At 39.4% G+C, this 72089-nt stretch overlaps 2 protein-coding genes across 6 annotated transcripts in view; one reads left to right on the forward strand and one right to left on the reverse strand.

Annotated features, from left to right (window-relative positions):
• sgsm2 (small G protein signaling modulator 2) overlaps positions 1-3618 on the forward strand; it is a 70051-nt gene extending 66433 nt beyond the window's left edge. For all 3 annotated transcript variants that reach the window (XM_034867429.1, XM_034867430.1, XM_034867431.1), the window contains 4 exons: positions 300-409; positions 683-779; positions 2218-2385; positions 2830-3618. In XM_034867429.1, the coding sequence (XP_034723320.1) occupies positions 300-409; positions 683-779; positions 2218-2385; positions 2830-2918 (464 nt within the window). In that variant the 3' untranslated portion in view covers positions 2919-3618. The remainder of the gene's footprint in view (positions 1-299; positions 410-682; positions 780-2217; positions 2386-2829) is intronic.
• Positions 3619-12809: 9191 nt separating this feature from the next.
• Positions 12810-56439, reverse strand: tpst1 (tyrosylprotein sulfotransferase 1). Of its 3 annotated transcripts, XM_034867440.1 has the most exons (7): positions 56187-56415; positions 43402-43534; positions 41660-42694; positions 27413-27611; positions 14260-14310; positions 13565-13633; positions 12810-13264 (listed from the first exon to the last, which is right to left on the reverse strand). In XM_034867440.1, exons 3-6 carry the CDS (start codon positions 42514-42516, stop codon positions 13598-13600), a joined length of 1143 nt encoding a protein of 380 aa, XP_034723331.1. In that variant the 5' UTR covers positions 42517-42694; positions 43402-43534; positions 56187-56415; the 3' UTR covers positions 12810-13264; positions 13565-13597. The 3 variants fall into 3 exon arrangements, with proteins under 3 accessions (XP_034723331.1, XP_034723330.1, XP_034723332.1); XM_034867439.1 differs by lacking the exon at positions 43402-43534 and having other exon boundaries at positions 56187-56439; XM_034867441.1 differs by lacking the exons at positions 14260-14310; positions 43402-43534 and having other exon boundaries at positions 56187-56439.
• Positions 56440-72089: the final 15650 nt, after the last annotated feature.

A 72089-nucleotide genomic window follows, 5' to 3' on the forward strand; every position in this document is an offset into this window, starting at 1 on the left:
ATAGAAATAATAAATAAACACTTGCATGCAGAGGGGTGGGGGGGTGCTTAGAATATATGTTGATCAGCTCAGTTAAATGGAACAGATTGGTGAGGCTAGACATTAAACTTTCAGTTTTTTTAAGGTTGTTTCACTCAAAGCTTGTCGCAGCAAATAGACTCATCTATAATTTAAATTTGTGAATGTGTTGGGAGCGTTTAAGTTCTGTCCTGGCTACATTACCATATGTTCGTCCTGTGTGTCTGTGTGTGTGTGTGTGTGTGTCTGTGTGTGTGTCTGTGTGTGTGTGTGTGTCTCAGAGTGCCTGGCGTACAGTTGTTTCACTCAGCTAATGAAGAGGATGAGTCAGAACTTCCCTAATGGCGGAGCCATGGACACACACTTCGCCAACATGAGGTCACTGATCCAGGTGACGAAAAACTCTTAGTGTGTGTGTGTGTGTGTTACCTAAGTGGAAACCTCTGGTGCTGAAAAATGGAGCCAATCCGGAAGTGCCCACTTCAGGCTGGCTTTAAAAGGGAGTCAATCCCCATAGACAGCGGAATTAATCATGTTTACAGCCTGGTACAAAAAACAATTTTGGTCTCTGTTGCATTTTAGCCCTTCAGACGTCACAGAGGCTTTGTCCATATTTTACACATTTTACCCATTGAAGTTACCTCTGCTCTTACTCTGATGTCAGATCCTGGACTCTGAGCTGTTTGAACTGATGCAGCAGAATGGAGATTACACTCACTTCTACTTCTGTTACCGTTGGTTCCTGCTGGACTTCAAGAGAGGTGAACAGCACATTTTTCACTCTCAATGACTGACCTGTAATCCCCAACTCATTGATCGGTGTGAGTTAAAGCTGCATTAAGTCATTTTGACCACTGGGGGACCGAAAGACTCATGATCTTACACACACACACAGACACACACGATTAACATTGTTTGCAGATGGGAAGCTGGCAGGTGTTCTTGTCCTTGTCGTACTGCTCTAGACACTCCTAGCTGGTGAGACATCGGCACAATGGTGGTCACAACATCTGGCGTGCTCTCGGGTTCAGTTCATGAGTGGCGGGAGCCGTGGTAGAAAGTAACCAAGTACATTTACTCATGTACTGTACTTTAGTATCATGTTTTAGGTATTTGTAGTTAACTTGAGTATTTCTATGTTGAGCTACTTTATACTTTTACTCCACTACATGTATTTGACAGCTGTAGTTACTGCTTACTTTGCAGTTTCAGATTAAGTAATATGAAATAAAATTAAAATGAGAATAATGATGTGTTATAATAGATTAAGCTACCAGAGGTTTAAGATTTTTTATATACACTGTTTCTACTCTGTAAAGCGACTTTGAGCTTGGGAAAGCGCTATACAAATTCAATTTATTATTATTATTATTATTATTATTATTAAGCAACCTGGCAGTATATACTTTGTACATTTGTTAAAATTATCCCCACATGTATCAGCTGCTACATTAAAATTATACTTACACATAAATGCACCAATAATTATAAAATATTATAAAATATATATTATGCTCAAATGGGCCGTTCTTAGTGGTAGAGCGGTCGCCTGCCAATCACAAGGTTGGTGGGTCGATCCCTGGCCCTGCAGTCCCATGTCAAAGTGTCTTTGGGCAAGACACTGAACCCAAGTTGCCCCCGATGGTGTGTGTGTGTGTGTGTGTGTGTATGTGTTTATCTGATGAGCAGGTGGCACCTTGTATGGTAGCCTCGGCCACAGCGTATGCATGTGTGTAAATGGTGAATGGTTCCTGTACTATGTGAAAGGGCTTTGAGTACTCTTTTAAACTAGAAAAGCTCTATATAAAAACAGTCCATTTACAGTTTTTACATTTGCACTATATCTAATCTTTCTGATTCAAAATTCAAGTGATTTAAGAGGTCTAGTGTCAATTGCACAATAAAGACAACTCAAACCATGCAATAAACAGTTTGCTTTGCCAGTCTTCCTGGCAATGAATACAAAAAGGAGAATAATGCAATAAAGCTAACACAAACAATAACAGAGTTGTAATAAATAGTTAAAAAAGAAGTTAAACTACTCAAAAAACTACTACTACTAAAAGACGGAATGCCCTGTAATAAAACGACTATTGTCTAAAACTTCTAAACATTTTATTAGGACCACGGGAACATGGCAAGGGGCAAGACAAGGAGTCAAATATGCTGACGATGAAGATGTGTTTTGTGTGTGTGCAGAGCTCTTGTACGAGGATGTGTTTGCCGTGTGGGAGGTGATCTGGGTGGCTCCCAGGATTTCCTCGCAGCACTTTGTCCTCTTCCTGGCCTTGGCCCTGGTCACAGTCTACCGTGAGATCATCGTGGACAACAACATGGACTTCACTGACATCATTAAGTTCTTCAATGGTAAGAGACATACACACACTGTATAGTGTGTACTGTGTTTACAGTTTGTGGATTGCTTATTTCCTTACACGAGTCAGACTTCAGTCTCATCAGAGTGGAGACTTAACCACGTCATTCTAAAGATATCTGTATGCTTAAAAAAAACTAGTGTTGTCCAACCTCGTCTACACCCTGCGGCCATATTGAAGATGTGGTTGTTAATGCAGTTGTAAATTATAGTGTGTAGAGTGTGGTCTAGACCAAATCTGTGTGTCATGAGATAACCTCTGTTATAATTTGACACTATGAGTTTTTAAGATTTAAATGTATTTCTGTGTCATGCCAAACATTTGGCCTATCCCACAGCTTACTTAGCAAACTTCCTCCGGTCGCATATACAGGGGATGTGTAAACTCTATTTAGTATTTCTGTAGTTGCCTCTCTCATGCTGTGTCTGATCCACAGAGATGGCTGAGCGTCATGATGTCCAACATATCTTGAAAATAGCACGTGAGCTGGTGCACAAAGTTCAGTCTCTGATGGACAACAAGTGACTATAGATGGAGAGAAGGAGGATGAATGGTGAGGATGCAGAGGACGACTGTCTGACTACAAGACACCCAGCTCTTCCTCTCATCCCTCAGAGAAACAGTGTTTCCAGGCCTTCACCTATCTAAAGCAGGTCCAGGGAGTCCAGGTCTATTCCCTGCCCAGATGAAGGCCCTGGAAGTGTGCCAGGAGCGCTGCTGGAGCGGCCTGGCTCCGGAGCGGCCTGGCTCCGGAGCTCGGCCTCAATCTGTTTACATTTACCTTCACATGGAATGCCCATGGTGTCCGTACAGACATGTGGATTTGTCTGCATGCTTGTGAGTTTGATCACACTGTGAACATATTCTTGAGTCTCCCCAGTCCTATAGAGGTTGTGTGCGTGCATGAAAACACACACACACACACACATTCTCACACACTCCGAAAAAACATTGGTTCTATCACTACTTCATTAGTATCACTCCTTTCCTAACTCTGAACCAAACATTTTGGATGCTTGTCTGGAAGGCTTCAGCGTTCTTTGTTTGACAGATTCCTCCATGCAATGCCAGTGGAGGCCACAAGAGTCCAGGATTTACATACAACATTGTCAGAGGAGCCACCGAGTTTTCATTAGTGACCAAATGGACTGTGCCAACTACCTTTTCATGAGTGTTTTCTACAACAAGCATGTGTTTTTACCCCCCTTTTTCTTTTTGTCCAAGAGTTAATTACCACACAAATGTTGCCTTTATCAGTAACAGCCCAAGGTACTTAGTTGCACTTTTTGGGAGGATTTCCTTCATGGTGCCAGTGAAAGCCTCACTAGAGTTGGTGGGGGCCAGAGGCGCCACGAGAAGCCAAACTATTGAGAAACTCTGGATGGATTGCAGCCATTTTTCCTGAGCATGTTAGTCAGTGGTTAATGCATGTTTTTATTCCTTGTTCCAAGACAGAAGACACCTGGCATCAGAGCACAACCGTAAGGACAAAAGCACACAGGCCTTACTCATTATTTTAATATACAACATGTGCATCTCTATTTAGTAGTACTATGGTTTTTGATCAGGGATATAGCTACAACTGGGGATGCTGAGGTAAGATAATTTTTTAAAGATACATTTTGGGGTATTTTAGGCCTCTATTTATAGGACAGCTGAAGATATGAAGAAGTAGAGCGAGAGGAGGAATGGCATGCAGCAAAGAGCCACAGGTTGGAGTCAAACTCTGCCGCTGCGTTGGGGAGTAAACCTCTGTGTATGGGCGCACGCTCCACCAGGTGAGCTACCCAGCCGCCCGCTTTGGTAATGTTTCTGGGAATTTGGGGTGTTGACTGGAGGATAAATCAACATTCTTTAATTAAACACATGTATTAGAACATGTCAGGTTAAGGCTGATTTTTTATTTTTATTTAAATTAATATCTTAAAAGAAACTATTTTAAAGGGATATAGTATTATCAAATAGATTTTAGACTAGATTAGAGCAAATGTAATGTGTTTAAAAAAAAAACTCTTTCCTTGTCTCAAAAAGTTTTAAATTGTAAAGAGTTTGTGGCTGGTCAGAGATTTTTTTAGATGGATTGAGTTGCACTGGAGGGGAATTTGTTTGATAAGTTGAGTAGACCTATTATAGATTTGTGGCTGGTACGAAGTAGACACAATCAGCTGAGAGAACAAATGTGTAAGAAAGTGAACAACGAAACCTGATTAAGAAACCTCTGAGAATGGAAAGAAAGTAACATGTTTTGAGTATATTTACCTGTATCTAAAAGTGGATAATCCCTAATAAGAAGAAGATGACTGGCATTATTCTAGTTTTGTTTTGTTGTTGTCAACAAATCCAATGAAAAGACCAAACCTTGTCTCTGTGGCCTCAGCCTCAAGCCCATTGGTTCACACTAAAGAAAAAATGAGTACCAAAAACATAGCTTTTTAAAAGGCTCAGTAATTTACTGCAACATCTGGCCCCTTTAGTTTTTAAGCAAGCATTTTCACAAACAAGAGTAATGAGTGAATTTGTTGGGGACAATTTTAGTGGATAAATATGCATGCTTGAAACAGACTTATAATTTTCTTTACAATAGAAAAAAATATAAATATTACCAGCCTTGTGCTTTACATTAATTTACGTCTTTTTTGGAACTTGAGAAAAACATGCTCACTGGTCTATAGCACCAAGAAGACTTCTTATTGCATTCAGCACTACACTGTCAGGAAATGTGGTTGCAATTGTCCATGTGGAACCTCATTCTCTTCCTGCCTAAAGTCCAGCATCTGAAAATAAAACATGCTTGGACTGGGTTGGTCTAAAAAACAAATCTGGGGTCTGAGAAGAAGCCAATTCCAATGCCAAACTCTCTAGTGTTCAGTGAATCAGTATTAGGTTGGTGCTGGCTTTGCAGTAACACCACAGAGTATATTCATGTTTGTATCTGAGAGTATTTGGGACATTTTTGATACAGTTTCCAATACCCCTCATCAGTGTGACCCTTTATGTCCACACTCCTCGTCTCCTCAAAACGTCCAACCGCGCTGCATATGATTGGTCATCCAGCACGGGCCTGAACCTATGATTCAAGTGCCAAGAGTCTTCCCCAATCCTGAAGTGTACTGTAGTCATCCAGCGCTCTGATGTACAAGTTTGATCCCAGGAACGGGCGGTGGCGTAGATGTACCTCGTTACATCCGCTCCACTCAACCACCCTGCCGGAATGACGACGGGCGAGGGTCGCCGGGGTACAGGGGCCCGTAGCAGAGCTTTTTCTTCCAATCAGGACATTGTGTACCAAAGCCTTGAAACAGCCCCCTCTGTGGCATGACGACGACGTGCAATTTCATACTGCATCTTAAAGACTGACTGTTTACTATGTGTGTAAAATATTTTTGAAAATTGTGATCTTGGATTATTTAACTACTGTGCAATTTCTGTCGTTTGAGAAAATCCTTCAAAGTCTATATTGCTGTTAATACAAACCGAAAGCCCAATATTTCTATGAAGACAGTAAAAACATATATATATATATATACTTATTTTGAGATCTATTTTTTATGTTGGTTTTAGCAGCACTAGTTGGAGGTGTATACTGTGCAGAAATGCAGAATGTTTGCAGACTGTGTTACACGTTGACTGTTAAGTGTTTTTTTTCCTCAATGTTGTGCACTGACTTCAAGATTTCAAATTTCTATTTATTTAAAGAGCCAATGGTTGCATTGCTGAATATGTGTTGGTAAGGATGTATCATTTGCATTGAATGTAATGTATTATTAAATAAGAGTTTGTTCTGTAATTCTGCTCTCTTTCCTTTAACCTTTGATGCTACTCAGAAGATGTTTTGATGTTGAAAATAGTGCCCTAAAAAGCATAGTTTAGTGTGTCATAAATAGTGATTAAAAGTCATAGTAAAGTACTGTACATCAAAAAAAGTGACAAACAAATCATGGTATACTATGTCAAAAAAAGTGCTAAAGAAGTCATAGTATAGTTTGTATGGTAAAATTTAAAAAAATCGTAGTACAGTATATCCAAAAGGCATAGTATAGCATGTCGAGACTGGGGAAAAAAAAGTCATAGTATACTATGTGGAAAAAGTGACAAAAAAGTCATAGTATACTATGTGGAAAAAGTGATAAAAAAGTCATAGTATAGTGTGTTAAAAAACAAATCATAGTACAATTGAAAAAAAAAAACGGTATTTGTAGGCAAAAGTTTGTCAACAACATCAATAAAAAGTCATAGTATAGCATTTCAAAAATAGTAAAGTATGTTGAAGAAAGTGCGTAAGTTTAGCATGTCAACATAGTAATTCAAAAGTCATAGTATGGTGATAAAAAAAGTCATAGTAAAGTATGTCAAAAGAAATGACAAAATAGTCATAGTATACTATGTCAGAAAAGTGCTAAGGAAGTCGAAGTATAAAATGGTTAAAAATCTTAGTACAGTGTATCCAAAAAGTCATAGTATAGCATGTTGAGACTGGTGATAAAAAAGTCATAGGATAGTGTGACGAAAAAAGTCATAGGATAGAATTTTGAAAAAAGTGCTAAAAAGGTCATAGTTTAGAATGTCAAAAGCAGTGATAATAAAGTCATAGTATACTATGTCAAAAAAGTGCTAAAGAAGTCAAAGTATAGAATGTTAAAAATTCGTTGTACACTATATCCAAAGAAAGTATAGTATGTCTCAAAAAGTAGTTAAAAAGTCATAATGTGACAAAAAAGTCATCGTACAGTATGTTAAAATAAAAATCATAGTACAATGTATATGTTGAAGAAAGTGCTTAAGTTTACCATGTCAAAATAGTAATGAAAAAGTCATAGTATGGTGATGGAAAAAGTCATAGTAAAGTATGTCGAAAGAAATGACAAAATAGTCATAGTATACTATGTCAGAAAAGTGCTAAAGAAGTCAAAGTATAAAATGTTAAAAAATCATATTACAGTATATCCAAAAAGTCATAGTATAGCATGTCGAGAATAGTGATGAAAAGGCATAGGATAGTGTGACAGAAAAAGTCATAGTATAATATGTGGAAAAAAGTGATTAAAAAGGTCATGGTATGCTATGTGGAAAAAAGTGATAAAAAAGTCATAGTATGGTATGTGGAAAAAAGTGGTAAAAAAAAGTCATAGTATACTATGTGGAAAAAGTGATTAAAAAAAAGTCATAGTATACTATGTGAAAAAAAGTGATAAAAAAGTCATAGTATAGTATGTGGAAAAAAATTAACAAAAGTCATAGTATAGTATGTGGAAAACAGTGATAAAAAAGTCATAGTATAGTATGTTAAAAAAAATCATTGTACAATATATTGAAAAAATAGGTCTTTGTAGGCAAAAGTCTGTCAACAACAGCAATTAAAAGTCTTAGTATAGCATTTCAAAAAAAGTGATAAAAAATAGTAAAGTATGTTCAAGAAAGTGCGTAAGTTTAGCATGTCAATGTAGTATTTAAAAAGTAATAGTATAGTGATGAAAAAAGTCATAGTATACTATGTTAGAAAAGTGCTAAAGAAGTCAAAGTATAAAATGTTAAAAAATCATAGTACAGTATATCCAAAAGGTCATAGTATAGCATGTTGAGACTGGTGATAAAAAAGTCATAGTATAGTATGTGAAAAAAGTGACAAAAAACTCATAGTGTACTATGTGGAAAAAAAGTGACAAAAAAGTCGTAGTATACTGTGTTAAAAAAAGTGATAAAAAGTCATAGCATTGTACGTGGAAAAAAGTGACAGAAAGTCATAGTATAGTATATGGAATAAAGTGATAAAAAAGTCTTAGTATATTATGTTAAAAAAAATCATAGTACAATATATTGAAAAAAAAGGTCTTTGTAGGCTTTGTTGTCTGTCAACAACAGCAATAAAAAGTAATAGTATAGCATTTCAAAAATAGTGATAAAATAGTCATAGTATACTATGTCAGAAAAGTGCTGAAGAAGTCAAAGTATAAAATGTAAAAAAATCAGATTACAGTATATCGAAAAAGTCATAGTATAGCATGTCGAGAATAGTGATAAAAAAGTCATAGAATAGTGTGACAAAAAAAGTCATAGTATTGTATGTGGAAAAAAGTGATAAAAAAAAGTTATAGTTTAGTATGTGGAAAAAAGTGATGACAAATTCATAGTATAGTATGTGGAAAAAAGTGATAAAAAAAAGTCATAGTATTGTATGTGGAAAAAAGTGACAAAAATAGTCATAGTGTAGTATGTGGAAAAAAAGTGATAAAAAAGTCATAGTATAGTATGTGGAAAAAAGTGACAAAAAAGTCATAGTATTGTATGTGGAAAAAGAATGATAGTACAATATAATGAAATAAAAGGTCTTTGTACGCAAAAGTCTGTCAACAACAGCAATAAAAAGTCATAGTACAGCATTTCAAAAATAGTGATGAAAAAGTATGTTGAAGAAAGTGCGTAAGTTTAGCATGTCAATGTAGTAATTCAAAAGTCATAGTAAAGTGATGAAAAAAGTCATAGTAAAGTATGTCAAAAGAAATGACAAAAAAGTCATAGTATACTATGTCAGAAAAGTGCTAAAGGAGTCAAAGTATAAAATGTTAAAAAATCTTAGTGCAGTGTATCCAAAAAGTCATAGTATAGCATGTTGAGACTGGTGATAAAAAAGTCATAGGATAGTGTGACGAAAAAAGTGTTTAAGAAGTCAGAGTATAGAATGTTAAAAATCATAGTACAGTCTATCCAAGAAAGTCATAGTATAGGATGTCTAAAAAAGTAACAAAAAAAACATACTGAAAAAAATAATAATAATCATGGTACATTATATTAAAAAAGTTGTTATAAAAGTTAAAAAAGTTATAGTTAGTGATCAAAAAGTCATTGTATGTTGTGTGGAAAAAACTAAAAAAACAAAATAAAATCACAGTACAACAAAAAATAGCCATATTATAGTATGTGGAAAAAGTCATAGTACAGTATATCAAAAAATAAATAAAAGTCATAGTATAGTGTGACGAAAAAAGTCATAGTATAGCATGTTGAAGAGAGTGCTAAAGAGTTTACTTAAGTTTGGTATTTTAAAAAGTGATCAAAAAGTCTTAGTATGGTATATTGAAAAAAGTAAAAAAAATCCCAGTATAGTAAATGAAAAAATAGTCATAGCATAGTATGTCAAAAAAGTGCTTAAAAAGTCACAGTATAGCATGTAAAAAAACAAATTATTAAAAAAAAGTCATGGTATAGCATGTCAAAAAGTGCTAAAAGAATCATAGAATGTTTAAAAAAAAGATACAAATTCGTAGGAAAGTATTTAAAAAATAGTGTGACTGTTTTCAACATGCTTTGTTTGGTGGAGAAGTGGTTAGCACTGCACCAGCAAGTAACAACTTCCCGGGCTGGGCAGGCTTTGTGTGTGGAGTTTGCACATTCTTCCAGACTTTCTCTGGCATACTATAGGAGGACTCTTTTTTTCTACTGTACTATAACCTTTTTCCAAATTATTTCAACATACCATACCATGACCTTTTTCACGATACCACACAATGATGTTTTTGGATATACCATACCATGACTTTTTTGACTTACTATAATACGACTTTTGTATTACTTTTTACTGTGAACTATACTATGATCAAATGTACTATGAGTTTTTTAACATTCTATAGTATAACTTTTTTCAACATATTTACTATGACTGTTTTAGCACTTTTTTTCCACACGCTATATGTAGGAGCGGCCAGTAAAACAACGCACATTCGTTCGTAGTGTCACAATAATACGTTTCTTTATTCTATAACTGCAACAGAAACATAAATAAACTTGTCTTAAACAAAGAAATAAACGCTTGTCTAACAAAATTAATTTTTCCTTCCGCTCTCTAGTCACACACACACACACACACACCTGGCTCAGGTGAGGTCTAAATATAGAGTTAACACCCCCTGACGTCATCATCATCATCATCACCGTTAACATTACATCAACATAATCGACATTAATTGTAATCAGCATTTTCAAACTATATGTATCGGTATAATTATAAATCACATGCATGTAAAAAGGAGAAAACTAAAATCAGTGTAATGGCTTCAACACGATACTATGACCTTTTCTTTATACTTTATTACTGTGAATATTTCTGAAATAGAATACTACGATTTTTTTAGCACTTAATGTAACACCATACCATGACTTTTTGCACTCACTTTTTGCGAATTTTTTATTCAAAAGAAATCAGTACAGTACGTCAAAGAAAGTCATGATATAGTATGGCAGAGAAAGTCTGGAAGAAAATACTACACAAAAATGGCCAGGCTGAATCACATTTTATACTGTACCTGCTGCTTGGAGCAGTATTACCTCTAAGCCACTCTGCCCCCAACTCAGAATGCTGAAAACAGTCACAGAAGATAAAACAAAAGTGATAAAAAAGTCATGGACGAATATGTCAAAAAAAGTTATTGTATAGTATGTCAAAAATAGTCATAGTATGTTGAAAAACTACAGTATAGTATTTCAAAGAATGCCTGGAAGAACATGCCAACTCCACAGAAAAGGGTCAGCCTAGACTGGGAACTGAACCTGGATCAGAGTCTGCAATGCTTCAGTGTTGGTGCAGTGCTAAATACTGAGCCACTCTCGCTCTAAGTACACATGTTGAAAACAGTGACAGCATAGAATCCTGAAATTGCCAAAGTATGGTAGTTCCAAAAAAGTGATAAAAAATATATATATATATATATATATATATATATATATATATATATATACTGTAGTATATCAAAACAAGTGCTCAAACAGTCAGTATAGAATGTTTAAAAAAATCATAGTACAGTATATAAACAAAAGTCATAGTATAGTATGTCAAAAAAAGTCATAGTATAGTATGGCACATAAAGTCAGGAAGAAGATGCAAACTCTACACTAGCGTTGCTAGCACAACCTGGAAACCGAACCCGCGTCCGAGACTGCAGCTACCTACTTTACCTCAGTTTGAGCGTTGTTAACCACTAAGCCACCCTGCCACCAATCAGTATACAGTCATAGCAGAGTATGTTGAAAAGCCACATTAAAAAGTCATAGTATGGCATCTTGAAAAAAAGTCAAATTATAGTGTGTCATCACTTTTTCTACATACATACTATGACTTTTTTTTTTACCATTCTATACTATGACTTTTTTTCGAAAAAAGCTATAAAAATTAATAGAATATCCAAAAAGTGATACAAATCATAGTATAGAGTGTGTTGAAAAAAAGTTATGGTGTAGTATGTCAAAAATAGGATAGTTTATTGAAAAATGTCATACTGTAGTATGGTATTCAAAAAAAGTGATAAAAAGTCATAGTATAGTATGTCAAAGTCAAAGTCTGGAAGAACATGCAAACTCCACCAAGGGTGACAGTCTCCAGTGCCTAGTTGCTGGTGCTAGTGGGACCAGAGCTAACCTCTGAGCTACCCTGCTGTCCACAACAGAAGAATGAAGCACTAAACTTAAAAATTGATGAGACAAAAACTGTAAACGATATTGAAAAGCTGAATCATGATTGCCGTAGCCGATTATATCTGAAGGTCTGAGAACTTTCTTGAGTTCGTGTCACCCCGTGTCAACCCACTCATCTGTTCCAGCTTCTCCCCTCTGGTAGGCGCTACAGAGCACTCTACGCCAAAACCAACAGACTCAGGAACAGTTTCTACCCACAAGCCATCACTCTGATGAACACCTGACTTCTGACCCACAGTGTCGGGTTCAATTCCCGTGCAATAACACAGCAACACTGTCTCTAATCAGCACCGGTTTACTGGTTCCACTTTTGATTTATTCATAATTCTCTATGTCAGACCTGTTCATTCTGTTACTTTCATATTGTACTATAATATTTATATATAACATGTTATGTACTTACTCCAGCATCCTTTGACTATGCTCCATAATTAAAAGAATTTATCATAAAAATAATTTACTCCTGCATTCTTTGCACTCCTCATCGCACTATGACCTCAACTTGTCTATATTGTTTCTGTTTATAGTGTTTATATATTGTTTGTTTTGTATGTGTAAGCACATTGTGAGCAATGTATAATACAAAGCAAAATCCCTCGTATGTGTCCTCATACCTGGGATATAAAGCTGATTCTGAGTCTTTACAACACAGCAGGACTCTTGGTTCATTTAAGATGTAATTGATTTGATAGTGTACCAAATTCCTTTGATAGTGTATCAAATTCTTTTTAATTATTCAAATTCTGTAGAAACCTTTGACTTACTGTAAACTTAGAACTGTTGCTACCTTTACATCCAAATGTTTACCATTGTTAAGGATCATGAACTGCAATCATCACTTGCTTAAAATTTGATTTTGCTCTCCTCTCTATTATCTTTTTCTACATTTTTGTTTTTACAGAAGGACTAATGTCATCATTCAACCAAATAAAACCAGACTGACAACAGGTTTAAAAAAAAAAATGTTTATCACGGTTGATACTGATCAGTACCCATGACATTGCACAATACAAAGGCATGAAAAAAGTAACATTAAAATAGGTATTGCATCTTCCAAAAGCTAATTTTCCATTCATAAATGCTTCTTGCAATTTCAATTCACTGCAGTTTCTTACAACAGAATCACAGAGTTGTTTTCTAAATAGCCAGAAATCTGTTCTAAACTAAAAAAAAAATCGATGAGCGTGATGTGACACGGAAAATTAACAATCAGCAGACATTCTGTGGTTGTGAAAAGTATTAGTATCATTTTTTGTACAGTACAACATTGAAGGCCAAGGGTAGCTGACTCTGGTGAGGAGAAAGGTCCTGCAAGGTCATAGGACCTTTGAAAAGTGCCGAGGCCCAACACAGATGGTGAGATGGGTGAGACGGTGTTGATGTTTTTCTGTTCCACTGCACCTCTGTTCCTGTTCCGAGACATGACAATGTATCATTTTAGACACACAAGCACTTACAAACACTCCCATGTCATATTGCAATATCAAAAAAATCTAGTCTCATACCACGATATTGATATAACATCGATATATTGCCTAGCCCTACTATATATGAATTGATTAATCAGAAAAATAATTAACAGACTAATCAATACAGAAAATAATAGTTGGTTGCAGCAGCACTTTGACGTCCCCTCTCTGTCACCACTAGCCTAATCTAAATTCATCAAGTGGAGCCCAAAGTACAGTATTGGTCATGTCTAGCTGTACCTGTGTGTTGTGGTGCTGGCACTCCTGCTGCTCCTAACTGGGGTTGGGTCTCTCTGCAGACTTCTGAATCTGCATGGAGAAAACACACAGACAGAGTTTACAGTGTGTGCACTCAGGACGACGGGCAGCTCTGTAACAAAGTAAGGAAACAGCAGGATATGCAACTTGAACCACCAAGAAGACGACCACAGTCAGCGGACTCACTGACTTAAACGTGTTTATTTTCGTTCTCCCATATTCAATGAACAAAGGGTCTGAGTGTCTTGATAATGAGGCAATATTAGCAAATGAAAAGCAGATCTCTTCTGTGGTGTGTTCCAAAAACATGGAGAAAATAAATGCAGATTCATCTGACTACCAGAGGAGGGCAGAAGTGCTCTTTAGGCAACATCAGGCTCTTAAACTGAGAAACAACAAGGCAACACAAAGGGCCTAACAAATAAAAGAACCACTACAGGCCAAACATATGAATACAATCATGAAGCGGAGACCAGAAAATGACAACAGGCTGCATTATATGGCAAGAAACTAAAGTCCAAAACAAGGGATGAGTAAATGTGAGCAGATGAAAATCTATAACGAGATCTTTCACTGAGTTGCAGATGGTTTAACTCAAATCAGACACTAAAAAAGGGCTGAATTTGAAAATAGAAATAAAAGAAAAAGCTCAACAACAGGCAGAAATTTTACTGTACCTGTGATTGTTCTTTTAGGAAATCTGGTAGCTGAAATTCACCTTTAAAGACCTGGAAAAACAAAGGACCAGGTTTAGAGGTTTAGAGCTCCACAAATTGATTGTATCTTCATGAATTCATCATCTGGATAACCATAGTGAAGATTGACTGAATCATTTGTTCACTTGGATTAATTATTTAACATATCACCTAATGAATATAAAGGCATCATTCTGCATGTACAAACGAATAACTATCACTGCTTATAATCTAAGCTGATTGGACTCTTATAGCTGACTCGATAGATGAAATCCATCTCAGTGTGTCTGACTCGGGGCATTCTGTTGTGACGCCGCGTCATGCAAAGTGAACATTTTAAAGAGGTGGGGGCAGCTGGATGAATGCCAGGAATTTCATGCTCTGCTTCTGGTGTCATATAGCCTCCCCCCTGGGGGCTCACATTGGACCAGACAGAGAGGTGAAAAGAGACCGAGCAGAGTAAGGGATGGATGGGAGGGAGGAGAGTAGTAATACCAGGGTGTCGACTGTGCATGGAGGGAAATTTCTTGCTGTGTATGTTCCAGGAAAAGAAACTCTCTCCTCAGCCACGCAGTCTACACATAAATGGACTACAGGCAGATCCAGACGATTATTACTAATGTGTCTTATTTTCCAATACTTACATATACACACAATACACACATCAGGTCACCTCCTTTATGTTGAATGAAAACAACAGTGTAGCACAAGGGCATTCTGTCGGCTAGAGATAATGAAGAATGTTGAGGAAAGGTTGGGCAATGAGCAGTTTGTATCGACAGCATTTAATTATTGGGATTGTTCAGGTTCTGCCAGATGTCCCTTGTTTTCAGCTGGATGTCCGTCACCTTCCGCTTTCTTTCTGTTGCCATTTTAAATTCTGGTGGATTTCTGAGGACTATGGTTAACTGGTCCTCATATCTCTGCAGGGTGAATCCAGACAGCTAGCTAGACTATCTGTCCAATCTGAGTTTTCTGTTGCATGAATAGCAACCTTGAAGACACACCAACACGACTCTTGGCCGTCGGACAGTCTGGCGAGGTCGGTGACTCGAGTCTGTTTGCTGTGTTCCGTGCCGTCGTCAGTTGGTATCAGTCAATGACCAAACTGATTGGTGGAGTGCTCGCCCTTGACTAGGGAATCAGTGCACGAGAAAACCGAAGCTGACCACACCAGAATCTTATTACTAGCCATTATACTTTCTTCCGTTCAGCGAGTAATGACAACAACGATCCAACGCACTCTGATGAAAACAATGAATGACAGCATGCCCTGTGTTTACTAGGTCCTGAGAGATGTTTGATGTTTGGTGTTCATTTTTTGGATGACAATACAGATGAGCGGCGCCTGCTATTATGGAGACGTATTACTTCACACACAGAACATATGCTCAAGTTGGCGTTGCTTCGGTGTGTTCCGAGGCGAATTATTTAAAGAAGTAGCAATAAACCAGAGCACGTTTGTCTCCCATCCCGGAATGTTGTTTGGACTAGCCAGACCCTCCTTAGCAGCGCTGTGGAGGAAGGTCTGGCAACGCTAGGCTAGACTACAAGCAACAACAGTGTGATGATGATTAGAAGCTGAATATGAGAGGGATTTAAAAGACAAAGACATGAACCAGGTGGAGGCAGCAGCAGTGTTGTTTGGTTACCACATTACATCAGGGGGTAGCGATGACACAGATTGCTAATTCAGGACTTCCAAACTAACTTTTTACATTATGTGCCCCAGCACATAATTTAATCATTTTACTCAAAATCTTTCAATTGTCTTTTGCCACTGCAATAACACATTGTAAGTGTTATCTTTTTGTCAGTTCCCTATAGCAATCGTCCTTTCTTAACACATTGTGTGTTTTGCATGTTGTGTTTTGTGGTTTGCCAATGCGTTGACAGTGCTGCTGTTGCTTTGACTTCCCATCTCTGTCACCACTAACCTCTTCTGCATTCAAAACATCCCCAACGTCACAGACAACAACAGGCAAACAGAAAATGTAGGCAGAACACAAGGGCACCAACCTATTAAACTAATGAAATACAGTTTTAACTGTTTCACTTTTATCCTTTTAATCAATAATGGTTTTCAAAAATAGAGTCACTAGACAAAACGTACCAAGTGTCGAGTTTGATATATTCAGTTAATCAATAAAACTCTTAAATGTGGGCTGGAGTGGGTCAAAAGTCCTGTGTTCCCCTCCTGGGCTCCAGAGATTAAAACTTAATCAAAACACAAAACTCATTCCTAATCCCCCTGCGTGCCTTCATGCATGCTTGCGTGTCTGCCTGAAGTCGATGCAGTGCCAGAAATTGAACGTAATCGGAAATTATTTCAAACACCAGAGACAGAGAGGCGAGCGCATGTTTCTGATTTCCTCTTGGGTGCCATTTTGCAGCTTTCCTCCTCAGCGTAGAGGCTCCGGGCCAAACTGCTCCAAGCCTGTTTAACCCTTCTGCTCAGACAAGAAAACAGGAGAACACGCAAGGGCAAACTGGAGCAAAATGCCCTCTGGTAGAGCACTAGGTCACACACTTGGGATAAAAAAAATCCACATGGTGTATGATTAGGAAATGTAAAGAAGAGACTAAGCTGTCTGCTTTGGAAATCTAGATCAATCTGTCTGATGAAGGGCTGCCCCTGACAAACGCCAGACTTCACGTCTGCATGATGGCATCCCTGCAGTAACGTAAAGCATCCAGCAGACTTTGAACTCAAAGTGTATTACCTCTGAGGGATCTGTTGAATGCTCATGAAAGGAGGAATAGTCATATGGTGGAAGATGTACAGCGTCTTCTATTGCATCAGATAAAACCAGATGAAACACTGCTCAACACGATCAAAGGGACCTCTGCAGGGCTCGGTCCCCTATCAGCTGACTCACAGAAATGCCGCTTTTTACCCAGCCGTCCAATTACAACGGAGGGGGGACGGGACAAATACCACCATACATACATGTATAAGTTCTGAACAGAAACGGCAACGGAAGATAATTGAATACTTCTTGCCACATAGACCGGCGGGTGTGTCCTCTCTTACTAAGGTTTCAGCCTCTTTATCCAGAGTAAGAGCCAGAGTAAGTATTCTACCTTGTGCTGACATTGTTACTTCAGCACATAGTTTGTATCTTAGCTACTAGCTTAACTACTAGCTTACTAGACGCAACCACAGCGCCTCAGCTGAAACAATGTTAGGCCTCCAAATCGCTCTTAAGCACTCCCAGCTTGGCATTTTCATCTGGGAAAAAACGCATTGGTGGACACACGGCCTGATGAAAGCCGACAATTGACAAATTTGGTTGGACAAGAGCATATCAACCAACTGACCAGAAGGTGTCAGCCCTAATTATTTTTTTGATTATATGATTAGTAAATAAAAAATTGATAAGCAACAAGAAAACGTGCCATTTTTTGGCAGTTGCAGCCACAGAGAAGGCTTCAACCCCTCACCTAACCACAGAAGTATAAGGACCCTATCCTGCCAAAGTAAGGAACAGGTGTCTTTGCTAGTTTAAGACCGACGCTGTCGTCAACTTTACGTCCAAAGCCCATGTCGTTGAAATAGCAAATGCACCTGCACCCATCTTTGCGCCCATGGGAGTGCTGGTCTTACAGGGAGGTGTGCTCAGATGCATTCTTGGCGTATTGTAATGTTAATTACATTTAAATAATGTTTAAAATCTAACTGTGAAGCAGAGACAGGGGGAGACACTGTTTCAGCAAACTATTTGAGGATAATTGACACTATTTTGCTAACGCTCACATCATTTCGATGAACACCTAAATTATCTGTCTAACAATTAAATGTCAATTAAAATTAGTGATAGTGACAGCCCCTGAGACAACTCTTTTGTGAGCAGAAACCCTGAAAACCTTTCACAGCATGTCTCAGCAGAGCCCAGTCAGGGGGGAACCAGCACAATTGGGTCAGCCAAGGTGCATGCTGGTACAAGCAGCAGGTCAGTCCACTGTGGAAGTGCCAACCTAAACCCTGCAGTGGTTCAGCCTCCGTATTATGGCTGGAGCTCCCTGTGACTAAGCCCCAGTCCCGAGGGTTAAGTGTGGTGACAGCCCAGTGCGTTTAAAAAGCTGCCAGTGTCGAGCTACGTTTCAGCTGCACAGCAGTTTACTTCCACCCTCTCTGGAAGGTTTCCAGGTATATTGTTACCTCAAACAAAATGCTTCTATCTGAACTGCACAGTGAAACTCTTTAGGAGACTGGGCGAGTGTTCTTGCAACATTTTTTCCTATGCATTTAAAGATGTATTTAGTATTCCTTTGTAGTCTTGACACAATGACTCGTACACATGGGGAAACAGTGCAACCTTTCCAACAGCATCTCACCATTTATGGTGTTGCACATGCAAAACGTGATGGAAATAGCTGTGAGAAGAAAGGGTCATTGTTAGAGAAGTTCACACCCTGACTCACTTTAAAACCTCAACTACCGGCCCATTGCTAAAAGTTACAAATATTGTCAGTTATCCTTGTTCCATCAGGTTTCAAACACTGTATGATCCAAAAAGCAATTGGATTAAGCATACTGAGGCCTTAAGCAGCTACAGAAGAACTTTTTGTCCACAGCCATGAGTGACTGATGGTATGATAGGGCCATGGTGCGTTCAGCAAGATCCTAAAAACACAATCAAGAAAGAAAGTCTTGACTAAGATATCTTGAGCTAAATTTAGGGAATAAGACGTGGATTAATTAACATTTCATGTGAGGTACTCAATTAATCTTTTAGCCAGTCTTTTATTTCCAGGCCAATGGTTTCATGAATATTAGTCTCTATTGAGGTCTATGAGCAAAATAGCTGGATGGCTGCGAACTGACAATTGCAACTGTCCTTGCATCAATATCAAGGAAATGGTCCAACCATAGACCCAACACACAACAAACTGGACAAGGAAGTCTACAGACATTCATTTCTCATCCCTCCACCAACTCATTATTGTTACTGTGGAGAAACTGAGAACTTATTGATTCCAATATCCATTTCTCACGAGGGATCAGAACAACTGCAAAGCCACTTAAAAGCTATTGATTGTGGCTTCAGGAGCCAGGCCCAGCAAGCCTCATTTACAGCAAGCTGGAGAAACCTTTACTGATTAGTATTCTGAGATAAAGCCTCTACAAAAGAGCAAAAGTCCAGGTGTTGTCATTAGTGGAAAATACATTCAATTTGTTCTTTTATCATTTTCTTAGCTCCAATTCTGTTATATAGTTCTACTCTATCTGACAGTCAACTAAGGCCGGTAGCTGCATCTAGTAGATGACCCTGCTCAACCCGACTTGTCCTGGAATATTTTAGAGCTGAACCCAACCCAAGACCAGAGACTATATCACTGTATTACAGTTACTAAAGACTCTTCTCCTTGACCATAGATAGATACCAATAGCCTTTATTTGCAGCAAGATTACAAGGCTAGGAAACTAAAATGAACAAAAATCTTTTTTCTCTGACAGGGTCCACACCTCTTTTCTACCTTCGTCTGTAAATGAATCCCTGGAACCTTTCTGGGTTGAATCAATATTAACACAGAGGATTTACAAAGATGTGCATTGACTCTGTTAACTGGTTTGACCACTGGGCCGCTAGTGCTTAGAAGGATTACCTTCACAACATGTCTTTACTCACAGTTAAGACAAAAACAAAGCATCATCGAGATTAGGCTGCTCTCAACAGGTCAAGCTTCCTTAATCAACCACATCTCTCTGTCTGCACAGTACAAACATTATGTTCAATGGCTGCTTCCAAACTATTTCTCCACTGAGCAGCTAGACCCAGGCTGCATATTCTGTATATCTCAGATGAAGAGGAGATGAGACAGATGGTAAATATTTGGATGGGGATGGGTGAAAATTCAAGACAGCAGAGAGAGCATTTCCACATGCGGCTTCATCATACAGTGGTCTAGTTTAGGGCTGGTTGCCAGATGTCTTATGCAATGCATAACAGAATATGTTGCTTCCATACTAATGGAGGGAGGTCTTGAATTTAGTAACATTCTAAGTAGAAACAATCATTCTAAATAATACTTTGCTCTGTAATAATTTAGAGAAGTAGAATTAAAATATCATGAATTAAACTTTTTTGTGAGGGAAAGAGGGTTACCGTGTGTATGCATACTGTTACACAATATCTGTGCATGTGGCTGGCTGTGTTAAAAAAAGAGTCTAGCAACTCCCTCATTTATATATATATATATACACACACACACTGATATGGATCAATGAGTATGTGTAATGTGAAAGAGGTGGCACGTAGTGACCAGTCCAGAGAACTACATCTCAACACAACTTTTTACACTAGATGAATCTTCAGTTTTCCAGCCATCTGCTCCCAATCTCGTTCCAGCAGCAGGCTGCTGTTTGCAACAGAGAAAATCTGATAAACGAGATTTAAAGGGAAATTGGATGACGACAATGCTGTGGGCGCTGGCTGCATGGACGGAAACCAGGCGCCATTCATTTGCATGCACTGCTCACACTGCATTGACACAGAGCCATCTGAAAAATTGGCAAATTTACCTTAAAACACTACTTTCCAAGGGTTGATGACCATAACAAAGCTTAAAGGAGAGTGTACATTGCTATTAGATATATGAGGTGGCCAGAATAACTGCTCCATGTGAACGCTAATGTTGCGCCACGTCTGCTGGACATGTAAATAGGTTTGCCAACACGTTCACCATAACAATCTGATAACAACATGTCGCTGCTGTGTTCTCAGCTTGTTCTGCTACTGCCAAATGGCCATAACAAAACAGACCAAAAAAAACAAACAATTAAAGAAGCTTTAACTACAGAAATATCTGAACAAAGCATTATGTGCAAACTTCTGCACTTCGGCCTGTACTAAAAACTATGGTTCGATCCCGGCCTAGAGATAAATGACCCCAAAAAGCTAACAGAGAAATGCTTGATGAAAGCTCTGGTAACGTTGTCCTTAAGCATTCTGAAGTATGTATAATCAAACTGACCACAGGGCCCCAGGAGAAACTTTCTGTTCACTTTCTGCAGTTTACCATTACATGGTACATGCTCTACTCGCGTTGACTCTACTCACCTTTTTTGTTTTTTCGTTATGAAAAAAGTTCCTGGTATCACCTTCATCGAGGTCCCCAGCAAGCTGAGGCGATACCAAAAGGTGACGTGAAAACCTACAGACTACTGATTGGTTGAAGAGAATCGCCACTAATCACTTATCTATTTGTTGCATCATAGCAACAAACCCGCCATTTTTACATAGTTTAGCCAGCTGCGTTTCCTTTTTAAAGCCACATGCCATGAATCAAAAACAACACACCTTCAACATTCTGTGTGTGAGTGTGTGTAGCGTTGGGTCACGGCAGATTCCTGCGGCGGCGCTATAACGACCAGCTACGGCAGAACTTAATCTGCAATGGAAAAAGGAGGATGGGGCACCGCAGCCGAGCCGAGCCAAGCTGAGCCAAGCTGAGCAGAGCTGGTACTTGCAGTGTGTAAGCACCATTGGTCCTGGCTGGTAGGAAAACCCCTGTATGCAGGAACTCCAGCCCAGGAGGGGGGAGGGGTAGGGGAAGCAAACCATAATACAAACCCTGAAGCTGGGTTTGATGCAGGGGAATCTAATAACCTGCAGATGTACACAGCATAAATCTGAGCAAATGAGCTTGAGCACGCACCATGTTGTCATCAAGATACTTAGGTTTATTGTGAGGAGAGTGTTGAGTATTTCAGAGAGCAGAGGCAGAGGAAGAACTACAACACACAGACACAGATATTTACTGCATCCAAATGTAAACAGGACCACAGGCACATTTGGAAAGCATTAACATGCACAACATGGTGTTAACACAGATGGAACAGCATGAGACTTGATATCTGACCAGCACACTGACATATGGCAGCCATGAGAGATGATTGGTTACATACAGTATGCAGGCTTACCTTTAAAGTAAGAGTCCAAATTTGGGAGAAATATTTTGCCCTCATCTTACATGACACATGGTTTTAGGAGCAGTTGACATCAACACAATAGAGCTATTTATCAACAACAGTTAATCACTATGTCTCTACAATCTCAGAAGTCATGGGGCCAGATGCATGAGGCTCTATGTAGATCCCCAAATACATTTATGTCTACACTATACACAAAGACAAATATGCATACACATTTTTCAAAGGTGTGTGTTCACATGGTTCAGTTTTGAACTCAATCATTCATTTGTGACACTGCGTACAATGTCACAAATTATTGTTGCATTTGTTGCAATGTGTATGTCTTTCGCTTGACATGTGCACATTCTCATAGCATGTTCCGTTTTTGAAATATGAGATTATGTGTGGGAAATAACAGACACATTGCTTATGCATCTGGCCTGGTCAATTACTTTTCTGTAAACACAGCACAGTTGCACTTACTGGTGCCAAGCCTTCTAGCAAGACAGCTTTGGAGGTCTAGAAAAATATGTTTTTGACAGGGTTTGGCAAGCATTTCCCCCCTGATTCCAGTCTTGGAGCTAAGCTAGGCTAAACATGCCCATGACTCATTTCTGCACTGGATGTATAAAGATGAAACGGGGGCGCCCAGATAGCTCAGTTGGTAGAGCAGCTGCCCATATATAGAGGTTTACTCCTCGACGCAGCAGGCTGGGGTTCGACTCCAGGCTGCGGCCCTTTGCTGCATGTCATTCCTCCTCTCTCTCCCCTTTCATGTCTTTATCTGTCCTTTTAAATAAAGGCCTAAAATGCCCAAAAAACTAATCTTACATTTTTTTTTATAATTATGAAATGGATATACTTCTCATGTGATTCTGGATTTGACAATTATTCATGAAATGTCTGGCTTTCAGCAAACTAATAACAGATTTTCCCATCTTCATGGTATAGCCAATTACTCTGATACGTCTATGGAAGTTTGAACCTTGTCACCGCTTAAGCAAATCTACGGAGGACTTAACTTAAGAAGGAAATTCCTTTTGAATGATGCAATTTTAGTGAGAACAATTTTAGTTATACAAAACATTAATGTCAAATATCAGGTTTTTATGTGCCTCAAAATGACAGAGTGAGCAACATTTCTCCCAAGTCAATGTGATTTAAACCCTGAGATTGTTGTCAGGTATTAAGAAAACTTTAACGAGTCATAAACTGAAATAAATATGAAGATGCACCAATTTGTGAGAAATTGCATCAAAGAAGTTTATCATAATTGATAACAAAACAATGCAATTCTTGGAATGCATTGTTTATGGGATGCAACAATATTAACTTTTTAGAAATACACTAGGGCTAGAGCCTGGCAATATATCGATATATCCATATGAGACTAGATATCGTCTTAGATTTTGGATATCGTAATTTCGTAACATGCCATAAGTGCTGTCTTACCGTGGTTTTAAAGGCTGCGTTTCAGTAAAGTGATGTCATTTTCTTAACTTATCAGACTATTCTAGCTGTTCTATAGTATTTGTCTTTACCCGTTTAGTCATTAAATCCCCATTACTGATGATTATTTAACAAAAATCTCATTGTGTAAATATAAAAGTGTCACCACCACAATATTGTTTTGGTATTGATATCAAGGTATTTGGTCAAAAATATCGGAATATTTGATTTTCTCCATATTGCCCAGCCCTGACTAGGGCTGCTGGATAAAATCCTAATTTTTTTGATAGATGTTGTATTTATTGCACTTAAAATAGAAAAACTGCAAAAAAAAACTGAACTGTGACATTTCCCTTAAGATTTTTCACGCTTGAACTTTTTTATAACACAAGACAAAATAAGATTTTTTTTTGCAAAACGTAAAGTGCAAAACAATCGTTTTTCTGGATTCCTCAGCTTTTGTGATCGTTAGAATCAAAAATTGTAATAACAATTCAAATTTGATTAATTGCGCAAGTCTAAAGTACGCTGCAATGAAAGTTAATCAACATATTGAATATCAACGATGATAAAGATACTATAATTGAGTCATGATGTTCAGGAGACGTTATGACATTGTTAACTTTAAACTAAAAGGCACACATAAAATGGGAGTATGGAGAGTAAACTGTGCTACATCAGCCACATGAGAATAAGGTACTTCCACTTTAAAGTTGAATACATCTTATAAAGCGCAAGGGGTATTTTGCCACTCTGCCACCTTGTATGTAGTTTCCATTTCTTTGTGGTCAGACACATTTTTCCAATGAATACCCAAACGGAAAAAAGAAGTTCCCTCTCCCTTCATATCACAGATTCCAAATGTTTTCCGTTAGAGTCACAACGATTTTGACAACATGACAGATGGCACCAAATGCAATCTTTCTTCGCATTTTCGCTCCCTTTTAAGGTTCCCCTCAAACAAATGGGAAAGCAATCCAAATGTTTCAGGGAAGTATATTGGCTGAAACTCCAAACTGGGTTAAAGATGAACCCACCAAGCAATATTGGAAATCTAGTAAAATCCTTACTTTGGGGACAACAAACAGTCAAACTCACAGCATCCAAATTATTGTAAAACTTTATATATACACCAAGGAGGAATAAAAAACAAACAAACAGTAAAGCCGTTTAATACCCGTAATCACCTACACCCCCTCCCCTCACAGTTAACAGCCTTGGATATTTAGGTTTCACTGAGTGTGCAGATTCCCGCAATGGGGGGTTTTGTCGTTGTGCTGATGCACAGTACAAGTCACGGCTTTATGTGGCCAGTGAGATACGTCCTGCTGGAATGGCAAACGGAAGGAAATAATGTTAATGTTTTGCTGAAACCTTGGACCTTGTGACAAAGAAACACACACACCCCTAAACACATGTCTGGCACAAACACTGATGAGATACCTGGATTTAGTTACTTCGACTTACTGTACACCATGCATGACACTGATGCAATTCAGATGAGACAGTGTAATAGCTTTTGCTCTCTCTATCATACTGTGTGTGTGTGTGTGTGTGTGTGTGTGTGTGTGTGTGTGTGTGTGTGTGTGTGTGTGTGTGTGTGTGTGTGTGTGTGTGTGTGTGTGTTTGTGTGACTGCATAATAGCTAGGGTTGTGTATCATTTGGATTTTAACGATTCTGATTCCGCTTCTTAATATTCTTGATTCAGAAATTGGTTCAACTTTGTCACCCAGCGGAGTATTGCGGGTTTATTACAGAAAGCTCATGGCAGAGAGTGGAAAAAAGGCTGACAAAGCAGCACCCAAACACCAGGTAACACAAACAATAGACACCACCCGCCCATCTTACAGTGACAGAAGGCTATCACGAGAAAAGACATGGAATTCATAAGGCTGGACGACTAGCCACACAGCGTGTTAATTAATTCACATAATGGTATCTAATTATTACACTGCATATTTCAGCTGTCCTTCTAGACTTACTAAGCAGCATGTTAACATTGCCAACAAACGATTTCCCCCAGTTCCCTCTGGTACACTTGCATTTTATGTCTCAGGTTTTCTTGGAAATATAAGTATCCAAGTATGAATCATTTTTATTATGGTGTAGACAAAAATAAGCACTATGGCTGTGCAGACAAGGTGTTTTAGGAAAATATCCAGATGCCAGGAAAGAGTTCCAGCCTTTGTCTGACAAATCAGCCAGAAATGTTTGGACAGCAGTCACACAGGGGAGAGGTCAAACTTGGAAAAACATGCAAACAGTCAGTCAATGAACAGACATTCTTCAGTCCGTATAACCATGAAACTCCCACTACAACTGTAAACAACACGAAGAGACTTAAAACATTTCCCCATTTGTCAATCTTGTTTTCATTTCAGCGATGACTGTAATACTAAGTACTGTTTCACTCTGCCAGCAGTGGTTAAAAATGTACAATCAATTCATGACAGCAGGGAATTTCAAACTAATGGAAACTACAGATGCTCTTTTCCTAGATTGTAGATGCCACCAGCAATGTTGTGCAATATAAAGTCGTCTTGTGTTTTTATTGTAATTAGGCATCATACACCAGGAAGACCTTAAAACCTCGGCCTCCACAGACCTTGAGAGATAAAAATAAAACAGAATTGTGTCCTCTAGATCAGACATACAGGAGGCAACCCAGAGAGAGGAGCTGCAGAGCATGTCACCTGATAGTTCAGCTTGAGGAAAAAGATTTAATAAAACATATTCTGCTCCAAAAATAGCAAAAGGCTTTGACATCTGGCAAGGGCATCATTGCCAAAGCAAAGAAGACTGAGCTCGTGCACAGAGTTTATGCAATGGTAAGAACGGATTGGCCATTAATCATAAGGGTGGTGGTTAAATCTCAGGATCCTCCTCCTGCCTCCTGTCAAATCGTCTTTTAGCAAGACAGGGGAAACCAAATCTATGCTTTAGGGAAACTGTGTAAGTCACGCTGGACAGAAGCATCAGCTGAACGGATGGCATTGCATTAAAATTGGTAACTAGAATATTAGCTTTCTGTAATATATTTGTTGTCTCCAAACCCAAGCTGAGATAACCCTGATGACATCATTATGACATCATCAGGTTTAGCCACGGAAGATATTATTACTACAGAAAGATTATTACTACAGAAAACATTTAAAATGCCTCTTTATATTAAGTTTTTTCCTGAGACATTGTTCCTGTGGGATTCTATGTAAATTTCAGAAAAACTTGCAACTTGAGTTGTGATAATGCTCAATTGAGACAAAGACACATAATCTGTAATGATAGTTGTCCTGTTTCCAACAGTGCATTGCAAGCACATCTCTTCTTAACCCATCGGTATATATTGTTAGTACTTTGGTACAAAGAGACACTAGATTTTGTTTCTATTTAGTGTTGTATCAAAATCCCTTTGTAAAGAGCACAGTACTGAATAATACACTATACTTTAAAAGTAGTGCTGTCAGTTAAACACGCTATTAACGGCGTCAATTCTTTTATTACGAGATTAACGTTCTTTTTGGCCCAGCAAACTTTGTAGTTTTTTTCACATGCTGTTGTAACAACTAGTAGAGTTAGAAAAACTACAAAACCACACCAAACCTAGCTAGACCGGGAACAAAACAACAGGCACGCTGCACACACTTGTTTGGGCTTTCGAGCCGGCAAAAGAGTAGTAATGTGACGTTTGAGTGGATGGCGAGCTACCGTAGGCTATATGCCAATTTTTGTAGTGAATGGGCTAAAAACACACATGGCAAAAAACTCACCCTTATGGTGTTGTCCAGGACTTTGGGATCAGGCCGGCCATAGTTGGGAGGGTTGGCATGGGGGTCGTAGCCCAGTCTAGACAGCATGGGGGCGATGACAGCCATGTCCCTCACGACATCAGCTGGGATCTTCCCCACCCACTTGGACAATGCCTCTACATTGACGGGCTTGATGACCTGGTCTGTGGACCTCTCCACCCTGGAAAGACACAGAAAAATGTTGATTTCAGCTCTGATCTGAAATAGCATATCAGAGCTTGATCAGAACAAGTTTTTCTTGGTTGTTGAAAGCATGTGTCGGCAATGCCAAAGGTCCCAGCATCAAGTGATTACATCTGTGTACGTCTGTTAAATAATGTACTTTTTACTGTATCCGGCTAAAGTACAGGTAAATTCATACACATTTACCTGTACTTTAGATTTGGTATTGGACATACATAACTATATGCCACTTCTCATACATATCTTTGTGCAACTTACCAAGACTGATCCTTATTATTACCAGTTTATATTCATGATCCTTACTGTTGACCTATTTACATTTTTTGGCATTATGTATAATTTGGATCTGCACCTTATTATTATTATTTTATCATTTATATTTGCACTCTTTACTAATTTGCATTACCTGGTGTATAAGAATTTCCCTCAAGAAAAAAAATCTCTTATCTTATCTTCAATGAGTGAACTTACCAGCAATTAACACATTTCACTTTTAAAGTTCTTGGTGGCGCATGTCAATTGTTGCAGACCCACCACATGTTTTTGTATTTACTGTAATCAGCATTACTTATAATGCCCATTAGCATTGTTAGCTCAGTTTGTCCTCAAATAACCCAGTTTACAGAAAACCAGTCCATCTTAGTTCTGTTAACTGGCATCTAATTGGCTGTAATTTCATTACAAGACAATATTAAAGATTGTTTCCTGGCCCCCCTCTCTCAGTAGGTCCCTGTTAAATATGCAGGATTGATTACCCTTCAGTTCAGTCCTCTGCTCAGCCTGTCTTAAACTCAAGACATCATTTAAACATTGTTTCCTTGAGCTCAGTATTTCAGTTTAATCTCCCCGACTGTGTCAAAGGGGATATATTTTTGTGCAATGTCATTAGGTTTCCAAGAAAAAGCTACAGTCTAGTGACCAGATAAATGCAGGCTTCTTGGTAGTAAAATTAAACGTATGTTTATAGAGTGAAGATAAATAATAGTCCACTTGTCTTTTCCCTCTTTCAGTCATGGGTGTTGGAGCATTTTTTTCAAAGGAATCCACCATTATGTTGTACCAAGGTAAATTATTCATTGTCTAAAATTAAATATTCAACAAGCAAGGGGATTGGAGCTGCTGGACAGGGTCTTTTGTATTCTGGAATGAGCAAAGTTTACCTTTACCGACCAGAAGGAGGGATTTAATATCAGATGTATGATGATGTAGATGGCCGCACTGTTTAAGCCTTGTGCATCATTATGGCATTTTATGGATCATTTTTGCTGTGGTAATGGATATGGCATACATTTTGGTTAGGGTGTGTGTTTTTTCCCAAATTTTGGAGGTTCATCCTCAGAGCTTATAATAAGTTTATACTAAACTGTATAGCCAAAATAAAGACACTTAGACTCTTAAAAAGGTATACCATGTAACAGATCTTCCTTAAAAACAATGTATAGACAAAAGTAATCCCTCTCAATCATTACTTATGACCCACTAGGAGTGTGTGGTAGCATCTGTAGCCACAGAAACCCTGCCATCTACCTGTATTTTCCCTTTTCTTTTTCTTTTGCTGTGTGCAGTACATTTATGGGCCTCAGCAAAGAACCTTTGTGCCACACATGGGTGCGGTGTAACCCCCAGCCAATAACAGCGTGCAGGTTGTGCTACCTGTTCTCATTCCCAGGTACCGCCGCTTTGACACAATGAAGCTTTGCATTCACAAGAAACGGAGATGGAGGTATGAACTTGTACAAAAAGCTATTTTCCTGTTTATAATGTTGTTGCTAATCATTGACATATGCCAGACTGTAAAAAGAAAAAAATCTTGGCATATAGTATACAAAAAATAATTTAAATTTTTTTTACTTTAAGTTTAAGTTTTATGTTTTTGTCATGACTATAGTTAAAAACACCTGAGGTAAAGCATTGCTGAAAAGGTAATCCTATTTTTCCTTTATGGCTTTATAAAATTCTAAAATTGCCTGAAGAATTTTCTTCTTTTTTTTCTTGCTGAAATAGCGGCCACTTCTTTTGATTCCCTATCGGTTGCTAAATGTTTAAGGTCGCTCTGTCTCCTCAAACGTCTGTTTACCGTCGGCAGTCCAGCTCCATCCCTATGTTTCCTGTCTGACTCTATACCTCAATATGGCAATTCACTTTCCTCTAATCCATTTACTTTGCAATTGAATCTTTACACTGTACGGGTATAGACTCCTTCATGATTAATAGAGTGAGTTGGTTTTGTCATCTCAGGAGGATGGTGGAGATGGTTTCTGAGAGACGGGCCACGATCCAAATATCCACTCTGCAATAAATGGGTAGGGAATCACTTTAGGTAACTCCATCGAGACCCAGGAGGCTGCTAAGTGTTGACGTGGAACATAAACTGATAAAGACAAAGACTGAGTTTAGTGAACTTCACTATCATGTTAGATGCGGGCAATGTTATTGACAAAGAACAGAGGAACACACACGCAAAAATTCCAACTGTTTTGTTTTGCGCTCATTTCGTCGCCTCTCGTAGTCCATTGGGGAGGAATGTGTGTCTGTCATCAAAATCCCCAATCAGCTCCCCGATCCCCAGTTCTCACGAGTTTAGAGGTCAGAACATTAACCGTACAGTAGGCCACACTGTACAACCATGTCCACAACAACAGAAACTCTCTGGTTGTGAGCACAAAATAAAATAAAAATAGCAAAGGAAAAAAACAAACTCCAAAAACTAATTATTTCTTTATTGAAATATGTTGATCCTGGTGGGAGTAAAAAGGAGGATGCTGGCCCATCCAGAGCGCCAAAGATGGGCGTAGCCACAAGCGTCACCCAAGATAACAGTGACTTTGAGGCAGCTGAACATATAGCATTGTTACCTGTACACGGACAAGGTGAGGAGGATATTAAGGATCCCAGCAAACGGCAAAGAACAATAACGCAAGAACTAAAACATTTTTACAGAGAAAGGACCTTTTCAGGACAAAATAATTGATTTCCCCAGGGACGATGTGCACGGAAAAAAGTAAGACAAGCTTGTTTTTTCTAGTGGTTTTAATTTGTGAACCTGCTGATGACATGTGGCTTGCTGCACACTTCTGTGTTTGTTTTAGGGGTGTCACAATACTAAAAATTCAGTAGTTGGTGCCAATACCAGTTAAATAACATGATTTTTGATGCCGATTTTGATACCACAGTAATAAAAAATTTTTTTCGAAGATTCCATGTACTTTAACTTATAACATGAACTTCTTTATTAAAACATTTGAAAAATATCAAAATGTCACAACAAGACATGCAAAACATGTGCAATACAGCATAGGACCAGATAATACAGTGGATTTAATGGTCATAGTGCAACCACTAGTGTCCCCAGACACATTCCAAACTTCCAGGTACCTTTCCAAATGGTACTGTCCAAAAACAACAACAGTGTTTCCAAGGGCTACGTGACCAGAGACGTTACAAACACCGGGTATATATTAGCAGCTTTAGAGTCCCAAAGGACTCGGCTAATTTCGTCCCGAAAAGTTACCTAAGCATTAGCCTCAGGCTAATTTATCACAGCTACAAGGGACAGGCATGTTATGTCATTTCAAAATTCTTGTACCCACATTGAATTATGTAGCTAGAGTACCCAAGCTGGTTACTCGGAAAAACAATTGAGACACAGTAAAGTGATCCTGATTTGTCCAGGCTAACACCACCATGCTAACCCTGCTATCGGCTAAGGTTAGTATAGGACCATGGTGGTTTACAATGTGTAGCCTGTTCAGCAGCAGTAGACAACAATGGTGAGTTATTTGAAGCCAAGAGAGAGGGGCTGTAAATTGAAAAGAGAGGACTGTGAGTGCGGTAAACGTGCAATTTTTTAGGTCGGGTGTGGACTCTCATTCATATTTTTCTGAAAGATATGAACCGGATGTAGCAGGGCATGACTTCGGCCACTTGTTTGTGACCTCCTTCTTATGAATAAGTCAACTGGAACACTCTGAAGTGTATACTCTGAAGTTTATTCTGAGTCACTCACTAAACTGAACCGGGTTGTGCGAGTCACTTGAGTCAATATAGCTTTTTTTTGTTTATTTTTAAATCAACTGTGTGCGTTTGACCTAACTTCATTTTAAGATATTACATTTATACACCAAATCTAGAGTAGGCCTAGCTAGGCTACGTGCTAAACACTGTATGTTATTTCAGAAGTGAAAAAATGGCTTTTGTTGTTGATTTGCTTTACTCTGAGCTCACTCACTCGCTAGTCTGCTACAGATCCACTCATAGCCGGCTGATTCGCCCAACTGACTAAATCACGTGAAAGCTCACGAGTCATCAAGGACTCGTGAATTGTTGAGCCGATCCGAAAGGCGAGCCCAAGCTTCCAATGTTTTGCACTGTCTGCTCAACCTTTGCGAGTCAATTTAAAGACTTGGGTTAAAGATCCGAGTGAATCACGAATCCAACGGGTGTAGTATACTGCCCCCATCAGTTCCGGAAGAGGCGCAGCAACAACGCTAACGATGCCTAAGGTGCTTACGGTGGCATGGTTGGCAACATCGGTGTGTAGCAATTTTAAAACAGGAACGTATCGGTAGTATTGGTTCTCGTGACATCCCTAGTTTGTTTTAGGCGGTTTTAAAACCTATTGGATTTATTATGCAGACCTGTTGGAGCCGTTGTGTTTCGCATCATACGTCAGCCTACTTTATGAATTGTTGACACTTTGTGTGTTGCACTTGTCTATTTGCGTGATGTGTATATATTGAGTTTTTTTGTGCTTATTTTGGCTGTGTGCTATTGTTGTTTTTTTGTAGCCTACGTTCCAAATAGAGTGGCAGAAATGAACCCACCGGTCCTGATACAAGCTTGTTATGATATGGAATTGGTGAACTGCACTCATTCAAACCACACTTTTTCTAATGAATTGTTTTCCCCTAATCAGGTTTTACGTTAATCTTAATCTAAAAAGGAGCATGTCTGGAGCGCTAATAAGACTGAAGGCCAGACGCAGATACTTAACAGCACAATGAAATGAGGGAGACAATACAGGGATATAAATATCCCATCTGTTCGTTTTCTGTCATCAATCTGAAATAATTTGCACCCACACTACTGAAAAATGTGATGCACACACATCCCTCTTCTTGGCTTTAAATGATATGTGACAAAAAACCTTTCCGCCCATCACATGACCACTTCCCTTCAGGCTGATGCTCTTAATGGCCTTCAGCTTGTCAATTATTCATTGCTGGGCCTCCTTTACCCAAGGTGGTGTTCTGTATCACCAAAGGCTGATAAGAGAGAATAGGATAGAGACATCAAGATCACAAATAGGATGGATAGTTAGGCAGGAGGGATGGAATGGCTCCCTGTTCTGGGATAAATAATGGAGCAAGTTACTCAGCAAGGCAGGGCCTCCACTAAATCAAGGTCAAGTAATTGATGTTAATGCTAAGACAAGGTCCTGCTCTGGGGCCTGGCTGCAAGCTGATTGAGATTTTCATGTAGATAGAGCCCCAAAGCTGGAGAGTGAGGAGTGCGGGTGGTTGTAGTGGGCAAGAAGGCCTTTTCTGCCAGGTGTCATGGGGGTTGACTGTAATGCATTGTGGGCAAAGTACTTGAGGAGGTGGGGCAAATGTTTATGGTAAAAGGTAGTTGTGCTGCCCCGAAGGCTACTTGTGGCTGGCCTCCTCTTAAATCAAATTGCATCAGGACCCATTTAGAGGAGAGGTATAATGTTAGACCAAAGCCTGTATTAAGAGACATGCAGACTGTGTACTGAGTAAAAACTACGATAGAATGCATACAAAGTAAAAACCTTAAAGACTACATTATTATACAAACACAAAACAGAGATGTTACTATGTAGAAGTTGTAGCTAAGACTTTTTATCATGGAGTCGGCATTCAAGAAAAAAAACATTTTGCTATATAGTAAGTATGTACAAATGGTCAAGATGTGATCCTTTTCTCTTATGGTTAATTTTGACAAGTTTAACCAATAAGAACAAACACATGTGTGGCCCAAAAATAAATCTTCAACCCCCTAACCCAGGTTGTAGAAATGGACTGAGCCAATCAGAGCATTTTTTTAGGCACAATTAAGAATGGAGAGGTCATCTTCCTATCTAAACCCCAAATTATAGCAACAAATAAAATAGCCATTTTTGTGGCTATTTTGAGGGCGTTAATGTATGATTCATTATGTCATGTTAACGCCTCATTATGTATGAGGCGTTAACGAGATTGACACAGCTAGTTATTTGCCACGGAGGCAACAGGTTTTATTCCAACTAAAAACCATTTTTGCAGATTTCACTGATTATCACAGTCTTAAAAAATAAGAAAACAAATCAGTTAAATAAATGTGCTCTATTATTTGGTTGGAATGAAAATCTCTTAAAAATCAACAGCACCAAAATGAAATTCAGTGGTATGGAAAAACCGTGTGAGGTTAATCCAACTGTGAATCTGTCTGAAAATCAATGTTGTATCACAAAGCATCTTGGATTTTGTCCTTGACTGTTCCTGTTAACAGTGTAGTTTGATGGAGAAATGCAGGACAACGCAGTGTCTCCATGCCTATCTGCAGCTCTGCGTACTCTGGTTAAGGTCTCCATCTATTAATATTTGATGGGAATCAATTTGTAGAGGGGTGACGTGAGCACTAAATGACCACAGATCTGCATCAGGATCCCAAAGGGATCTCGGTCCCAGTGCAGACAAGCGTTTAGTACACTACACTAAATCACTACAACCAAAGTGAATCAAAGGGAGACAAACAAAACTTTAAAACATCCGAATCCGGGTTAACAAGGGTTAAAAGCTACAGCAAAAAGGTGCGTCTTAAGTAGAGATTCAAATGTAAGGTCTGTGCAGCTTTAACATGCATGGGGAGGTTGTTCCATAGGGTGGAGGCGCCCACTGCAAAGGCTCTATCCCTAGTCCTTATTTTTTAGCTTTGATCTAGGGACATCCAAGAGCAGCTGATTTGTTGACCTCAGCATTCTGACTGGAGAATGACGGCATAAGAGATTAGCCAGATAAGATGGCACCAAACCATTTAAGGCCTTAAAAACAAGCAATAAAATCTTTAAATCTATCCTTTAACGGACAGGTAGCCAGTGGAGGGAGGCCAAGACTGGTGTTATGTGTTCATGTTTTTTTGTTTTAGTTAAAAGGCAGATGCTTTTCGGACTAACTGAAGCCGACTTAAAGATTGCTGATGTAGACCCATATATAAAGAATTACAATAATCCAGCCGAGCAGCAGAGATGGGAAGTAACGAAGTACAAATACTTCGTTACTGTACTCAAGTAGATATTTCTGATATTTCTACTTTACTTTACTATTTATTTTTGTGGCGACTTTTTACTTCTACTCCTTACATTTTAACACAAATATCGGTACTTTCTACTCCTTACATTTTACAAAATTGGCTCGTTACTTTAGTTTTTACAAGAGGTTGTCCTGTCGGACAATAGCGCGGCAAGGGTGCCGCGCCACACGGAGAAAAAAGTGAGAGAAATGAAGAGGGGACAAGCTGTCGGGAGGATAACCAGCTGAGATTGTGTGTGTGAGAGTCTTTGAGAACTGTAAGTCGTTTAACTCATGTTGTCAGTTCATTAAGCCTGTTATTGGTCTGTAGTTCTTTACATTTAAAGTAAGTTAGCTAGTGGTTTTGGTGTGTTCTTCATCTGTTAGCTAGTGGTTTTGGTGTGTTCTTCACATGTTAGCTAGGTTGCACGTTGGTCTTACGGAAGCATCAACAGTTTCACCAGCTTTATTCGCATGAGTTTTTTTTTTTTTTTTTTTTTTTACTGAACTTCAGATTCTGTAGTTCAATTGACAAGTGGATGGAAACTTAGCTAGAGAGAAGTTGTCTCCGTCTGTTTTAACAGACACACCTGGGGCCAAGATTGGACACCAGAATCAGCTTTAATCCAGTCCTAATCTAGTTCTCAACTTTCACATCATTTCCCTGGAGTTATCCTTATTATTGTTTACGTCCTCAATACCATATTCAATCCAAATGGATGGGAATATATCTACTGTACGTTGCATTTGACGCACGACTAAGACAACTCAACAGATTTGGCATTCTGCATAAATTCACAGCAAATCATTGAGGCTTGATGGGTCTAACGTTAGCACATAGTAGTATGGAGGGCGCTAACATTAGCACATAGTAGTATAGAGGGCGCTAACGTTAGCACATAGTAGTAGGCTATGGATGGTGTTAACGTTAGCACATAGTAGTATGGATGGCAAGACATTCCCATCATCCTCAACCTTATCAGAGAGAGATGTTTGAGACAGGAGACATCAAATATGACTCCTGGCCAATGTGCTGGGGAACTTCTTCCTTAATGTCTGTTTAGTCATTCATATTTTAATCCTTTATTATATTTCCAGAAGCCGTATTTGAGCACACACATAAATGTAGATTCATTTTTATGTTAGGGGGAAAGATTAAAAATAAAAACTGGATCTGTGAATTCTCACAGAATCATAACTGAATTCATATCTTGCTGATAAGTCAGAATCTTATTAACCTGGAGTCCCAGTCTCTGTCATAATAATCATGTTATGTTTTAGGCCTATTGGCAGACATCAATTTAAAATGTAGCCATTACCATATAAATACCGTGTCCTCCCTGTACACTGAAGTTCCTCAGCGTCTCTCTAGTAACATTTGTGTGCTTCAGGTAGCTTTCGCAAAGCTACTTTTACTTTTATACTTTAAGTAAATTTCCTAGCCTGTACTTTGTTACTTTTACTTGAGTAAAGAAGTTTAATCAGTACTTCCACTTTTACCAGAGTATTTTTTAACACAAGTATCTGTACTTCTACTTAAGTACGGAAAGTGAGTACTTTTGCCATCTCTGCCGAGCAGTGATAAAAGCATGGATGACTTTTTCAAGGTCTTTGGATGGAAGATAGGCCTTTATTTTAGCTAGAAGTCTTAACTGGAAGAAACTGGTCTTGACAACTGCACAGATTTGTTTACTAAAAGTAAATGAGGTGTCAAAAATAACACCTAGATTTTTAATAGTGGATCAATTTTGGGAGGCTAAGGGGCCCAAAATGCCAAAAGGGTCACCCAGTGCGTCCAAATGTGATGATGGTATGCAAGTATGCAACGGAAACACTCATAAAATGGTTGAAGGGCGTTTTGTCCGTTTTAATTTTTTAAATATTAATTTTTCAGTATCATTTATTTGTTTATACATATTGGTTGGGCTGTATTGTGCAAGGAAAGATGTTAAACACACAATCCCTGTTTTCTTTTGAATATGACCACAAAAGGTGATTTTCTCATGCCTGGACACAACTGATGATGAAAGACTGTTGTTAGAGGGACATTGTGTTTCTAAAAAACTCAAGAGTCTTTGCCATTGGGTCGTAGCAGGCCAGTGTTGTAGTAGCATGGTTGAAGGGCACTTGAGTCTCCATGGTATCTTGGCTTTAACCACACCTGACAGCTTTTTTTAAAAATCTTGGTTAACAAGATATATCCTCTTAAAAACTATTAAGTTAATGAGCTTACATTTTTTATATATATGAATGAAACTTTAACCGGAGAATGCAATTACTGAAATTAACATGACGCAATCAGTTAGAGGGAAGACTCCTTACGCTGTTGGCATCGTGTGAACTACAAAAGAAATCTGACCATTAGCTTTTGTACAATGGTGTTACAGACGGGGGCTACTTGCCTCAAAAAAAAATCTTTGGCTGAGTAATGATAACGGCTTACAGAGAGAACAACTAAGACATTTTTGGCCTGCCATCAAGTTACTCAAGGAATGAACATGAATTAGTGACAGCTGACCTGGCGCCGGCAACTTATTTGTGTGCACCGGTGCACACAAATACATTCACACTCAAATTTTCACTTGCAAATGTGGCAAAATTATCACCTTGTTTAACCTAGCTTTCGTAAAGGAGCACAGCGCTGCAACACCAGCTGGCTGAGGTGGTCAAAACCAACATTACAGTAAAGAACGGTAAACAAATTGAATGTCATTAAATATTAAACATAAAATAGATATCTGTTCACAGTTACATTAAATGACTAGTTATCACCAAACACAGAACTCAGTTGTAGTTGCAGGTTTCTCACAGCAGATAAGAAAGCATCATTTTGTCCTGTAAAAGCATTCTGTACTTTATGACTGCTCATGCACACCAGCTACCAAATTCTAAATTACATTTCCTGTTAAACCTATTAGGATCAGATCTGTACAAATTGAACAGAATGTTTCTGTAATCTGAACATTTAGTGTGATTTAGTCTGTGTCCATGACGTTCCCAGATTGCCGGATTTCACTCATTTAGGCCGAATATCTGTTGCCTTGGGCTTCTTTCGTGTTGATATTATAAACTCCAGTTAATTTCTGAGGACTATGGTTAACTGCTCCTCAGATCTCTGCAGGGTAAATCCAGACAGTTAGCTAGACTATCTGTCCAATCTGAGTTTTCTGTTGCACAACTAAAACAACTACTATACGCAACATGTTCCACCAAAATAAGTTTCTTTCCAAGGTTATTTTGCCGCAGCATCGTTTCTCCGTAAGTCTCTTAGTGCCGCCCCAGATGATTGTGATTGGTTTAAAGAAATGCCATTAAGACAGTATGTTTTTTTGACCATCTAGGAATGCTGTGTGGAGTAACCAGACCCTCCTCCGAGGTGGTCTGGCAAAGCAAGGGTGAGTTGAGCTGTCACAAGAAATAACCAGACCCAAAGAAGTATAGTGATGAAAAGGGATGAAATCATAAAATGAAAGGAACCAAGCATGCACAGTTAGATGTAACATCTGTACATCTCTTTAACTCCAGGGTTTTACTAGCTTTGTGGTTGCAGTGGATCTGGCCACAGTTGCCTTGTCTCATTTCTTGGTCGCCATCTTTTCCCATGACCTCATCTGCAACCACAAAAGTAAAGCATGGTAACTGTTTCTAGGCCAGAGTTAAATTTATGAACTCAAAGAAAATTCTCAAGAGATCTATTAGGTAGAATGTTTAAACCCACAAACCCAAAAAGTTCCAATGATAATAGGCTTAATGTGCTAAAACCTTATTGTCTGGATGTTGGTATTATGAGCACGTTTATGAGTCTTAGTGATCTCTTCATTATGTAGTGTGGCCTTCAGGGTTAGAAAGGCCTTCCTTGCAACCACAACAACTTTCGAGCTTGCATGTCAGCAAGTATCAGCACTGTTGAGTAGAGAGAGAGAATCCCAGTGCTTTGACGTCACTGGAGTAGTGATAGTAAATATTCTTCTATAAAGGATGAATCATTTATGACTGTAGCTGTGTATTGATGTTAGATTTGATCAAAGCTCTTACTTGATCTACTATCAGTTGAAGGTTTACTTGATGCTGTTGTAAAAATGCAGCTTTCAGAAATAAAAACCTGCAGCTAAATGTAGCCATACTGATCATCCATAAATGAAAAATATATTCAGTTTATAATGATAGGCTGATATGATTTATAACTCTGTAACTCTGTTAGCCCTCGCTCACTAATGTTAAAAATGACATCTGGTCTTGGACACAATCCTTAAACAAACAGAATATATAACAAAAATGTTATTATGAAATGAATTGTCATTATATAGTTGTACAATGTGCCTTTGAACAGTGCCATGGCCCATGACTGAACTTAATTGCTGACCCCTGCTCTACCCTGCTTCGTCTTGTTCTTTAAACAGTTTTTTTCTCATCAAATCTTGTTTAAACACATCAAAGTCATGGAACTCAGAAAGGGAAGATAAATGAAATATGGTGCATATTAGACATTTTCAACCAAGGGAAGGAAATCTACCCTCCCTTTTTACTGCAGAGGAAGTGGTAAGAGTCCTTTAAAACGTGCAGTAAAAGCAAAAGGCATTTAATGAAAAAACATGAGTGTTCCATATAAAGACAATAACAAAACGTGGCCCAAATCACTCAAGAGGATATGTGTTCTGGTGCTACGTGGCAGGAAGAGGGCGGTAGCAACAGGGGGCGATAGACAGAAGAGAGGAACGGGGTGGCACCCCTTCAGCGTTTCCTCAACGATTTCCAGAGGCCAACCTCTCAAAACACTGAAAGCAAAACAACTCTGACACCAGGCAGGGCCATTAGGAAAACCTGCTTACAGTACCCTAGTGCAGACGTAATCTCACGTGTTCACTAATGACTTGGTTCCTTGCTGTGCACAGCCGTGGGATGTTTCATTTCCAAAAGAAAATGTATTGATGGAAAGTCTGTAGGCTTTGAGAAAACACGGGAAGGATATATTTCAAGGCCAGAGGTGCATGCTAAGCTTTAAGGCCTGCGGGAACTGATATTAAAGAGAAAGTGATATATACAACTTGACACACTGCTACGTACTATGGCCGCACCGAATAGTTCGAAGCTTCAATAATAAAGTTGAGATTCAAGTTCTAAATGTTTTTTTATCGTCTGTTCAATCATGGTTAACCCAATATTTCTGCACATTTGAAGATAAAGATTACATAAGGCAGGCTACACTGATATTATTATTACACTATTAAGTATATTATTACTATAATAAGTATGACACTATTTGTAGCATTAGATTCCAGTGGTGTCTGCATAGGATAGTTCCCGACATGATCAAAACATTTCCAAAACCTCCATAGCATTCTACAGTCAAATGTATTGAAAAAGATAGATGTAATAATTTCCAAAATTCACAACATGTTAATATCTAAGTTATTAAATTTTCACTGTGGTCAAAAAATGGTTTGCTCTAGCGCTTGCCGCACACAAAGGGAGGCACGAACCTGTATTGACGAGGCAGTCTAGCTACAATCTAACAGCACTACAGATTACATCACATTCATTTTTTTTTTACAGTGTGATGATGCACAATATATTGTTTTTTCTACTATCATCGCAATATCAACTAGCACAATATACATATTGCGGAAGGCATTTTGTTGTGTTAGTTGGAAGAAAATATCAGTAGAAAACTGGTAATAACAGATTCATACTTATTCTACACTCCAGGCCAAGTAGTTAAAAGCTAAATAGACATGGGCATGTCCAAGCTCATTTCTATTGCACTGAGAAAGGCAGGCCCAGCTTAGCCTGTGGAGCATGTGGCATGAATCATCATTTCTTACAATAGCAAATATGTATTGAACCACCATTACGTCAGCAATGAGCTACTTAATAACTCTGCAGCTATAGAGAAAGCATCTAGTAAAAACAAAGCCTCTGCTGCTCATTACCAGCATCAACATGAATCCACTGGTTTCTTACATAGATAGCAGGCAGCTTCCTGAGACTGCATTCCAAACGGGTTACGTGTCCAAAATGGCAAGAAACCGGTCAAAAAAAGAACTGAAAAAGAACTGAAAATGAATCACAGCATTACACAGTGATGGATGCTGATTCAGTGTGTCATCACTGGTAATAACTACTTCAGAGTGTTGGAAGTATCTAAATGGCCTCAAAGCTTAGTTTAAACATACAGTGGTACAGACAAGGGGCTTTTTAACCCTCTTTACAAGGTAGAGCACTTAAAAAACAAAGAACAACAAGAAACTAATGGAGGTAGTCATTTGCAGTTGGTGGGAGCAGCTTACAGAAAAAAATCTATTCTTGAAAAAAGAGCCTATGTTGTAATTACTCTAAATTAAAGAGTCTTAAAGTCTCTGCCAGAGTTACAAACACAGAAGATCAAAGAAGACACAGTGACACTAGCCAGACTTATGTTTTACTCTGTGGCTACGATTACAGTGAAAACAATGACACGTGAAAGTTCAACTAAACTCGACCAAATCAGTCTACAGATTCCCTCTCATTAGACAGGGCCACTGATTAGTCACTATCGTTTTTGCTACAACATATTTTTGTCACTTTAAGACTCTAGAAGACACTATCACCAAATCACAAGTCATGGTGAAAGTCCATTTACAACCTTGCTGCAACTATTACCATCAAAGTAGTAGCACATAAAAAGACGTCAGGGCTTGGGTTTTGGGCGGGGGAAAGATAAAAAGAACATGTTCTAGGAGCTGTCAACATTACTTACTTGGAGAGGGACACTCCTCCAGCTTTCCCGATGAGCTCTTCATGGTGGAGAACGGCATCATTCCAAGGAACGTCAAGAAATTTCAGCAGTGTCTTCATCCATTTCTCAGGATGAAGGACCAACTGTTCGTAGTGCATAGGTAGGCATTTGTCTGCTGCCTCCAGGCACTGAGTGTACATGGTCTCTATGGCCCGATTCCACTTGGTCAGGCAGTCCCGGTAGCTGCCAAGGTCAAAGCCGGCGATGGTCACCTTCCGTGAGATCATGGAGTGGACTGAAGCCCGGCCGTCACGAATCATGAGTACAAACTTGGCATGGGGAAAGATCTTGGCCAGGTAGGAAAGCGACTTCAAAGCAAAAGGGTCCTTGTTGCAGAGAAAGTTGGCGGGCTCTCCATGTTTGACAATGATTTCCAGCAGGAAGGCCTGCATGGCGGCGTCCAGCACCTCATCTGTCACACCGGCCTCGTCTAGGCGCATCTTTTCCCGGCCCGAGCGGCTCCACATCTGCTTCATGGCCAGGATACGAGGGATGACGCGAGTCTCTTCGCCACAGCGCACCTCAGGGTGGGCGTCCAGCATGGCTCGCATTAGCGTGGTCCCGCTGCGGGGCACTCCACCGATGAAGATGAGTGGCATGTCTTTGTTGTAAACAAAAGGTGAGCTGAGATTCTGACCTGTCCGTAAGGTGGTCCGCATGCTGCCTCCCAGCGCTGACAAAGGCAGGATACCGCCCGGCTGGCTGCGCTCTTCGATGCGATGGTGGCACTCCATGGCATGGCGGCCCAGGTAGAAGACTGTGACCGAGCTGATGACCAGACAGGCCACCAGCATGTTCTGTTTCAACTTGCCAATCATGTTGCGGGCCACAGGCGGGAGAGTACAATATCACCACAGCGGCAATTTAGGGGGAGGGACGGGACAAAGGAACTGAAGGGTAATCAAGTTCCCACCCTTTATGGTTGCTTGCTGGGAACCGAGCATGGATCGAGCTCCCTGGTGCACAACAGGCGTTGAGTCCCCAGCTCCATGAGGCCTGGATTGTGGCACAAAACACAATTAAAAAAAAGTTAGTTCTTATTATGCATTAGGGCAACATTCCTCAAGCAAAGTTAACAACAAAACCCAATCAAAAGTACCATTTCATGTTGTAGATTTTAAGCTAACTCATGTGACAGATGTCAGGGGCACCGGGACACTCCACTTTCATTATTTGCATGCACGTATCACAGAAGAAATCAACAGAAAAAATATTGTGAAGGAGAGTGATCATCACAGTCTCTTTATTTGACAGGCTTTGTGATCTAAGGCCAACATTACTGTGTGCAATTTCACTTTGCACAGGGTCTTGAATCACAAAATTGACACAGAACTGCTTCAAAGAGTTGACAATGGAGATGCCACCAGAACAAAAACTAATGAACTCTGTCTCCAGACGTTTTATGGAGTTTTTAGAAAGAATAAAATGCCCACTGAAAGATAAATGAGACTTTCTGCTAACAAAACAACAGGAATGTAGAACCACAAATCTATGCATTTAACCGAGGATAGCTCTATGTTTCATCTTGTTATACATCACTCTGGCTTTGATTCTCAGGTAGCACATACATCATTCGTGACATTTAGCTCTCAGCCTCTAATTCTGACACAGGCATGCACACAACCTCATTCTGTACATAGGGAAATGTGTACTTCCACATAACAAACACACACAAACACTTGCCGCACATAAATTCTACACACCACAGTGGACTGGCTGACAGCTTTTCCTCTGGCGTTGGGAAGTAAAAGCAGCCGGCTTACTACAGCTTATTTGTTAAAGGGTTTTCTCTGTTCCGGCCATGCAGCCAGTCACCCTCCTGAACAAACGGTCTGGCTGGGGGAGGAGGGAGGGCCCAGGGGAAAAAAAAACAGCAGGTCAGTGCACAGGAGTGCCTCACTTACCAACCCCATTCAGTGTGGAACAAAATCAATGCTGGAAGTGACCTATTTGGATTTCAAAACAGTGTTTTTGCTAAAATGCAAAATTTGCATCCCCGAGATTGCAAAATAATAACACTATCAGTGAAATTGGCAAGGAACCTAAACAACGATGTTTTACTGGAAGATGATGTCACCTTGTTTAATCTCCTCCTTATCAGCTTGCTCTAGAGAACTGTTTGTAAGCCTGGTCTGAAGCATGAGTGTGGTGCACACATTCTCACTGCATCTTTCTTTATAAATGTCCACATCGTTTATACATCTGGCCCTAAGTTTGAATAAAAGTAATCTTATAGATACAGTATTTATCTTTTCTATGGTCTTTATTTGCATAATTGGTTTAGAGGTAATCCAAAAGTAACAGAGTTATCAAGTTACGTCACTTAAATACTGTCATACTTGGATTAGGTTCTTGACTAAGTTTTTTTACAAGTAACCCTCCCAACCCTTGTGTGTAACAACAGTTTAAAATGTTGGGGGATTAATAAAGTGTGTCTTCATCTTCTCTTAACAAGTAAGCTAAAATGCACAGGACATATTGGAATACTTATATTATACTATTATACTCTGGTCTACTATACTTTATTGGTCTGATAACCAATAAAGTATAGATTCACTTATATGGTCTAGGAATTAAATGTTTTAGCATCCAAACCAGTCACTTTATATACTCTGCTGTCTGTTTACACATGTTCCACGTCATCATGAGCAAGATGGTTAGCAGGCTCTGTCAGCATTGTTCTGCAGCAGTGCCACAGCAGGGACTCTGGCATTACTATGTGAAAGGCTGCTGTTCATCACAGCCAAGCAATGAACACAGTGCAGCACACTCCCCCTTCAAGGTATTTGAAGGACTGCTTGGATGCATTTTTGTCTGGGTAGAACACAACAGCATGATGCAAGACATGGTCATCTTTTTTCTAACTCATAATGTTTTAATTAGGGACTTTGTACCTTCCCAGCAAATACTTAACTGCTAAATGGCATGTAATATCCTAGGAGGAGTATATGAAAGTCTGAAGATACATGGAGATCACAAGGTCTTAACATACATTCAGCTATGTTACAAAATGCTTTTCAGAGTAAATGTTTGGCAGGCAACACTGACTGCTGACGGAGGCAGAAATCAACAATTTCCATCTGTGCCCAGCCCTGACAAAACCACACACTGGGTAAGGCCCAAAACGAAATGAAGAAGACATTGCCGGGCAATTCTAAAAATATATAAAGCCTGCAGGTTTGGATGGTAATGGTACCAAAGAATTTAAAAAAGATAAATAACTGAATCACAAAGCTATTACATCCATCATCATTTCTATTATGGTTGGCCAATGTGAGAATTCCGTGGTCTAAATGCTATTCAAGGCGAATAAATACTTGGAGAATCCCTGAATATTTGTTGGATGAAATTGGTTACAATTAAAGCCGCGTTTCCCCCTACCATTGCCCAGTTGGGCAGCACATAAAATCTTAATAATTAATAATGATAGATTTGATAAAAATAAGGATAAAACCCTGAAATGTGTAGAGAATTGTAGTAATGTAGTACCGTTTTATTACGCACCAACCTCGCATTTCCGCACATATTGTGATAAAAAAAGAAGACTTCTGACACGCTTGCAGTCTAGACTTGGGGTAACTGTGGGTATTAGCTTGTTATGCTACTTTGGGAAATGACCAAATAAAAAAATAAAAATTAAATTAATGAAAAAACATTTAAGTGTTTAGGCAATTAAATAGGTAATGTGCTGAATCTCACTTGTGTCAATGTGCGCTAGATAAGATGAATCCAACAGACTGTCCATATATTGCGTACTGCATTTGAATCTTTTTACCTAGGCAGGGACAGACCATGGAAGACCATCATGCATCACTCTTCCATCTGTTTCTCCTCTGACACCAGGTTGCCAAGTTCTTCTCAGTGGGTTAAATTGTAACTAATGAGACAAGCGGCTGATTTTAAGCAAACATCCTCAACCGGTAAATTGTAGTTCCACGAGTGAGGAGCATTTAACAACAACATTACAGCTAATTCCTTGCATTAGCCTCTCTGTGAAAGGGAGCTCATGCAAGACTTAGCTGCAGATAAATGCTTTAGGTGTTACCTCTGCACTGTGACGGAGCTTTGTAGAAAGGGTTCTTACACTGCAGAATCTGACAATGTTCATTTCTTTCTTTTCCTGTCGTCGGGCTTTGTCTTTTCTTTGAGCCCACCCACGCACTCTCACATCTCTGTGTCTTCTGCTTGGTGATTCAGTGTTAAAGGGAGGGGAAGTCACAAAGCATGCCAGGTTGCCAACACCTTTAGTCCATTATTAGGAGTATAAAAGGGGCCTGCCGTTTCCCCAACGCTGCTGCAACGGCCCTTAAAGGGAGAGTCAATCTTCTGATTCACTTTTGCGGTTAGAAACATCAATCTGGGAGGCTAATTCACGTAAGTTTCACGGAGACTTTACTTTTTCCTAGGAAGACCTTACTAAAACCGCAGCTGCACAGCATGATACAGACAGACAAGCAATCAAAAAATTATAGTATACTAACTAACTATAATAGTGAACAGAACTGGAAGAGTTTTGCAGGAAATGAAAGGAAGCAACGATTGTGTGAAGTTGAGAGTGAAAAGTAAGCAATGAAAGGTGTGAAACAAATATGTGGAAGGTGATAAAGACAACAACAGATGAGTCACTGGTGTCATCACAGGCCAGCACTCTTATACAAGTACTATTCACTATACTGTACATAAGAGGGAAAACTGTCTGAAGCAGATTAAACAAATAATGTTCACAGTGATTAATTCTGAATTATTCAATGTTCACAAACAAATAAATTACATTTATCCATATTGATGAATTGATCATTTGCAGGCCTAAATAAAAAGGTTTGTACTATTTAAGCTGGGGACAAACTAAAAGTACCTGGAAATACATCTGATTTAACTTAGTTGCAAATATCTAAACGTGACATCACATTGTCTATATGCTAGTTAGAACAAGTATTGTGGAAAAAGAAGAACATCTAAACAACAGACATCAGGGTTATTTGGTGTATTTTTTTCTTAAATTCTGCATAGCATAATTGATATACTTGTTTAAATACAAAAAGGAGGAAAAAGAAAATGGTTCTAACGATTTGAGATGGAATCTCTTCAGAGGTATAGCACTATGAATGCCTGACTAATAAACTGTGGTTAAGATTCTGAGCAGTGTTGTGTTACATCTTGCACCGAGACTGAACTGTTTGTGTTAAATTAATTGAGGCTCTTCTCTCCTGTTACTGATATTGTATCCTCCTTTCAGGGTATTTTTTTCCATTGATCTGTTATGGGAAGCAGTGGAGGCTGAGGCTGAGGCTGCTCTCCATGGAGCGATGGTGAAACCAAACCACATCAACACTTAATAACGAGGGCGAGTCTGCACCCCATGAAGCCCTTGTGTGGGAGCTCTGTGATAATAGTTAAGAAAACAACACAACAGCAGGGAACCCGCATTACACAAAGTTTCCTCTCACTTCTCAATAATTTCAACTCTGTAATACATTGCTTGATAAGAATGCCAGAAAAGTTCAAACGTTTCTTTGATAAAATGTTGCAGTGAGGGGCGGCTCACATCTCACCCAGCCATGTAGGCCGAGTCCTTTGCAGCAGCCCGGATCTGAGTCACACCTTTGGCCCTTTGCTGTGTGTCATCCCCTCTCTTTCTCTCCCCGTTTCCTGTCTATCCATTGTCATTATCAAATAAAAAACAAAAAAAAACTCTTTTCTAATGATTTGTCTGGCCCAGACAGAAGAAAATCAGCTGTTGTGAGCAGTCTATATAACACTGTGTGTTGCCTCTGTCACCTCTTATGGACAACTGGAGGGATTCAAAATAAACCAAATTGGGGGGGGGGGGGGGGGGGGGGGGGGGGGGGGGGGGGGGGGGGGGGGGGGGGGGGGGGGGGGGGGGGTGAGCCAGGGCACACCACTTTCACCCTCACATTTTACAACATAATCAAGCACATTGAATAACTCCGCTCACTATATTTAGAACTTTCTTCTTCCTAATGAGGCCTGTTGGAACCATGACATTAGCAATCTCAAACACGTCTTTGAATCAAGTATAGATATAACCAAATTCTACATTAGGAGTTAGGGATGTAACGATACACTCAACTCACGATTAGCTACGAATCACGATTTTAACTTCACAAAATGATTTTCTCACGATTTTTTTAACAGAATAAAAAATCTTCCTTTATATATATAAATTGTGCAAAACAGCAGAAGTGTTCTCTTATCAAAGTGCAACAAAAATAGAAAAACTGCTGTTTATTGCTAGGCCATACGGTTACATTTAATGATTTATTTAAGATGTAATATCAATAACTATATTTATTATTATTATTATTATTAATTATAGCAACTTTTCTTACTAGTCAGTTGCAGTTAAACGACAAAAACAAGAAACACTAGATGGCAGAAGGGTATTTTGCAACAACATTAAACGCAACACAACCTTATCCAACAGCGGCAGTGTCCATGCTGTCTCAAAGTCTCCTCTGTGTCTTTAGCTGCAGACAGTTGTACGTCCCAGTGTTATAATCCTTTCCAGTGGAATACAGTCACACTTTAAACTTCACACTTTACAATGTTTAGCTGTCAGCATTTTAACCATGCTTAAGTCAGCTAGCGTTATCTATTGTGTAATGTTAGCTAGCGTCACGCCCTAGGTTGTTTGAAAAATGCATTGCGATTCATTTTTAATTTTACCATTTGTAATCTTTACACATTTAAATGGATTTTTAAACATGATCCCCCCTATTAGGTATACAGCAAAGCTGCTTGTATGTTGTCAGAAAAAAACTGTCAAAAGTGATGAACTTCCATTTCAGAGGCATCTCCAAACATCTATTCTTTACATACGCAGTGCAGCTGAGACACGCATCACTGGTCTACCGCAGGCTGGTCTACCACAGTGCTAACCTTGGTAGGTCAGGAAAGAAGGCAAAATAAAAGGTAGTGTTGTGGAGGTAAGCGTAGCCTCATAAGGGAGTATTAAACTTTTCTTTGTCTGTAGATGGCGCGCATCGTCAGCAACAGCAGCAGCATCTTTAGCTGCACGTGCGGTTCCTTTTGTTGCCTAAAGGTGGCCCAGATGGGACTGGAATTGCAGTTGAAAAATGGCAGGTTTGGAACTGCTGCTGCAGCTCTGCATAACAGATGATACTGGATTGGCCTGCTTTCTGGTGCTTTGCATCAATGGCTGTGTTCTTGTTTACACTTTCCCCTGGAAAAAGGACTGAGACTGATGTTCCAGGATGTTTCAGTGCAGTTGTTTTAGTTCAAATAATATGTGTACCTGCTAACACTAAAGGCATGAGAATGGAAGGAACATTGACTATCTGATTGTTAAAATACTATCACCAAGAAGTACCATAACGGTAACAGTAGTTTTAATTCAAAAACAGCTAAACCTGCATTGGCATAAGCTTTCAAAAACTCACAACATACAGCAGGTTTCCATGAGCTGACATACAACATAGTTTGGAATATATTTTGAAAATACATTGTTAAAGAGAAACAGAAGCCATGTTTGTGCCGCCCTGACTCAGTCATCCTCTTACTGACAAATGACCCATCCTTAATTAAGTTTCCAATCAGATCTGTGATCTGGTACATTCCTAAACGTCCACACAACTGCAGGGTCAACCAGCAGTACAGGGGCCATTAACCTGACCACAACCTCTGCCCCTCAGGCTCTGCCATAAATCACAGGCTACGAACAAACCCATTCAACCTCCAGCTAGACTGTATGACAGGAAGAAAAGATGTCTCTTCAGCCAAGAGACAATCGTTCCAGTCGTCCAAGTCATGATTCACAAGTGTGCAAACTAATCCAACAGTGTTGACTGTCTGCTTCCTAATGCATGGCTACTGTTCCTCTGCATCCCAGCATTATGTGTTGAGATTATATGGCAAATAAACTGTGGATGAGGGCAAACACAGTCGTCCTCTTCCCCCATTATGCGCACAAACCTTGAGTCAACCTTGAGTCCCCAGGGGATTTCATTTGCTTACACACCTGTCACAATGTTTATGACGTGGAGGGACCAGAAGCCTGTACTACGAATCAAGATCAACATGCCCTGGATTTTTTCCAGTTACTGGTTTCACTAACTCTAACAACCGTGTCCTACATAAGCCGTCTAACGACGGTGGTTAACTAGTTCAATCAACCCAGGGTTTCCCAATCCAGCAGCATGAGCGTTCACATACCGTATAAGAGGCGGTGTTTGAACAGCATGAACGATCACAAACATCTCCCAGAGCCGCATATTTTACATAAGAATAGCAAACTAAAATTCTACATACTAATGAAGAACACAGACATGGTTTTACAGGCAAAACGCAATACAGTCACTGGTTCCTAAAACAGGACGGAAAGCTGGCAAAAAATCCTACACCGTTATGCGTAAATCCAAACGCTTATCAACATCTCTTCCTCATCAGTCAGGCACAAGATCTGACCATTATTACACTTGTGCTTTCCATAAACTGTTTGTGCTTTAGCCTATTATTTTAGTTACAACCCTGGCAATGAGCAATCTGAGAGCAAATAGGAAATATTAAAACATAATAGTATTAATAGGTCAGTAGGCGGTGCTTTTACATCGGTTGATCTCTGATCTCCGACATAACCTGCCTCCGACCAGGTTAGTTGTTCAACATAAGTTGCTACAGTTATTTAACCCGGTAACAATTGATCCACTGTCATAATACAGAAAACACTGGATTGATCCCTGGAACCCTGGAACCTGAAGTTCCCTCGTTAACGCCAAAACTTCGTCGTAGTACAGGCCTCTGGTCTGTGTTCATAATGGATGCTGCGCAATTAAAACTGAAACAATCTGACATTTCTTTTGACAGGACAAAAACCAAGCCCCTTGGCAAGATTCATGTCCTTTAATGTGTGTTTAATCACTGAGCCTGCAGCGCCAAAAATAGCTGTTTTATTTGAGTTGCATTATATTCACAGTCAGCCTACATGTTTAGACCAAACTAATGAGGCGTTTTCAATGTAATGCCTCTGCCCCTTTAACCACATGAAATAATCATTCTCATGAAATCACGTGCAAAGGATGAGGAAGGGATGAAGTTAAAAAAGTTTGACTAACACAGGCACTAGTTGCTTTATTGGGATTAGCTTCCATACTCTGATGTTTGAAAAGGAAAAAAAGAAACCCCCCTTTCTATATCAAAGGCTGCAAATCATCTAAATAAAAACAAAGGTTATTTTCATCTTCCCTCATAAATTTGAGTGAACATGACTTATACTGAACTGAACTCTGATATCACATTACAGGTAATTTCATTTGAAAAGGAAGGAACAGCAGTGGGTTTCTGAGCTTAGTTCAAAAGGTCAGCATTTGCACAAACCATTAGCTGCAGTGTTTCAAGTTCTGCCTCTGAAAAGAGCCTCTCCGTTATGCTAGGGCGATAATGCACAACCATGTCATGGGCAACTGTCTTAACAGGCTGCAGACCCATTGAACTATGAACAAACCTGAAGAACAGCTAAAACCTACAAACTCTGAACTAACCACATGTTTAGATTGTTTCCCACCAATTTCTTTAAGGAGCATACACCTTAAGACTGAAACCCTGAATATAGGGGGAGAAAACACAACCACTGCAGATGCTTCCACGGAGGGAACAAACTCACTGAATAATTTGAGGGGCATGTAAAGAATGTGAATCACATTCTTTCACAGTTTCCCGACCTCAACTGAACATCTATGGGCGATTTTGGATCAATGTGTTGGATAGCGCTCAACATTATATAAAACTTAAATAAGGGAATATCTTTTGAAAGAATGCTATTTATCCCTCTGGTAGAGTTCCACACACTTGGGATTAGGAATCTTTGACAAGGAGCACTGAAACTTTTTGTTGTTTTGTCTTTTTCATTTGAAACCCATTTTTATTCTGATGGCAGATCTGGGATCTGATGTGATCTGAATGTGAAGGTCCAGTAGACTGAAGCCTTTCTACTTGACTTGTTGTGGACCTTAGATGGTTCTGCAGATGTGTAATATGTCACTACCCTGCCTCTGCAGAAGCATCCTGCTTCCTCTGTCGTGAATCGGGTGAAGTGTCACTCCCCCACTCCCCAAAACTACTCCCTGTGAGTACACATGCAGTTCACACAGGAAGTGGTCACATTTTAAACCATAGCTCTTTAAACAACAACAACTGCTTATTTGGAATATGTCTGTTTCAATACCCCCTGTTAAAGCAAAGCAACACTCACAGGTTAATCAACTTCTCCTTCACGGTGCAGGTGAGAACCAAGCAGCTGTATACTCACTACCACAATGCAGTGGTTATAAAAAACAATGACACATCACTAATCAGTGAAGTGACTGGCTAAGAAACACGGTGGAGTAAATCTGCCAATGACTAGACAGTATGAATACAATTTGTAAGGCAGTGAGACACAATCGGGGCTGCCAGGGTTGTCCGTGTAGAAGTGTTGCTCTGGAGACTGTTTTTATGGGATTCTTCCAGGACCCAACTAACGGTTTGCATATTTTTTGACGACAGTATTCACAACAAATCCTACTTGTTCTAAAATCATATAGTAAATTGTGTTTCCCAGCTGTCCAGGGAGGCAGTGATTTCTCTCATTTCACTTTGCTATGACTAGCAACTTTCTGGGACATGAAACTTGCTTGAGATAGGTATCATTTGATTGCTTCTGTCAAAGATGTTATTGTTGATTCCTTTTGTCACTGTTCATGGGGCAATAGAAAACAAAATGAAATTCATCCTCAATAACACCATGATCGCACAAAAAAAGCATTCTCTACGTACTTTGATCTGATTATCTAATTGTCAGTAGTAGGTACCAGTTCTTAACTTACCACATAAGGACTTGTGGCCTCCCAGCCATTTCATTTATAAAAAAAAAAGGTTCTGTGTAGTAACCTTTCTTTGATTTGGACATAGTTTCTGTGCATTATCTTATTCCACAGACCTATAAGGATCTTAAGTAGTTTATGTTTGACAATATTTATATTACACTCCAAATTATTCAAGAAAGTAAAATGTAAAGCAGAAAATTAAAATACTACAGAAACCTCTTTTAACCAAGGATAACTACGTGCTCTGTCCCAGGTTAAGATCTTTTTGGTCAGCCTTTACTCTGGCAACTGGACCGGGCGGTTCCACAGCCAAAATATTTCACATCTCTGCCTCACAAGACATCACTCCCATCCCATGTCTCCTTCAATAGCCACATGCACGCACGCCCCTGTATCTGAGAGACCAGAGGTGAAGGTGTGAGAAAGAAAGGTGTGCAGTAGTACCAATCTTCATTCAGATCCCTTAGATTTGTTTTTAAAAGGAATTGTGCATACCAAACAAATATCTCTGCAGTAAGCTCGTATGGGCTGATATGCATCGGCCCGGGTAGTTCTATTAGGTACGTAATTATCTAAAGTTACAGTGACTAGTCAGATCCCCTCCTCTGTGCTGCAGCGCTCTGTTATACATTTGGATACTATTGCTTTTTTGGGGGTTATTAGTGTAAAATATAACAAGTAGCTATATTAAAAGCTATAGTAAAAGCAGCTAGTTGTGTTTTATTTGAGTTTAGCTGCAATCAAGGATTACTTTCATGAAGAGCTGGGCGATTTGGGGAAAATCAAATATCACGATATTTTGGACCAAAAATCTCGATATTGATACTGTAGGGCTGACTATTGGTGCTTCCACAAAATATTTACACAATGAGATTTTTGACAAATACTCATCAGTAATGTAGATTTAATATATAAGTGGGTAAAGGCAAATAATAAAACAACTAGGACAGTCTGGTATATTCAGATAATTACATTAATGTACTGTAATGCAGCATTTAAAAACAGGAAAAGACAACACTCATGCCATATTATGATATAATGATATCCAAAATCTAAGAAGATATCTAATCTTGTATCATGATATCAATATAATACTGATATATTGCCCAGCCCTACTTTAATGACAGATTCATCTGTCAATCATTTTTGCAATTAATTATTTGTTCTATTAAAAACGGTCACAAAATGGTTCTTAGGGTTGATTTCAATGTCTCCAAGCAGCAGTCCATCATCTCAAATCATTACATTTACAATGACATAAAACAGAGAACAGCTGCAAATCATTGTTGGGAGGAGCTGGAACCAGAGCTGTTTTGAAAATGGCACTAATTAATCAATTACCAAAACAGTTGATCATTTCCTGTCAATCAACTAATCAACTAATCAATGTGAAAGGCCAAACTTAGACTTTTACATGTCATGTTTTGAGATTTCTGCAACGTTTCACCATGTGTCTTGGCAATGCTTTCCATTTCCAAGAAACTTGTCTGCTGAACATTAACATCTGATTACTGTTTTAGAATGATGAAACATTTACTGGTTACAGGTTCACAAACTGTTAGGTCTGTTCAGTATCAATTGTATGTCATTGAATATTTGGATAGGAATTAGACCATGTCTGCAATTTTAAGACATCCCAACCTTTGAACTTCCCTTTCATGCAGTTATACTACATCTACACGAAAAGACACATAATAGTAGGTCCATTCATTTCTCACTGACATACAGCAAGTCACCGGGGAAACCTGACATATGTCTGAGTGGTCACAAAACTTGTTGGCTTAGCACTCAACTGTTCCTGGACACTTCTCACGAACACCCATGTTGTCTTGTTTCTGCCTTCAAATGTGATATAATGTTACTTGTCCCGGGCTTGGTAGCTTTAACTCACGGAAATGGCAAATGCTATAAAGGCAGCAAAGTTCCAAAAATGCTGTGATGTCTCAGCTGTATACTTTGAAGCCGCAGACAACTACAGGAGCCCAGTTGAAGGATTTGTCCTCCCTCACAGTCAGTCAACAAACTGGGATCTATCAATCAAGTGTACCACAGTGAAAACAAGCAGATCTGCTGAAGTCTCTGGCCATGAGCACTATTATTCTGAGGGGTTTGATGAATGTGAGCCCCCACCTCAGTAAGTCCTTGAGCAGCAAGCACTCTTTTGAGGAACTTCATAAAAATGGGCCCTTGAAACCCTGGCTGGGTTCAGCGGTCAGGCAGCTGCTTGACTGAATGCAATAATTGTGATGCAGCAGTGGGTGTTCTTTATAGACACCAAAATGAGAGTATAAGTAAGTTTGAGTCCAACTGATCCAGCTCTGCAGCTGTGGATGCCGACCCACTGAGAGCAGCCAGCACTAAGAAACACCCTGAATTCAACTGGACTTGAGTGTCCCCGTCCCCCAGACCACCTGCATCCAGCAGATGTGTTCCTGGCTACCAAGACACTGGCAGTCTATGCCCCTCACGCTGGCCACTGGAAACTATTATTTCAACTTTACTATGACTGTTACAAAACTAACTGTTCATCATTGTAAGCCTGTAGGCTGCAATTGCATCTTTTAGTTTATTTATTTTTTAATCCATTGAACCATTTCACTGACAGATGAACCAAGAATTTCCTATATTTTCTTTATAGTATGCCATCTTTTTAATAACAACACAAAGCTATCAATGGTGATAATCATTTCACTCAGTGGTAAACAATACTGCTGTCTGATAATGATGGAAAGTTCAATGTGAGACCTCATCTAATTGGTCCACAACAGCATAAAGTACGAGATTTGGTAGGTGTCTGACAGGAGGCAAGAAAATAACTATGGTGCAGCATACTTTGCATGCGCTTGACCAATGTGATTAACTGAGCTGGGTCATTTTTTCCGAACCTTGTTGCATTCAAACCCACACACACATATGTAACCCCAAAGCATTCCATTATCCATATTAATGTTATAGCCTACTAACCGCAACACAAACGTACATTAGCAGGGGAATATAGAGCTACTGTTATTTTATACAAAGTCCGGGTCTGTTTATGTTATGTTCTTATCATTAATTTGACGTAAGCTACGTAACTAAACCACTAATGTGAAGTTTAGAACCGCAACCCAGCACGTTCTATTTCGGACTAAAAAGGACAATAACAATAGCACCGTGGACATGTTTTAAGTTCATTTCAACTGAAATGTGTACTGCCTGGTGGCCCAGCCGTATGTCGTGTGAAAGAGTTGCCTCTTAACATTTGTAAAATGTCTTCGCTGATCTTTAAGATGTGTAACCTAACTACGTTGGTCGATAATCAAGGCAGATATCCGACAACAGTTCAGCGCGATACAGGACCCTGAGCGCGGCACGTACGGCGCTATCTGTCAACATACATCCCCCGGCTAAACGTATGTATGGGCTTATTGTGATTTTATGCGATTAACAGCCGTGGTAATTTTGTATTAATCTTAATAGCTAACGTGTCAAACACGAACAATTGTATAACCCGCAATTACTAGGAAAACTACGATAAAAGCTAAGAAAATGACGTATTACGGTTATTCAAAACCCCCAGTCAAAAATGTGCGTTTAATTGTCGCAGCTCCTGGGCTAAAGGGAAGGAGAGGGACATTGCAACAACACCACGGCGCCAAAAAACCTACCTAATGCTGCGGATACTACGCAGGAGACTCGGGTCTGTCGGTTAAAAAACCTCCACGGAATCCAGTGCCAATGTCCGGACAGTCCTGCCTTCCTCTCGAGTCACTTTCCGGGCATTTTACTGTGTATATCACACCGTGTCAGTCGCACGGTGGACAGGCTTGTGGCGCTGGTAGACTGGAGGTGATACCAACCAGACTGCTACAACCGGACTGCTCGACTGGCGTTGAAAGACGAGCTGTGATTTGTCTAACGTTCGGAGAGGTTGTGTGTCAGAGCCGCTGATTGGTCGTACGATGTAGGCCGGAACTACACTAGATTTAAAAGCACAGTACATTCATATAGACTTACGTTTCAGGTTCAGCAAGAAGGCAATGATCAATTAAACTCAATTAAAAACGCCTGTGAACATTTATTTTTGAAATATTTTGAATCACAACAGTACTATTGTAATACATGTACACTCAAAGTCCATGCATCTATAGCTATTTGACACCAAAACCTTTTTTAGAAAAGTCACTGGTGCTAAAGGATATCTTTGCTTGCTTTTACCAGTAGGCCTACGTGTACCAACACTAGTAAGCAAGGGCTGACTGTGGTCTTGTTTGCTTCCTGGTGTGAATTTACATGGCTTTCAAATATTTCTCATTATTCATCTTGTTTAATTTGCATGATTGTGGTGTTAGCTCTCATAATTAGCCCACAATAAATGTTTTGGACACCACGAGTCTCATTCTGGCCACACAATATTTGACCTACATACTGTACTGGCTGTAGCTATGTGAGTGTAATTTTTGCATGTCTGAAGTTACCCTTACACCTCTCCGCCGTCCAGAAAAAATAAATACTCTGCGTATCTGCTCCGGAGGGCTGCGGATCACCAGAGCTGGGACTCGGCCGTTCCGCACTCTGTGGAAGTACACACATTGACTTTAATGGAAACCTAATCACTCTGCCGCTGTTCCGGAGTGGATCCGCATATGTTCCGCGTCCTGTGGAATTTGGGGGTCATGTGTTATTTCTCACCTACACACAAAACGCATGTCAACTTGACAAGCCAGAAGCCCTGCATGTGTCAAAGCTATCACAAATAAGTTAATATATAAAGAAGTTATAGGTTTTGACATGACCCCTTATCATGTTAGTTGATATGAGGTTTAATTTTCGATTTAAATGAGTACAAACCAGTTGGAACACAGCTAAAATGGAGCCTTCAGGAACGCTAAAGTTGCAGGGCTTTGAAGCGCAGTTGGTAATCCTTGGTTCCAGTCTCTGTGCCACTTTCCTTACGGATGATCACACATCAGAAAATACCCGGTAGGTCAGCAAAGACCAAATCAGAGTCAACCTCTATCAGCAGGGGTTATCATGTTTTGGAATCTATCAGGATTGTTACCCACACTGAAATGTGTACAGTAAAAAAAAACTGATTCATAAATAGACTGTACAGCATTGTGTAGAATTTGTGCCTGTTTATTACATGAGTTGATGTCTCTTTTAATTCCTATTGCTAGGTCAAGCAGCTGCTGTGTCTCAAAGAGGATGCAGAAACCCCTCAGCAAGCAAACACATTATCTTTGCCTCAAGGTCAGGAAAAAGCGAAAAGCCTAAAAGCATATCAGGCCTCAGAGGGTATAAGTGAAGTTGAAAAGCCTCTCACTGAGATTAAGATTGCTTTTCTGTTTCGGAAATATTTCTCATGGCAGTGAAAGCTTTGAAGGCAGCGACAGAGCAAAGATGGCCAGTGATCAATGTTGCCATTATTGTGGACGCTCTGGTTTCAGTCACAGTTAACGGTCTGCTAAGACCAGCACTCAGCATCTCCAGCAGTTCAAAAGTGCATGTTAACTGATATGAGCAGATACAGAGAGCACAGAGTTGGGTTTGAACAATGTGGTATTAAAAGGCTGATACTGATTACTTTTTTAAATAAACTCGCAGAAATTCAGCATTAGCAAGGCACTTAGTGTCTTCAACTTAATTCTGTCACAGTAGCATTTTGATGGTGGTGGGAAACTCTGTCTTAATTTCCACCCGCAAATTGTTGGCTTTAGAACCAATTTTATGTATAAAATATTCAAAGCTTTATTGACCAAGAGAAATAGTGCAATTTATCAAAAAGGAACTTGCAGCTGTGGTCAAGCAGAAACCTCTATCATATCAGATGACTGGATATCTGATATTTATTTTAATATTTAAACATACATTGATCTAGTCTGACAAAATATCTGGACAGTAAATGGACAGTTGACACCTTTAGACCACTTAATGAGATGCTCATTGTCATACAGTGCTGATTGGAACATCAAGTAGTTTGATCTGATTATAGGGTTTGGGCAACACTCATACTTCGCACGCGACTCATATACAGCAGAGAAGAAACAATGCACAGTGTGGAAATGAGGGCTGACTGCATTCCTTTGAGATGTGCACAGCAGGCGATTTATAACACTGCTGTTCTCTTCTCCTGAATAAGAAATTGCCCCTCTTTAGGTAGTATAAGTCATCATCTATTGAAGGACTGTAAAGGTAGATGAGGGCAAAAATAGCTGCAACCACAATGCACCCCCTAGAGTCTTTTACTCAAGGGTCTGCTGGAGTGTGAGAACGGATGGGAGTCAGGAGAAAATGGGAGGCAATGTGTGGTGTCCAACAATGCCCATCAGGAGGTGCAAAGGTCAACATGTTGAGGTAAGAAATCATTTATAGAACAGAATGTAGTTTGTCTTAAACTAAACTTGTGCACTGTACATTGTAGGAAAAAAACAGAAGGTAGCGTATTGATAAAAATCGACTTGTATAAAAGAAGCAGTCAAATGGTTTATTTATTTTGCACTGAACCCCAGAGTCAGATCTTGCATCCTGCAAAAGTTCTGGATGTTTGTGGAGCTTAAAATGAAAGTTAGCGAAAACAAATGCTAGTGTATTTTTTTAAGGAAAATGTAGCCTTTAGTCATTGACTCATAAAAATGGCACCCACCACCCGAAGGAATAACAAAACATGGATGTCATCTGTCTTTGGGTTTAGCTTTGCTCAATATATTATATATCCGTTTTTTATTTAAATTCATTTAAATTCTGCACATTAAGAACATAAAAAGTAAAATGATTTGACAGAAACTTCAAATTCATAGAGAGATATACCAACAACAACAAAAGACACACTTGTCTTGTCTAAATGGAAGACAATTGTGTCTTCTTTTTCCTTGTAAGTGATTGAAAAAGGTTTACTGCTATTCCCACACTTTACTTTGCTTGTCGAAAAAAAAGCCTTAAAAACAATGAGATGTCCCTCCATCAAGTTCTGATCCATTCTCCATTCTGCACTACATTTGTAACAGCACGACTGCCTTCTGAGTGGAAACATGAAACACTTCTACCACAGGAGAAACATTCCTGTTTGTAAACCTGGCTTAATCTCATTTATAGCCAAAGGGGCATCAGTGGCCGGGGGAACCTCCGTTATAATCGATAGAGCAACAAACCAAAAAGTTCAGGCCGTATTGGCCTTGAATCACACATCTGGTTGTGTCATAATGCCCAGCTACTGTACCTATGAAGCCAGGATCTGGGTCTCCCCCTGTGTGTGCATCCCAAGGATTTCTCTTCTGCTTCTGTTAAAGTTAGTTAGTTAGTTCATGTTTATTGTCCCCATAGGGAAATTAGGTTGCAGATCACATCACATCACATGGTATACAACATTAACACAGATAAGGCAGGGAGGAAAAACAAAAAACAAGACATATATACACCACCACTTGTACCATAAACCAGAATAATATGAAGGGGGGGGGGGGGTGTAGAATTCCAGACCAGCTGGGAGAAAGAAGAGAATAAAATAGATACACAAAATATATATATCATTGGACAGGACCTTCATTATTAAGGAGTTTAATGGCCTGGGGAACAAAGGAGAGCTTGGATCTGTTTTTTTTAAACAAAGGAGCACGGTATCGTCGTCCTGAGGGCAGCAGTTCAAATGAGGAGGAAAGGGGGTGCTTCTGGTTGCCCACAATGCTATTTGCCTTTCTCAGTATTCTGGGTTAAAGGGTTAAAAAAGTTTTTCTTTGCCCACTTCATGGGGTTGTTCTTATAACTAGAGCTTGACGTGACTTGACTCAATTAGTTCTTCCTGTCTTTTATGTAAACAGGAATCCTTTGCTTAATCTTATGTAAACTTATTTACACTGAGTTCATGAAGAGTCTTGAATCATGAACAATATTAATTAGTCGTAGTCACCATAGAGGTAGAATAGACTGGTTTGATTGACATAACCCAAAACAAATTTTACATTTAGACATAAAATGTAATTAAAGTCCAAGGCCTAACAAGCATCAGCCTCCCTGATATATGACACACATCCCTCAATATACAACTTTAGAAACCAAAAACAGCTGAAATAATAAGGAAATGTCACCACAGTATGAGTTTACTGAAGGACCTGCAGAAAACATAAGATTGAGGTTAAACAGTGGGAGTGGCACCCCCAAGGACAAAGCCTTTGATTCAGTGATTCCTCTGGTATGAGTGGTATCATCTGTCTCCACAACCTTCCTGGCACAGAGTTGCTCTGTTGTAACCTGCACAGAACCAACTGAATCAGAGTTGAAGCAAAAGGTTCTGATCTCTATAGTAGTTTCACCTCTCCTAGTAAGCAATCTTTTAATTGAGGTTCCTTACTTTATGTATTTTGTGAGAAAAAAAAATTCTAATTCAATTCAAGACACTGATACTTGACATCCCTGCCCGTCCACTAATGTAACCCACCTAGCATTAGCGTTAGCTACTTGTCATCCAGAATGTTAAGCTTAAGTTTAAGTTAAGCTGGATCGATATTTAAATGTAACAAAAAATAAGGTCTCTGTTGTATTACTATGTTGGAAAGTGGCATGTAGTTAATCACAAAATTATGTTGTGTAGCAAAAAAAGCAGTATTACGGTTACAAGTATTTCTTTTTGCGACGTACTGTACATATCACCTGGGTGACCGTGTTCTGACGGAAGTTATGAGTAACTAGAGGGTGAAAGGTTATATGACGCCACTGACAGGCGACTAAACGAAACGTCCTGTTTCAAAACATTAACCAAACACCCCAGCCCGTCCGCTGTGTTTGGTTACTGCCAATCAGCTGGCTTTTTCCTCACAACACAGGTGGCCTTGCATGACCACCACTCAACAAAGTGTTTGCAGCAAAAGCTCTGGGCATCTTTCTTCACAGAGTGCAAACTCATCTGTTCCCACATGGTTGAATGCAATTATTGTAAGTCTTTAAAGAGAACTCAACAATCTATAATGAGCGACCGTGGCAAGATAAAAAAAATAATCCCCTTTAATGTGAAGAAAGAGAGAGAGCGCAAGAGAGAAAGAGAGCGCAAGAGAGAGAGAGAGAGAGAGATGTGTACAGCAACAACAACAACAACATTGACAACTATTATAATAATAATAATAATAACAATACTAGAAAAATGACTACTACTAACAATAGTAGCAGAAGTGAATGTAATAGAATGATATAAATAGTAGTAATAATAATTGAAGTATGACTAATAATAACAGTGGCAGTGGACGTCAAGCAGGACCAGTGTTGTTGCTCAAACGGTGATCTTAAAGCCTGACGACGTGAGTGAGCCTTTAGGCTACCTCTCATAAAGTAGTGGTTTGTTGTAAGTAAAATCTCTATCCCTAACTACTTTTGGGACGCCATATTCCCATGATGGATTCACTTCTCCATGAATTGTGAAAGTGCATGAGTTACTTCTACATTTTGCTCTCTGTGTTGAAATCTTACCCTTTTTTGATTGGCACACATAAAGGCAAAGTCCTGAGATTTGATTCATTTGGCATTAATCAAATAAACACAATGTTAATAAAGAAAGAAAGGCCATGTACAACCCGAGCTGTTTGAAGAAAACTGCATGTCACAAGTTTTTTTCCTTCAGTGCCCCTGAGGTTTCTCTGTCCCAACCAACCAGCTCCCTCCGGCTGCTTCCTAATAGCCAGCAGCGCATCTGTGCTGAATAGTCAACAGCTTTTCAACCTCTTGGCCTAGATACCAAACTATTCAGAGTCTAACAAGGTGAAATGGCTGGCATAGACTACAAAGATGAAAGCAGTCTATGTCACCGAACTGTTTGCCTTCCAAGGGACGATGAAGGAAGATGAAGAGATTCAATCAGCATTACTTCCACTCTCATACAGCTGGGACACCAAAATAATGAATTTAGTACCAGGTGGGATTTGCTCCAGGCCATTACAAGCTGGTAGGATGTCCAGCATGACAGACAACCAATAAATCACTTAATTAACACTTAAGCAAAGTAACCGTTTTTCTACTTAAGTGCCTACAAAACGGCTGTATTTATTCAAAGAAATTATTTGGAGATATACTCATTAACTTGTGTGTGAGTGAGTCGAGAAGATTGATATTAATCTCATGTCAGATTGCAAGGGGCGTCAGAATACGATTAGCCTAGCTTAGCATGAAGACATAAAACAGGGGAAACGGCTAGGCTGGCTCTGTCTGTCCTCAGTTAAAAATATACAGTATGTATAAGAACACATTTACATGATGTGATATGATATGTTGTTTGTTTAATCCTTTTTGGGTACATGAACAAAAGGAACAACATTATACCCATCCACCGAGCACATCTGTGCTGCGTCTCTGACGATAGTGTAGTTTGCAAGTAGTTTGTATATACATATATACTGTATTTACATGGATATATATATATATATATATATATATATATATATATATATAGCCAGCTGGCTGGCTGGCTGTACAAAGTTATCCCTGACAATCTACCAGGCACCTGTCAGTCACTTTAAGTATAATCAAACTAACTGAATTAACAAAAATATCCATTGGGGCTAAGACTGTAAAACTAATCTAGTTGCCATGTTTTGTGAAAGAAGTGTTTCTTTCTGTCTTTCTGAAATAAGTTCTCACACACACACACACACACACACATACACACCCACACACATACACACACACTCACAGTCCTGATGGGTTAAGTGTGAGGCTTGTCAGTCTGGTCAGGTCTTATCCCACAGTAAGCTGATCGCCAGGGGTCTGTCTGTCTGTTGTTTGGGCAGATGGTGAGGGGGGTGAGTGAGGAGGGCATGGTGCTGCGGGAGTGTGAGACCACAGTAAAAGACATGGATGAGTGATGAATAAGGATTTAATATTATCCTTAAGCCAGCAGTATCCCAATTATTAAATCCATGCATCACAGCAGAGTAATACAGTTGACACAATTATCAGTAACACTGACTACAGATATTTCAAGTGTCTAAAGACATGTGTTGAAATGAAGGGAAGGAACACTCAGCAATAATAGCCATTGAAGCAAATATTGTTGTGATAAAAATAAAAAATGCATTGGAATTTTATAATAATAATTTATATATGACACATCTTATATAACTGTCCTCTGATTTCAACTACAGTTCACATGTCTTATTTTAAGAATAATCTAAAAAGAAATAGGAAATAATCTGGGCCATGATAAATTGCCTTCTTTCAAAGTAAATCCACATTACAGGAACAGAGCCAATAAATCCTGAATGTATGCGTGTGTATTTGGACCTATGCCATGTGTGTGCGAAGAGCAAACAACAGTGTGAACAAATGTAGTATAAGTATACCTTCAACTTCTTCCTTCTTCTAATCAACATCTCATGCGAAGGTTCTAAATTGTTTTTGTCGTTGTCTTACGACTAAGACAAGGTAAATAGTCCGCTGTGAAAAAACGATAAGCCACTTTCATGGTTTAGGTTTGGTTACGTTTAGGAAAAGTTTGTGATCATTGTCAAAAGGCCTGTTTACTTGAAATTAACTAGTTCTTAACGCAAAAGTCCTTATGTTCTTTTTATTTTGCAAGGCCACATTTAAAGGTAGAACAAGAAGAGTGGACGGGTACTCAAGCTGATCTATGTCGTGACCATTCAAACCAAACTGGCACCCTGGTGGTGAGGTGGTGTTGAAAGGGTGTGAGAACCTCCGTGATAGTGTGTGAGAACCAGTGTCACAAAGGATTTGTCAGTGTGTCATGTTGTGTCAAATATAGACATTACTCATTTTCAGGAAAGGGAAGAAAACAGGTTCAGTCAGGAGTTTCTAATACTCAAAGCTGCTAGTTCTGACCACCACTCACATCATTGCCAAGACGGTCTGATTGTCCACTTGTTTGATTGCTGATCTTTATGGTCGGAAATGTGTGTGAAAGAGCCCCTTGTGATGCATTATTAATGAGTGATATTCTATAACTAATTGTGGCTGATAGCCCGGTCTATATGTCACTGCCGGATCTTTGATGGACATGGACTAGAAGGTCAATTTCACTTTACAGAGTTCAAGGGATTCCATATTAAGAGCAGCTGAGGTGCTGGTTTGATCCTGTACTAGACAGCATGTCTTCTTGTGCTGTCTGAAAAACACCAGGGAGTCAGTATGCTTCTTTCTTGCATTGCTTGTTAAGTTGACGTTGTTAGAAGGGCGTCTAGCCTCCTCTCACCAGAACTTGTCATCGCTAAAAGCAACCTAATGCTTCTTCTCGTTAGCCTGTCAGCCAATAGTAGTGGTACTACGCTCACTAGCAATGACTGTTATAGAGAGTAATATCCTCCTTCTGTGTGTCATACATTAACTCTATGTCACACAGGGGCCCTTCTGACTCCATTTTTACATCAAGCCTTTGTGAACTTCCAGAAAGCTTTTAAACTGCTGTAGATGCTGGCAGAACAACACATATCAGGGTTTGCCCAACCCTGTGCACATGCAGATCATGTCTTTTAGGCAGTTCACAGCTGTTCTTAGGGTATTGTGATAGGGTATAAAGCTGTTTGGCTTTCAAGCTCTACCAAGTCTAAGTAAAATATCAAGTAAAATATACCACTAGTACAGACCTTTGCTCAACAATCACGATCAAACAATTCTCAATTGACAGTTTTCTTTCAAATCAAAATGGATGTACAAGACCTGGGAATATCGGTTTTGTTTTTTCATTCTTCTTTGTCAAAACCTGATTATCTGTATTCCAATGAGAAGTTGAAGATGGATTGGCAGGATTCCTTCTGTTGACTGCTTTGTTTTCCCTGCCATGTACTAACTCTTCTTGTCGTACATTAACCTGAAGTAACCCCTTTTCCGGCCATTCCCATCACCGTCCCCAACCACTGGCTCACCTGTTCCTTATTTCCCTCATTAGTCTTGCATTATATTCACTGTGACATTTCCAATTTATCTTTGCCACATTGTCTAGTTTGCATCTGACCTAGCTTTCCAGCCTTTGTTCTGCCTACCTGTTCCATTGATGGATCGATGATTGATGATTTTCTGCCTAACCCCTTTATCTTAACCTGTCTACCTGGAAGTCAGGCTTTAGGGTTCAGGCATGTCGTTTTCTTTAGTACTTTCTTTAGTACTGCGTAAGTAGGGTGTCAGGATACTAGATTTGTTTATGTTTATTTTTTTTATTCATTTTTATTTATTTTTATTTTATAGTTATTGCTTGTTCTTGCTTCACTTTTGTGACTTTGTTCTGTAAAATATGCCCTGATAAATTCTTAGTATTATTAGTATTATTAATAGATTTGTAAAGTAAAAACTGTAGATGTGTGACATCCAAAATAAATATGTGGTGCTGTATATTAAATCTGACACAGATTTATGACTCAACTTCCAAAATGATGTTTTTCTGGTAGATAAAGACACTATTCAATTTTGCAATGTCCTGAGTTTTTTTTTTAAAGGTATTGAGAAATGTTTTTGATTTAGTTTGAAGGACCTGCTGGTAAGGGAAGGTATTTGGAAGGATGAGCTTTGGGAAAATGTCTGTTTCTATGGAAATACATTGGTATGTAATCATAGTATTGTTCTGCTACTGTTGTGGAAGAAATGGTTTGACTCACAGCTGCCCTCCAGGACACCAGGAAGCAGGAAATGAATGTGATTGATAGAGATGTTAATTTAGTCTCTGAGTAAAACTGAAGTGGCCAGCCAATACCAGCAAATTATGACCATCAAATACACAATGCACAAATTATTTTCACTTTTGTTAACATTGCAAACTCAGCTTGTGCAGACGTCTGAAGTCAAAAGTGATTATAGCTGTTCTGAATGCTCACATGGGAAGGCAGAATAAAGAGAACAACTGGGTTGGCAAGATGGCAGTGATTTTCCCATTAGAGACATGAAAATACTGTATTTGTAGTCAAACAAATAAAACAAGGCTGCTTCAGCCCTAGTCCACCTTTCCATCAGGAACGCTTTTGTAGATTGAAAAAAAATGCATTTTGACATGAATAAATGGGGATTTTGGATTCAGATGTCCATTTACCCTGCTTAGTAATCAGCTCTGTTTGGTATAGAAAGCATCAGTGCAATGGAACTGTTCCCAACATCAGGAAACAATTCCATATCCTTAAACTGGGACTATAGCAGACCACCAACAAAGTCATTAATCGGCAAACAAACATTGCTTCTCTCTGAGCCAGCAGACACACAGGCCACACAATGATCCGCTGTCATTTAAGCCAGCAAGTCATATTTATGTTTGCTTCTCTTGCCTGTCATTTATGATGTGCCTATGTGATTTCTAATGTGTTAAAATTCAAACATGTTGCAGTAATGGCTAATGGGAGTACAAGTGGTACATTGATAAATCAAGCCAATTCTGCACTCCATTAAAACATCGCTCATCCTTTCCAAGTCTTGGGCCTTCCACAGAGAGAGAGGGAATTAATGGCTATAATGGCCAGGGTGGAGTTTGCTGCACCAGAATTTATGTCCAGCATGTCGACCCAGGCAGCAAACACTTACTGCATTTTCACATTATGCAAAATGGGTGGCAGCAACTTTCCTAGAAACCTTTTCCTGCAAATAAGCTAGACACGGGTGAGCTGGACCTAATGCATTTATAGTTTAATTGGCCCTGACATTTTATTGTATTTCCTTCCCACTTTGCTAATTCCCCAAGGAGCTTTGGCCCCGGCTGGTGCCTCAGTGGCGAAACTTGAGCTCAATCAAGACAATAGACTCCTAGAATAAGAACCTCTTGATTGTGCCATGTCAGAGATCCTGCCTCTAAGTTGACTTTCTGAGTGGGGGAGATAGCTTCAGAAAGTCCAATATGTCCTCCAGAAATGTTTATTACGTTTGACATGGCCACCACTAATCACGCCGTGGGTTGATGTTGCAGTAACTGATAGCCAGGCCAATGGAAGTTAGAGCTGATTTTACCGCTGCTAGGACATTTTCTTCAGCAGTCTTTCGCTGTTATGAGTCTAGACTTAATCAATGTTCTCTGTATGCATGCTTGCAGACAACCCATTGTATACATTTAGTGTAGATATTAATATTCTACAGAGGCATGTACTGACCTTACAGTACACTCATAATTAAAGTGACTTTCTGACGGTTCCATCTGCCATTGAGGTTAATAATATGCTGCTAAATGTCACCGTCAAAGAACCTTTCCCTCAACCTCCATCCTGGCCTCCAGAGCTCCCATCCCCCGCAATCGTGGCCGTACCCACCATTTGGGTCACTGAGGCTCAGACCTCTGCATTGGATCCAAGGTGTGTATGATACATGTTGTGAAATAATTGCTAAAAATAACTTTACCATGGTGCAGCAAAGATATTGTACAATGTTGTTTGAGGGTGGGTGGGTGGGTGGTGAAGTGGATGATATTGCCATTTGTTACTAAAATTATTTTAGTCATCACAGTGGTTCTTTGATTATGTCAACAGTGGACAGGTTGAATACACTTTGGCAGGAGAGTCACGTGAGTAGTAAATACAAGATGAAAGAGAATAAAGACTCGAGGACAGAGAAAGAAGTCAACAGAAATAATGTAATGTTGAAGGCAGAGAGACAAGAGGATATGAGAGAGAGGGAGCAGGTTATGGAAAGCAGAGAGACACAAAAAGGGAGGCAGAGAGAAAGACCACAAACATATTAGAATGTACCTATTTAGATCAGGGAAATCAAAGATTTTCAATACAGCAGGATGTGCGCCGACACAGTTCAATTATTTGCCCAGTCAACTGTAGTACTTAACTGAGCATACTGACTTGTTGTCTAGCTGTCTACTTCCCCTTAAGTTGAAAAACATACTTCAAAAGTAACTTTGGGGAAGCTGAAAAAACCAAAATACTGCAAGCAGCTGGTGAAGACTGAGTCAGATGTTTGGTGGTGATGGCCCAGTCCCTGCCAAAGTGTGAATATTTCCATTGCCCTGCAGCAACGTATACAAGGCTGGTGCACAAGAGGCAGCATGTTGAAATATTACTCAACACAAGTTTTGAAAATGTTACAACATTCAGACTGCCATGGCATTGGTGGTGTAAAACATGTTCCTTTTTAGTACTTTATTGATGTGCTTGACTCAGAAATTTGGCAGCATAGCTTCTGCAATGACACACTAGAGTTTCTGTTCCAATGCAGATGTCTTTAGAAAACCCATCTGAATCCACAAGCCAGTTGCTAAGATAGCTGTATTTAACCAGAGAAAATGTTAAGGGTGTCAGAAGATAAGAATGGAGTAATGTGGGGGGGGGGATGTGGGGGAGACATTTAGCTCTCTACTCATCTGAACTTTGACTGAACTCATATTGGGAAAGAGAAAAAGCGAGGGATTACAAACAATGTAGAGGCTTTGTTAACTGTCATAACTGTCCTCCGACAGGAAACAAATGAGGCGAAAAGCCAGAGGGTTGGTGAATTAAGAGTATGATTCAGAGCAGGGAGGGTGCAGCCAGGCCAGTGGATTCAGAAATCAACCCTCTGCACACTCACAAACGTCTAGTATGGCTAACAAAGAAATTAATGAAGTGTGTAATATTGCTCTGAGTCACTACCTGTGGGTGTGCAGTGATAGCAGATCAAAAACAGCTTGAGGTACAAAAAAAAAACCTGCTCACAAATCCCCCAACCTCCTTTTTTCCTACCCTCCAATACGGCCAACAGTGACGTAGAACATACGTAACGTGGCGCAACGTAGTTGCATGCGTAAACTACAAAAATGAGTCAACATTGACTTTTCACTCGGGTTAACAGAGTTCAACAGGGCTCTCTTGGGTGAACCTCCTGTGTTTGTTTGACCCATCCATCTACCCGGCCTCCTCTCAACACAGATTTTCTTGCTCTTTATACTACATTGCTTGATTTTCTTCTTTGCTCCTGTCATAATGACTACGATCACTTGAGGTCGCCGCCACTATAAACAAATACATATGGGTTGTAATAAAAACAACCTATGGGGGTGAATTTTACTACTGGGTTGGCCTTACTAGTAGAGTACAATCCAGAATTTACCAACTTGTTAGATGTTAAAGCTATAGTGCGTAGTTTCTGTTGCCCCCATGAGGAATTCTAAGTAATGACAACAACACTATCGGCGCATCCACACGACACAAACCTTCCGTGATCACGCACCACCCCCACCCCTCCTCCATGCAGTTACTTGATAGACTATTCAGAAGAGGTCATTCCCTTCACTCAAGCTCCTGCGTGCAAAAGTCGCATGATGATGCCATTTTCTTAACACAGCCATACTGAGAAATACTGAGAGTTTGTGGACCTAATTTGGCAATGGCTTGTATGGAACAGACGTCCATTGATATAAGAAGTTATGCACTAAAGCTTTAAGATTTAGATTACTGAGGAAATAGCCTAGTATCCCAAGGAAGTATGTCCACAGTGGATTGACATTGTTTGGTAATAGGGTTGAAAAGAAAATGTGAACTCATTAAACTTGAACTGAAAAGGTCCTTTGTGTTCATTGACCTTAAGTTAGTAATTCTTTGACTTTAGGACAGTCTGGTGTTTCTATGTGGACCCATACCAATGAACCTATTTTCTGTTGCCTATTTGATCATCAACCCAGCATCTCTAAGGAGCTCTTGTCCATATACCTGTTGAAAGTGTTGTCCTCCTAAACGTCCTGAAAACAAGTTTATTAAAGTAGTAAGCGAGACAGTGAGTGGGAGGTTCTTCACTTTGATTCTAGACGTTTAGATTTAAAAGAGGTAAGCACCTCAAACCTCCTCTCCAACTCTTAGATCTCGTCCATCTGAGGTTCAACATGTTAATTATTTTGTGTTAAAGTGCTGCAAATCGCTTTGCCTGCTACCAAAACCTGAGTAAGTGGTTTCCTGCTTTTTAAAAAAGCACATTTGTAAAGATGAATCAATATTCAAAGGCTTTTCTCTCATGTTGTTTGATATGCAAGTAGGCTAATGGATGATATGTTGATATTTCTTGTCTAGATGTAGATATCATATTATTTTGACATATAAATAGTACTATAACGCCTCTCTGGTTGTTTTATTACCTGCAAAGCACATGAATGAACATCAGCATGATGATTATGTTATCAGCTCGAGGACAGTACATATGGCTAGCACCTGGATGTGTGTGGAATGAATTAAAAGGTGACCAGACATCCCATTTTTCCACCAGAACACAGTGTCCTGATTCCTATCTGAAATATTCTGCATATTTCCTGATTTCAGCTGCCAATCCTCCAACAATACAAGAGCAGTATTAAGAGCACTATTTTTAAACGTATCCCACACAGCCCACCCACACATGAAACAACCAATGACTCTCCTGCATAGAAATCATAACAGAATTATGAGCTTATAAATCTGTCACTCTTACCTTGTTGTGTGGGTTGCCATGACAATAAGGCAGATGTAAGTGTTGCCTCATTCATCAGTCATCATCACCTACAGCAGTTGTTCCTGTCAGTTACCAACTGGTTTAACATCAGTTAACAATCTTTAACATGCTTTAAAATCAGTTAAAGGCTGTTGTTGATTTAGTTAGTAGATTTCTTGGTTACTGTACTAGAAAAATTGGATCAGGAACATTGGAATTCGGAAGTATACTTAAATGGTGGCCACCATTTTTTCAACCTGGACCCTTTTTGCCTATGTTTTTGTGTCTAAGTGACTGATGGGAACAACAATCTCTGACATTGGTCCAGTATTAACTTAGTAGGGCAATTTTCCAGCTTATATTTTTTATTATAGTTTTATAAATTAATATTCTAAGTGTCTGACAACATTATGCAAATGTTGCAGAGACTAACTCGATATTCGGTCTGACGGTCTGGCGAGGTCGGTGACTCAAGTCCGTTTTGTGTGTAGGAGGGGCCGGCGGCCTTCATTTTACCGACCTGACCTGCGGGCAGAAGGCGGGCACTGCTGGCAGTTGGACTCAGATGACCAATCTGATTGGTGGAGTGCTAACCCGGAAATGTTGAGCGGGCTGAGCAAGACAAACGCTGCTGTCGGTAGTTGGCATCACTACGGTGTGCTCTAAGGCTCTTTTTTTGGGCCAACTCAGGGAGGCAGTCAGTCCAACTGCCTTTTCTGCCAATAGTCAGCTGACGGGTCAGTGTGTCAGGGCCATAAAAGTAACCATTGGCTCAGCGGTCAATGGTGGAACGGCACTACTCTGGCCCAGAAAGACTTTTCCCATAGACTTTGTATGGCAAAAGATACCTTTATTTCAGCGGATATATTTTTTGGGGGTACATCAACTTACCAGCCCAAACACTAAAAGGGGCTTTATTAAAAAAAGTCATGTTTTTTAAATTTACCAGTAGCTAAATCCAGAGTTATTAAATTAGGCATGATGAACGGGAATGATAAACGCAAGCCGACCCCGTAGACTGCGCCTGCCAACGTCGCCCTACACTGCATAGGCACATATGGCGGTTCTCCCAAGGTTCTGTAGCTGTGAAAACGGATATAGCTGTAATATGGCTGTAATTCACCATTAATACATCCATGTGTTATATCTATTGGTTAGTAGCTGACATAAACAATCAGAAACAACAAAAACACAATGTTAAACGTTAGTGAATACTTTAGACAATGAAA

The sequence above is a fragment of the Etheostoma cragini genome, chromosome 3 (genome assembly GCF_013103735.1).
Source record: "Etheostoma cragini isolate CJK2018 chromosome 3, CSU_Ecrag_1.0, whole genome shotgun sequence".
NCBI lineage: Eukaryota > Metazoa > Chordata > Actinopteri > Perciformes > Percidae > Etheostoma > Etheostoma cragini.

What these genes read in the sequence shown, in the direction of transcription:
- tpst1 (XM_034867439.1), bottom strand. Translation starts at nt 42,516, where the DNA reads ATGATTGGCAAGTTGAAACAGAACATGCTGGTGGCCTGTCTGGTCATC. An exon ending in GGAGGAGTGTCCCTCTCCAA is followed by an intron (nt 27,612 to 41,659) that starts GTAAGTAATGTT and finishes GTGTCTTTCCAG; the next exon opens with GGTGGAGAGGTCCACAGACC. An exon ending in TCCTAAAAGAACAATCACAG is followed by an intron (nt 13,634 to 14,259) that starts GTACAGTAAAAT and finishes TTCTCCATGCAG; the next exon opens with ATTCAGAAGTCTGCAGAGAG.